Consider the following 72089-nt stretch of genomic DNA (forward strand, 5'->3'; position numbering starts at 1 on the left):
ATGCCTTTTCTCTAAAACAAATATGCACAATATGTAAAATTGATGAATTTTATTTCTTACTTTTCTTCATAACAATGTTGACTGAATATTGTAAGGATTGAAAACCTTAAATTGTAAATTATATACTAAATAAGTTGTCTTACATCTCAGCTCAAGTGAAAGATCATTGAAAATTCAGTGTAAAAATTGAAAAGGAACAAATTTTAACATGATGAAGTATCTAATAGAATGTGAATATTGTGATATTGTATGTCTCCATTCTCACATGAAATTCTCTGCAGCACCAAGACCATAATGATTGCTGTCATTTCAAAAAAGACCTCTCTAAATGGTGATGCTTTGTAGCACAACGTCGTTAAAAAGGGGGTTGAGTTAGGGCAAGTTCTTTTCCAGCTTCTAGCAGCTTATTGTCAAAATAAGCCCGAAGCTCAAAGGAACTTGATTTAGGGAAGTTGGCTTAACTTATTTCCACCGCTCCATCCTTCACAATGAAAAAAAGCTGGGGAAGAGTGGATTCCCGAAGCTTATGACTTAAGGTCAAAGGGGTATAACAAAAGGGTACTGTCGTTCGCTCATATTACAATGGAAATGCCCCTCCCAGTCAGTGTCACACCTGACACCCAACGCTCGAAAAAAATGCTGAGGTTCTCGCGAGTCGCGACCCCTCTCGCTCCCGCACCAGAGGAAAAAGCTATGGTTCCTCGTTCCTAGCCACCGTCGCCGGTCCCCGCCTCCTCTGCTCCCCTACGCGACCATCAACGACCATAGGCCCGGCTGGTAGGCCCTCTCTCGCCACTGTTGTTGCCTTCCTTGTGACCTTTCCACCCTTGTCGCGAGCAGGGTTCCACTCCGACAGACGACGCGCAAGTATGACCGGTGCTCCATTCCGGCAGACGCCGCACAAGTCCGACCGACGCTCCACTCCGGCGGACGACACGCAAGTCCGGCCGGCGCTCCGTTCTGACAAACCACGCGCAAGTCCGATCGGTGCTCCACTCTGGCGGACGGCGTGCAAGTCCGGCAGGCGCTCCATCCGGCGGACGACATGCAAGTCCGGCCATCGCTCCACTCCGGTGCTCAACTACGACGGCCCACCATTCCCCCTCCCCTCCCCTCCACCCAGTGTGTGTGGTTGTGAGGCCATGCAGAAGAAGCTCATCCAAGGGCATTACGGACTTTCACAGACTACACCATAGATAAGCTGAAAAAAGAGGCATTGAAAAGAACTGGCTAACTTATTATGTGAAGCTTATTTTTACAGGAGCTTATTTACAATTTATTTTCATAGGAGATTATTTTCATAACATAGCTCAAAAGAACTGGCCCTTAGGAGGGGAACTTTTAATATATTTATCAATGCGGCTTGGTTGGGGCCTTCGGTTTTAAATGTTAGTGTTCAGAGTAAGGTCTAGGTATGCGGATCCGACAATTTGCACCCCTTCGTTAAGTTTGATAGAAATACCGAAATGTGTTGTTAAGGTGGTGGCTTCAGACTTATTGATATGTTACTTTGTAAGGTATTGGTGAATAATTAATAATGTGACTGCATGCATCGACTTGATGCAGAGGCCGGATGTCATCCTCCTATTTGAAAAAAGCAAAAGACTGAAAAGCGACGAACTAAAGAGCACAAACATCATAATCATGAATTTTGAACATGTAATCATTATGTGGTAATATGAATATGATACCACTCCGTAGATATAAATACCATCGAGGCCGATTTAAACTTTTCATAACAAGTGTAAACATGTACCATCGAAGCCGGAACATTTAAAGGGACATAACATGCTAACATACCATATTATGATTTATTTTAAATGCCCATTGATATTTTAGATAACACATTTTAACTTTCTAATTAATACAAACTTAGCATGGGAAAACATAACTCGCCAAACTTTTATTATGTGGGAGACTGGCTGCCGCAAGGAAATAGAGGCACTATTGTGAGGCTTGGTGGCGATGCGGCTCTAAGCCCACATGGTATACTAATTGTGTTGTCGGGCAAGTTGGCGTGTCGTGATGTATTATTTTTCAATGATTGCAGACAAGGAAGATGTTGGTTGGCTTCATTCCAATGGCTAAATGGCGAGCCAACTGACTTCTTTCCTAAAATCAGTCAAACCATTAGCACTCGTCTTAACTTTATATTAGTATCCAACCAAGTACAAGAAACACATTCGGTTGAAAGGGTGGAGGTACAAACTCAAGCAAATTAAATAAAAAATAGAACAATCCAGTTACTTGTCTCCATCCACTTTATCAATGAGTTCTTATGACATTTATTTATTTTTCAACCTCCCATCAAGTGTTCATGCATATATATAGTCCCATCAATTATGGTTCATAGTGATCACATAGCCATAAACAGATATAGAAAGATGCTCATCTAGTGTGCCAACATATTTCATCTTTGAGTGAGCTAGTCCTGGTGGATAGAACCCAAGACAATTCCCTCATTTTACTTTGTTAAAGTCATGTTTTTAGGCAATAAAAACACCCATTACGCCACGTGCACACACTACCACAAACATGTTAATTAGATTTGGGAGACATTAGGAAATGATTAGCTTAAAGCTCATGTTGGCCCAACGGTGCATGTACTATGCATTATTGCTCCATGTTGCTATGATGTACTATGCATCATTAGTTCACGTTGTGATGCTGCACACTGCCAATCCGATCAACACCAAAATGTGTCGCTAAGTATTCGCTTACCCCAACTGAAGGCTGCTTTGGATGCCACTATGCTTAAAGGAATTGCGAGAAATTTACGGGACATAGATGCCAATATAGGAAACTTTCTGGCATGCCTCTTCCACCAACCCAAGACATCAAAGCCAGAACCATCGTCCTCACATGTTTCTTCCAAGTATGCATCAAACTCAGACTTGTGTACACGTGAGTGACCTGCGACGAGACTTGTGCTGGGCAAACTCTTCTTCCAACTTCATTTTTCCTGCAATAGGTGATCCAATAATGGCATTGCCTTGACTAGAAGGTGTCGAGTGTGCACTGCTTATCGCTGCAAGTAGCTCATATTCGTTGACATACTTTCCCACCCACTCTAAAGCAATCTTCACTTGTTTTGGTCAAAGGCAACTTTTTCTACGATGGTTAGGCTCTACATTCTCCTTCTCCTCGGGATCCCAATATTTATCGAGCTTTGTTTGTATCGCTATCGCCAATTCCTTCAACACATAAAAGGTCTGCCAACCTGAATCTTTCAATGCATGGTAAATACAAAGCACAACTGACAGAGACTTATGTATAGTTGGCTTCCTATGAGCTGAAGCAATTAAGGTAAGCTCTTCAAAAGCTTTAAGAAAGTCACAGATAGGTTTTGCCTTCTTCCATTCTTGCTCACTCGGAGACACAAGGTTCCGTTTAAAAAAAAACACACAAGGTCGGCGGAGCCAGTCGGAGTCCAGATCCGAGACCTGCAGGACCAGGAAACACATACGTACGCCGATCAAATGATCAAATGCCTCCCAGTGGATCGGTTGCACAGCCACGGCCCCCAATTCAAAATCTTGGAATCATCAACCTACAGGTTCAAAGCTACCAACACAAACTGGCCACCAGCTACAAAGTGGCCACCATCAACACATTTACCTTGCAAGCATCTGCCTTTCACCAAAAACTACAAAGCAATCTCAAAATGAAGATAATTTCACTGTTCAGCGTGGCAAACTGTCTTTCCTATATCAACAACGCATTGCCAGATGCATTTATCTAACTTTAGGGAAAGTTTATAGAAATGCAAAAAAAAAGATCATTCCGTCGCCAGGACTTGAACCAGGGTCTCTCGGGTGAGAGCCGAGTATCCTAACCACCTAGACTACGACGGAATTGTGATACTACATATATTAGAAATAATCCGTTCCTGCGCACCACATAAAATAAGCAAGGTCAAACCATACTGTTGACATCAGAAAACTGATTCAAACGTATTATCGGAAAAAATGAGAACGAAGAATCAGATATTTATCGAATTGCATCTAGGTTGCACCTCATTCGAAGAATCCTGAAATCAGCAAAAAGTTTTCATCTGGGCTGAAGAATACATTTGAACTGAGACTGTCACTCTGTAACTTCGACAGTACTACTTCAGAGTGCACGCACACCTCTGAAGCTTAGCAAACTCCTAAGTAGTAATCTAAAAAGTCTTATATTTCTTTACAGAGGGTACTAAACAGGGAAGAACGCACACCTTCTGGGTCGGCCGTGATGCACTCAGCGTGTTGCTTCCTACAGTTTTTTTAGTTATATTGATCAAACTGAAAAAATAGGTAGAGAAATGAAACATACTTCCTCTGTAAACTAATATCAGAGCGTTTAGATCCTAAGGCAGCGATAGTTTATGAGATTAAACATCGTTGTAATATATATATATATATATATATATATATATATATATATATATATATATATATATATATATATATATAGTTCTTTTACTCTTGAATCTAGGACTTCTAATGTGGAGGCCAATAATCTTGTCAAGTTTGCTTGTAACATAAGTGTGGGTAGGCATATGTGGTTGGGTACTCCTCATGACACAAACATTGTACCTATAACACTTGTTTTGAATGAATAGAGTTGACGATATTTCTAAAAAAAAAAAACCAGTCTCCATCTTCGGTGGCGCAGCGGGAAGTAAAAATGAGGGGCAGAGGAGGGGGAGTATCTGGTGCTCCAGCCTTGGGGTACTCCCAATACTCCAATATAAAAAAACATTTTTAAATGCTTCAAAAAATTCCCTAAAAATGTGAATGCCCATAATGAATGTGACTACAAGCCCTAAAAAATTCAGGTCCAAACTCGAAACACACATTGAGAAACAAAAATGTAAAATCTAACATGAATAGTGTAAAAAAAGATAAAATAACATTGACACTATTCAGATCTAGATTTATCTTTTTGTTTCTTAATGTACATTTCTATTTTGGACCTGAAATTTTTAGGGGATGTAGTGACATTCCTTTTAAATATTCACATTTTTTTCCAAATTATATTGAAACATTTAGAAACGTTTTTTTTTTCATTGGAACACCGGGAGTACCATAAGCCAAGGAGCACTGGATACTTTTCGGGGGTGGGGTGGGGGTGGGGGGCAACTTGTTCAGATTTATGAAAAAATTAATCGCTCTGTAACTTCTATATCACTATTTTAGAGGGAATAGCAAGTAACAGAAAAAACGTGCAAGTTTGTGTTTGTATCAGTTTTATTTTTAAAAAACGGAGGCAAAGATTGCCTCATCTATTAAATGAGCAGGAAAGAATTGCCCGGTTAATTACGGAAAATCAAACAAAAACCGAAACAACAAGGGCCAAGCCCACTCCCCTAGACTGAAACACTCAGGGCAAAGCCCATCCTAATGGACGACATGTCGACCTACAGCCAGACAACGCAGCTCCGACTCTAACAGAGAACTCTTTAGGACAAAACCAGGCACGGCTGGCGCTATGGGAGATCGCCGAATGAGCTACCTACAGCCAATCATCGTATACCGCAGGGGCCCGTCGCCGCAGCTTCGACTCCATAGCAACAAACAAACTGAGGCAAAACCTTGGACACGCCGAAGAAGAACTGACTACCGCAACCATTGCCGCGTCGGCGACGTCGCTCCCACCATCATTGCCATGGAAGTCAGGACGCCACACCCGCCGCCAATCGCCATCCACCGGTCCCACTTACCGACGCTAAGCTCCCAGGACGAAGCCCCCTATAGGGAATACGACACCAAGGCACCATCGTCGTCCGATCACAGATCAAGGTTTTCTCCGGAGAGGCTGAAATGACCAGATCTGCGCAGGATGGGTGGTAGAACAAGCAATGATGCCTCCAAGAAGGTCAACGACGGCCACAGCGCCACCATCGCTAGTCACAGCACGGGGCCAAGACATGGTTTTCACCATGCCCCCACACCACCTTAGCCGCACATCATCCCGCATTGGCGTCGACAAGTCCACCAAACATCACCATCATTGAAGCTGCCCATCGACGAAGAAGCACTAATATCTTTAGCGGCCAGCCGCACCTCGCGAAGACCACCGACGACCGGAAACCTGATCCGCATCGCACGCCGCCAGTGGCCATTTCCTCGTTACCATGTGCCTCCAATCTGCGCACCCCAAGGGCATTCACGCGATGCCAGGCCGCACAGACACCCAACGGCCGTGCCCCTCGCTGCCGAAGTTGCCGCTCGAGCGTCGTGTAGGCCATTCAAGCCCCTCCACCATGGGCTCAGCCAGGGCAGCAACGTCGCCTGAGCACGAGCACCACGGCAGTCCTCCACCATGCTGCAGCAGGCAGCCACCAGGGCGTAGATCCTCGCTAACAAGTGTAAAAACATGCCAAGGTAGTCAGCCGGAACATTCAAAGGGAGATACCCATTGATATTCCACATTATGCTTCATTCTGAATGCCCATTGATATCTAAGATGACACATTATAACTCTCTAATTAATAAAGACTTAGCATAGCAATCCATTAATCACTAAACTTTTATTATGTTGGAGATGGGCTACTGCGAGGAGAGAGATGCATTGTTGCGAGGCGTGGTGGTGATGCGGCTGTGAACCCACCCTCCCTCCCTCCCTTCCTGACTCTCACGCACGTCTCCCTTCCTCCCTCACTCCCTCCCAACCCTAGCCGCCTCCCCCTCCCCCTTCCTTCCTCGCCGCCGCCTGAGGCAGCCGCCGGGCAAGCCTGGGGCGCCAAGGATGGTGGCGGCCGGGCCTAGGCTGCCCTGCCTCTGCATGCAGAGTCCCAGATTTGGAGCGGCGGCTCCATTGGCGAGGCATGGCAGGCTAGCAGCCGTGTGGGAGGTGGATCCGGCGTCTCGACCGCGCGGGCGGCGGGATCCGGTGGTCGCTGGCGTCCAGCGACGGCTTTTGCAGTGGCCGGTGCGCGCGATCTAGCGCCTCCCCTCCTTCCCTGTTTGGCGTGCGGGCCAGCCTGGTCGGGCTGCGCTTCCTTGGATTGCCGGTTTTGTACAGGAGGTGCTGCTAGCGGTGGGGATCTAGTTCGGGCGAAATCCCTGGTCGGCCATGGTCGGCCGCGTCGACGGCGACGCCTGAGGGCGCCGTTCCCCTCCTTGGAGGCGTCTGTATGGACTGATCCCCTCACTTCCCCTTCCCCTAGGTCTTCCGGGCAAAAGTCTTAACTTTGTTGGGTGGTGGCGGCGCTCACGGCGCCGTTCCCTTCTTGAAGGCACCGCTTTGGAACCTTGGGGCTGGGTGGCGCTTGTGGGTGGTGGGCGACGGCGGTGGTGCGACCCTATCCTAGCATGGATCTCCGTCCTGCTTGGAGATGGACTCGCGTAGGTGGAGGTCGTCGTTTGACGTCATGATGGCGCCGATGGCGGAGGCACCTGCCAAGGCTGGTACCTCAATCTGATCTGAAGATGGACCAGTGGAAGATGGCGGCGATGACACATGTGAGTGCGTCGGACCGGTTTGTACCCCGGAGCCGGTATGTGGCTCGGTCAGGGTCTCCGGCTTTAGATGTTAGGCTTAGGTGAGAGGTCTGGGTATTTGGTACAGCTTGCACCCCTTCATCATATGGATAGGAGTAGCGGCAGATTTTGCCAAGATGGTGGATTCAGACATATTGTTGTACTGCTTTGTAAGGTCCTCGAGAATAATCAATAAAATGACCGCATGCATCTCCCAGATGCAGAGGCGGGGTCATCCTCCTTTTCTAAAAAAAAACAGTTTTCCTTCCCTAAAATCAGTCAACTCGCGCCTAGCGTCCGGCCTAACTTTATCTTAGTATCCAACCAAGTACAAAGAAGCTCATTTGGTTAAAAGGTGGAGGTACAAACTCAAGCAAACCTCTATAGCTGTTAAGGAAAAAGTCGAACAAACCAATTGCTTGTTGTCAACCACCTCATCAATGAGTTTTTACGACATTTTTTATTTTCCAACCTCCCATCAAGTGTTCATGCATATATATGGTTCCCATCAGTCGTGGTTCATGGTGATCACATAGCCATAAGCAAATAAAAAAAGATACCCATCTGGCGTGCCAACATATTTCATCTCCGATTGAGCTAGTCATGGTGGATAGCACACAAGACAATTCCCCTCATTTTACTTTGTTAAAGTCATGTTTGTAGTCAATACAAAACAGACAGTAGGCCATGTGCACACACTACCACAAACATGTTAATTAGGTTTGGGAGACGTTAGGAAATGATTAGCTTGAATCAGACGCTCTAGTGCGAGAAAGCAAAGATGTATCTGTATGCATGAAGAACACCGTGAGCTCGTCGTAGCTAAGGCCAAATCTGTGAATCGCTTCTCTGGTGAAAATTGAACTGATCTAAAGTTTGGAGAAAACCATGTGTGAGAATAACTTGGAACCAAATCAGGTGAACTACCAAACAAGCTTCTGTGGATCCTAATGATGTTCCTTTAGCCTCTTTAATTGAACAAAGTAATAACCAGGTTGATGTTAATTTTGTTACTAGAAATAATTTTAACAACAATATTTATAGGGTTAACTTTGGGAATAGTCCTATCCTAATATTTTTTCAAACTTATATGGTAATTTCTATAAAAACAATAATAAAAAACCGACTAAATATTTCATTGCTTCTCAAAATACTTTCAACACTATAATTAGCGATAGGGTTAGAGAACTACTCCCTCTGTTCCATCATATTTGTCACTGGGGATGCTGAACTGGGTTTGCCCAGCGACAAATATTACGGTATAGATGGTGTAGATTATATTGCTAGAACCGTTGATAGTCTTTTGCATGAGATTGATTTGCTCAAAATTAAATTTTGCCACCTAATAACTGCGGCTGCATGATACCGGACGCTAACGTGGAGTTCTTGGCCACCACAAACATGTTTTAGGCATGAACTTATCTTTGTCTTCAGAGCCGGCCACGGAATAATCCTACACTTCCGCACCACATCTTCACTCTACTAGGGCCACTGGCAGAATATTTTTTGTTTCAGTATGGAGTACTAGCATTTACTCTGTTTTTTTACTCTGTTCTGCATACACCAATATCTAAAACAGTTCTTTCCATTGTCTGAAAATCATAGAGAAAAAAAGACATATCATATCTGAAACATTTCAGGTACGATCATGGAAGCCATGAAATCTCGCTTGAAGGGTCAGAAAAATCAACAGTTTGGTAAGCGAGCTTTTAGCACTGCAAAACTAGGCTTGCAATTCCTATGGTGGTAGAATATGTCCACGGGTGTTCTTGGAATGTATTCTCGTCGCAGCCTCATGAACGTTCGATTCTTTCTGCAAGAAATTCAGAATAAGAGGCTTGTTTGGAAATAGTATCAGGTAGTATGTTGCTGAATGTTGATCAGAGTCTCTGGTCCGAAAGCTTACTTCTCGTTGAAGTTTCTTCTCACTCAATGTTCTAGCGCCACGGTATTTGACGGCGTAGGTTGCAGATCCCTTTGCCGCAGCACTTTGATCGATTCAAGCTCGGGTAGAACTGCGTCCATCGATCGACGGGGGCCAGAAAATCATGAGAACAACAGAGCAGAGTAGACCAACTCTCAGAAGCAGCGAGTGGAAGAATGAATGATAAAGCGTACGCACGTGGAAGCAGATTGTGCCGTCTGTGATTGTGCCGTCCAAGTTCGGTGCAGCGCCGGAGTCATTTGGCCTCGATGGATTCTAGCGAGGAACGCTCGTCCGAGCGGTTCGTTTGCATGCACGGTGTGCTCGCGCGAGGGAACAGTGTAGATGTCGCGTAAGGAGTGAAAGTCCTATACTTTGCAATAAAAGAATCTCTACTCTCTATCTCTATCTCTACTCTCTACTCTCTATCTCTCTATCTCTACTTTTTACTAATAAAGCAATTAGTGCTTCTGTCATCCGTCATTAACATTGTTTTTAAAGTTGATAAAAATTATCCACCAATGCCATTAATAAGTGGAAAACGATTCGTTTTTTTTTAAATCGCCGCCGCTAGCTTCTGGTTCATCAACCTTTATTCCATTAGACTACACAAGCACACTAGCCATCCTGTTGGCTACGCCGTATCTATCTCGTCCACGAGACCTGGGTTTGACCCTAGGTACTCCCCATTTTTTCTAGACTTTTTCTCAAACCTTAAATATTTTACTGATTAAAGTATTTTTAAAAATATTCATATCTTTCAAACCTCAATTTTAAATTTAACATGTTATGTGATAAAAAATATTCATGATTTTAAATATGTAGACAATTTTTGAAAAATGTTATGATTTCTAAATTGTTCATAATTTCACGAAATAAAGAGTGATAGTGTATCTCAATGATGCAGTAAAATATGGTCATCTTCATTGAAAATTACGAAACAAATTCCGTTGCAACGTACGGGCCTTTTGCTAGTTGTATTTTAAAATGAAATGATTAATTTATTTTTAATCTAACGACGCAACAAAGCGCACCCAGTCCTTCTAGTAAAAATCAATCTCCATCTTCAGTGGCGGAGCGGGAAGCAAAAATGAGGGGTGGGGAAGGCGGGAGTATCTGATGCTCCCAGCCTTGCAGTACTTCTAATACTTCAATATAAAAAAGCATTTTTTAAATGCTTCAAATTTTTTTCGAAAAAATGTGAATGTCCATAATGAATGTGACTACAAGCCCTAAAAATTTCAGGTCCAAACTCGAAACACATATTGAGAAAAAAAAATGTAAAATCTAGCATGTATAGTGTAAAAAGGACAAAACCAACATTGATATTATTCACATCTAGATTTCTCTTTTCGTTTCTTAATGTATATTTCAATTTTGGACCTGATATTTTTAGGGGATGTAGTGACATTTTTTTTGAACATTCACATTTTTTCCAAATTATTTTTAACATTTTTAAATGTTTTTTTCATTGGAGCACCGGGAGTACCACACGCCTAAGAGCACGGGGGGGGGGGGGGGGGGGGGGGGTTGCTTCAGATTTATGAAAAAATTACGCACTTTGTAAACTTTTATATCACTATTTTAGAGGGAATAACACGTAACAGCAAAAAACGTCCAAGTTCGTGTAAGTATCAGTTTAGAATCATTGGAGAATATGCGCGCGCACACACACATGTGAAATACAGAAAGCGATCAACTAAAGAGCACAAACATCATAAATGCATTTTGAACATGTAATCATTAAGTGGTAATATGAACATGGTATTACTCCAATGTTAATCATTAAGTGGTAATATGAACTTTTCATAACAAGTGTAAAAATGTGCCAAGTCAGCCAGCCGGAACATTCAAAGGGCGATACCCATTGATATTCCACATTATGATTCATTTTGAATGCCCATTGATATCTAAGATGACACATTATAACTCTCTAATTAATAAAGACATAGCATAATAAACCATAAATCACTAAACTTTTATTATGTTGTAGATGGGCTAGTGCGAGGAGAGAGAGGCATTGTTGCGAGGCATGATGGTGATGCGGCTGTGAACCCACATGGTCCAACGACTGTGTTGCCGCGCAAGTTGGCGTGCCACGAGGGATTTTTGTTGCATTGATTGGAGACAAGGAAGATGTGTTGTATGGCTTCATTCTAGTGGCTAAGTCCTTGGGTCAGACGAGTGGCAAGCCAACAGTTTCCCTTCCCTAAAATCAGTCAACTCGTGCCTAGCGCTCGGCCTAACTTCATCTTAGTATCCAACCAAGTACATGAAGCTCATATACTAATATATTAAACCGGCTAAGCAAGGAGCTCCCTCGTTATTTTCCATTTTTTTCAAGGGCTTTGTGAATTTGATATGTGGAAGCTGGGGAATAGTGCCCTGAACAATAATTACACTGATTAATTAATGGTGTGCTGTAATCCTACTTAGTTACGAGGGGTGAACTGTAATTACAAATGAATAGTATTTGATGCACCCAGTACTTCGCATTGCAAGAACAATGTTTCTAAAAAAATACAAACCAACTTTTTTTTTCTGTATGTAATAATACCTATTAACATAGTTTCATATGAATAATATTTTCAAATAAATGCAAACATTTGTTAGAAAATAAACCTGAGATTTTTACATATCGAAGACAAAAGACCTTTGTAGGTTTATGCAATTTTTCACTTTGAAAAAACATCCAAGAAACTTGGTTAACAAAAATGGGCCCAAATTAGCTTGCTCCTATTTTCCTTTTTTTCTTCCATCAATGATTTACGTGTTTAGCACATGTTTATTCAAGCGGGCACCACTCAAAATAAGCCATGTGTTCCTCTAAATTTTGGAACTTATACATGATTTCTAAAGGATTGATGTGCGTTCTATTTTACCTTCGGTTCATTCATGATTTTACATGGTGGTTTGCTATTGGTTTTTGTTGTTAAACAGTCTTATTGGTTCACAATTTATGTTTATGTGTAGTGCTCTTGATTTTTTTTATGCGAACTTTTTATCTTTTCTTGACTTATTTACTGCTTGGATGTGTCTAGGACACATCTAGATGGAATATAGTTATCGCACACCTAAAGGACTAAATCAAATATAAAAAGTAAAAAAAAACCACATAAATCTTCATGTAAAATCAATCATATAGGATTTAGATGTGCAATACTTATCTCACATCTAAATGTGTTTTAGCAAAACCGTTACTGCTTTGTGAACATTTATGTGGCAAGGTTAAGTGGATGATGCACCCAGTACTTCGCATTGCAAGAACAATGTTTCTAAAAAAATACAAACCAACTTAAACTTTTTTTCTGTATGTAATAATACCTATTAACATAGTTTCATATGAATAATATTTTCAAATAAATGCAAACATTTGTTAGAAAATAAACCTGAGATTTTTACATATCGAAGACAAAAGACCTTTGTAGGTTTATGCAATTTTTTACTTTGAAAAAACATCCAAGAAACTTGGTTAACAAAAATAGTCCCAAATTAGCTTGCTCTATTTTCCTTTTTTTCTTCCATCAATGATTTATGTGTTTAGCACATGTTTGTTCAAGCGGGCACCACTCAATATAAGCCATGTGTTCCTCTAAATTTTGGAACTTATACATGATTTCTAAAGGATTGATGTGCGTTCTATTTTACCTTCGGTTCATTCATGATTTTAGATGGTGGTTTGCTATTGGTTTTTGTTGTTGAACGATTGGTTCACAGTTTATGTTTATGTGTAGTGCTCTTGATTTTTTTACGCGAGCTTTTTATCTTTTCTTGACTTATTTACTGCTTGGATGTGCCTAGGACACATCTAGATGGAATATAGTTATTGCACACCTAAATGACTAAATCAACTATAAAAAGTAAAAAAACACATGAATCTTCATGTAAGATCAATCATATTGGATTTAGATGTGCAATACTTATCTCACATCTAAATATGTTTTAGCAAAACCGTTATTGCTTTGTGATCATTTATGTGGCAAGGTTACGTGGACCTAGGCGATGTTGCTTTGTTTTTATCTATATTGAGGCTTTTTCTAAGCACCCACCGCTTCCCAACTCCTCTCTATAAAAAAATCCTCTAGGATTCTGCAACTTTGGATACATTACTCCACAAAAAAGAACACTTCGAGTTGAACAAAAAAAATCAATGACCACAAATTTAGTTCAGTATGTTTTTTTATGAGAGAAAACACATATAAAAAAATTACTAGAAAAGTTTGATACATGAAAACCATCAATCAATTGGTTCAATATATGCTTGTACAAAAGGCAAAGAATCCATGGATAAAATTCAACAACGTCTAACTGATTTGGGGTTTGAAAATTAGAAGGAACCATGCCTAATTAGGAACAATACAGCCTAGATCTAGAAGAAGACCACCTCAGGGAGAGATGACAGCGGCAAATTCTAGGTATAGTGATACATCGTTGCAACAGGCGGCGATCCCTTCACTTCTTCATCGCCTCCTCATGCGGTATATGCAGAAGATGCCATGGGCGCCCTTGGATCTGCCCTGGTGCACCACCCATCATCTCCAAGTTGCCATATATGGACACATCTACACCTTGCTGTTGCACGTCAACACTAGACCGCGTCGGAGAAGAGAAGGCGTGATTTTATTAAGGCACTTGTGTACGAGTCGGTCAAGATTGATATCCAACGTACATAGACACTATTCAAAATTGTTAAGGTGAATGGGGCAGCCTGTAGCGAGGTCACTGTGCGGAGCTCGAGAGGGTCATGAACCGGTGGAACCTACTCCCACATAGCAGATCGTGGAGGACAGGTAGCAACTTGGTCAAGCACATCTAAATGACTCCTTCAGAGCATGTTGCCACGACCATCACATGATAATTGCAAAGCAGCATGGCGCTGCTCCTACGAAGCATCACACCGTGCAATGCTTTCTGTTTCCCATTCACTAAATGACTCCTTCCCAATATCTCCTATTCTCAAGGTAACATGCGTTTTTTTTACACTTACACGGGAAGACCCCTTATAGGTGTTTGTCACCTATTTGTCATGAGATAATGACGTCGTTGAAGCATATGTAATTGGACGAAGAGTGGGGAGTGGGCAGAGATTGAGATGGCATGGATGCTGATATTATAGTATGTTATGACAACTTATTTTTTTTTTTGCAAAATAAAACCTTAACTTCAATTTAATGCCCATATAGCTAGACGGTAGTTACTCCATCCATCATCACGTGAGGACTTTCCATGTGTGAAATCAAGCCACGTGACTCTGTCTTTAGCCACACTATTACCAAATACACTGTCCTCTATATATATCCATGATATGTCACACACGAGACGCATCTCCACTGGTACATTTCGAAACTTTTATCTAAACACCAAAATTTTGGAGGACTTCTTCTAAATGTGTATTGCAAAGAAATAATACGAGACTGGTATTGTTGTCAATAATAAATGAGAAAGATACTGTGTCGGAGAGGGGGAGGGGGAGGGGGGATTAACATGTACTCCCTCTGTTTTAGAGATCCCAACATGAACTACATAGAGAGCAAAATGAGTAAATCTACACTTCAAAACATGTCTATATACACCGGTATGTAGTTCTTATTGAGGGGGCGAACCCTAGCCGCCGGGGCTAGTCCGCCGCCGGTGTGTGCTGCCGATCCGGTCGGCGTAGGCGGCGGCGGGGATTTCCCTTCTCCTTGTTCGATGTTGTGTGGCGCGGGACGACAGCTTCGACGACGGCGTCATGCAGATTCAAGGCACGGCGGCGCAGCAGCTCCCGGCGGCGGCGCGTGGCGGCGTGGGTGGAGATTGGCTGGGTGTGGCGTGCCGGTTGGCTGGACGTTGCTAGAATATGAAGGTGGGGCTCGGTGTGGCCGGTGGCGGTGGCAGCGGTGGCGTTCAACCCGGATCCAGTCCTGGCGGTGGCGACGGCGACGGCTAACCCGGATCCGACCATTGTGGCGGCAGCGTCCCCTCCGTCGGGGATGACGGTCCAGGTGGTGGGTCTTTGTGACGCACCGGTGATGGCGGATCTTGGGATCCCGTGACCGGGCTCGTCGCAGGATCCGGTACTGGCTACGAGTCGAGGAGACATAGTTGCCGGTGAAAACCGAGCCGACGGCGGACGATGGCGGCGTTCTGCGCCGTGACCTTGATGAAGGTTTCGTCCTGTAACTATTGTCGATCCACTCGTGTTGCTCCAGGGGAAATCCTAGGATCTGGTTTTCCAGATCGAACGATGACGGCATTACGGTGTCGTTCCTCTCTAGGAAGCATTGTTTGTGGAGCAGCGCTGGAAGACACATGCAGGAGGTGGAGCGTCTTCGTCCTGCACGGAGCTTCGGTGGTGATGTCAGGTCATGTCTGTCCAACAGATGCTATGCTTTGTCATGCCTGTTCGGCAAGTGCTACACACGACAGATCTTAGAGAGTCTTCGCGTCTGGATGGACGAGCGCAGGGAGGTGGCGCCGTTGGACGCCGTGGTGGCGTCGACGGATGGCCGGACTGGCAAGGATGATGCAGATTTCTCTCCTGAAGATGGGTCAGCGGTTCGATCATGATGGTGGCTTCTAAAACATGTGCATGTGGTGTACGCTTTAGGTCTGCTGCACCGGCTGTTAGTTCCGATACGTTATGTGAATGGATTGACAATGACACCGATTTTAGATATGGGGAGTAAGAGCACTCCATGTTATCGCGTTTTGTAGGTGCGAGTGGGGCTTCGGGTGGCTTGATGTATGTTCTTGACAGGCCTTTGTTGAATAAGTAATAAAGATTTTCAAAAAAATATATAATTATTATTGAAATCCCTAAAAAGTTAACAGTAATATTTGACTGACACTGTTGGAGTTTTACTACTAATCTACCTATGTGAAAGAAATAAGACAATTTTAAAAGTGAGCATTTCCATCGTCTCGTTTGTCGTTGTCAGTTTCTATAGCCATCGTTGCAAGACTGCTAGGGTTTTGAGGATGCAGTGAAAGTGACGTGGCCACAACGCATGGGCACATGGGCAACGACATACCTACGATGGCGTGAAGCGCATCTAGTTTGGTTAAAAGCTGGAGATACAAACTCAAGCAAACCTCTGTAGCCTGTTAAAGAAAAAGTCGAACTAACCAATTGCTTGTTGTCAACTACCTCATCAATGAGTTTTTATGATATTTATTTATTTTCCAACCTCCCATCAAGTGTTCATGCATATATATAGTCCCCATCAGTCGTGGTTCATGGTGATCACATAACCATAAGGAAATAAAAAAAAAGATACCCATCTGGCGTGCCAACATATTTCGTCTCCGAGTGAGCTAGTCATGGTGGATAGTACACAAGACAATTCCCCTCATTTTACTTTGTTAAAGTCATGTTTTTAGGCAATACAAAACACACAGTAGGCCATGTGCACACACTTCTAGAAACATGTTAATTAGATTTGAGAAACGTTAGGAAATGATTAGCTTGAATCAGGCGCTCTAGTGTGAGAAAGCAAAGATGGATCCGTATGCATGAAGAACACTGTGAGCTCGTCGTAGCTAAGGCCAAATCTGTGAATCGCTTCTCTGGTCAGCTGGTTAAAATCGAACAGATCTAAAGTTTGGAGAAAACCATGTGTGAGAATAACTTGGAACCAAATCAGGTGAACTACCAAACAAAGCTTCTGTGGATCCTAATGATGTTCCTTAGCCTCTTTAATTGAACAAAGTAATGACCAGGTTGATGTTAATTTTGTTACTAGGAATAATTTTAACAACAATATTTATAGGGTTAACTTTGGGAATAATCCTATCCTAATATATTTTTCAAACTCATATGGTAATTCCTACAAAAACAATAATAAAATACCAACTAAATATTTCATTGCTTCTCAAAAAACTTCCAACACTATAATTAGCGATGGGGGTTAGAGAACTACTCCCTCTGTTCCATATTATTTGTCACTGGGGATGCTGAACTGGGTTTGCCCAGCGACAAATATTACGGTACAAAGGGTGTAGATTATATTGCTAGAGTTGTTGATGATAGGATCGAGTGATCCGGTGAGGTTAGGGTTTACCGGTAGTAGTTGTGCTTTACCTTGTCCTGAGCTTGATGAGCTCCCGCGGGCGTCCATCGTGAGGTGGTGACGGCGGTGGGGAAGGAGAGAGATGTGACGTAGGTGGAGCTTTTCGTGAGCACCGCGCTAACCCTAAATCAGACGGGTTTGTAGGTAAGGAGTGTGACGGCGGCAAACCTCGTGTTCTGTGCCCCGGCACCCCACCTCTGTTTATATAGCGCGGGTCACAGGAGTCCACCAATCATAACGGGTTGGGCGCCCTCGATCAGGGTGCATAGATCAGGGTCCGGTGGGCCATTGGGGCCACTCGGGAAGAGATCAACCTAACAGTTGATAGTCTTGTGCATGAGATTGATTTGCTCAAAATTAAATTTTGCAACCTAATAATTGCGGCTTCATGATACTGGACGCTAACGTGGAGTTCTTGGCCACCACAAACATATTTTAGGCATGAACTTATCTTTGTCTACAGAGCGGGCCACGGAATAATTCTACACTTCTGAACCAAATCTTCACTCTACTAGGGCCACTGGCAGAATATTTTTTGTTTCAGTATGGAATACTAGCATTTACTCTGCTTTTTTACTCTGTTCTGCATACACCAATATCTTTTTTTCGAAACGGAGGCATCGCCCCGGCCTCCATACACCAATATCTGAAACAGTTCTTTCCATTGTCTAAAAATAATACAGAAAAAAGGACATATCATATCTGAAACATTTCAGGTACGATCATGGAAGCCATGAAATCTTGCTTGGAGGGTCAGAAAAATCAACAGTTTCGTAAGCGAGCTTTCAGCACTGCAAAACTAGGCTTGCAACTTCTATGGTGCTAGAATATATCCACAGGTGTTCTTGGAATGTATTCTGGTCGCAACCTCATGAGCGTTCGATTTTTTCTGCAAGAAATTCAGAATAAGAGGTTTGTTGGGAAATGGTATCAGGTAGTATGTTCCTGTATGTTGATCAGAATCTCTGGACCGAAAGCTTACTTCTCGTTGAAGTTTCTTCTCACTCAATGTTCTAGCGCCACGGTATTCGACGGCGTAGGCTGCAGTTTTGCAGAATGGGCAGCTACGTTGCTAGTTAAGGGCCCAAGGCGATTCAGATGCAAAATTCAGCAAGAAAACAGTCAGATTTTAGGCACAATACATGAATGAACCAACGTAAAGATTCTTCAGTATAAACTGTCAGACGTATGGATCGCAGAACAAGTATCAAATTAAGTCTAGTGATTAAAGATGTTCATGAGATACATAATGGTTGCACACCAGCTAGGGAGCAGAGTAGGATACTGGACAGCTCTGGAAGACTTGGACGGCATCAGCTGCAGGAAGCACTCTGCAGGACAATGAAACAGGGCAGGATAGTTGAGGACGTAACGAAGCGAAATACTGGCACTTCTGAATTTCAGTGCTAACCTGATAAAAACTTTGGACAGAAATAACGGGGTCACCTGTGCAGATCCCTTTGTCGCAGCAGTTTTGATCGATTCAAGCTCGGGTAGAACTGCATCGATCGATCGACGGGGGGCAGAAAATCATGAGAACAACAGAGCGGAGTAGACCAACTCTCAGAAGCAGCGAGTGGAAGAATGAATGATAAAAGCGTACGTACGTGGAAGCAGATGGGGCATTCCACGGCGCGGGCGTCCTCGTCGGAGGCATCGAAGCACGGAGCGAGGTCACCGGAGCGGATGAGCCGCCGGAGCCGGTCAGAGTCCAGGTCGGAGAGTTGTCGGACCAGGCGGCGCGGCTGCGTCAGACGCTCCTCCACCGCCGGACCGCGCAGCGCAGCGTTACCCATTGTGGTTGCGATCCTGGCGAGTGGGAGTCTGGGAGGAGTAGCAGGCTTGCTCATACGGCCGGAACCAGGTTTATAGTCCCGCCGCAGCCGCATCGCCGCGACCTGCCTGCGGGTGTGGAAGGAGGAGAGAGCAGGAGAGCTGGCGGTGGCCGCCGGTGGGTGGGTGGCTGCTTTTTGATCGGCGGAGGGAAAGAAGAAGTGGAGGGAAGGAAGAAAGGAATCAAATTTTTGGACGGCTGTGATGCGCTCATCGTGGCGTCGCTTTCCGCAGAAGCAGATTGATTTGCTGAAGACGAACACCATACCGAGAATTTTTCTATATGAAAAACTGAAAAAAAAAAGATGGAGAAATGAAAAGAAAAGAAAAATCTAAACAAGGACGAGAACACAAGGAACACAAACACAACAACACGAACTGAATATACAGCAACCATGTTTGCTCGCATGATCAATAACACATCTCTGAATTTCCCATGGCAACGGCAACACATGGTCAAATGCCTCCCAACTGCTCGGTGTCTCTAAAGGTTAAGACCGCCATCACAAACCGGCCATCAGCTCATCAAGCATCTAGCTTGCTCAGATTTACCTTGAAAGTATTTGCTTTCACCAAAAAACTACACAGCAATCTCAGAAATGAAGATAAGTAGACCGAGCTGTTCAGGGTGAAAAACTGTCTTTCCTATATCAACAGTGGGCATGCATATGAATAGCACATTATCAGATGCATTAATCCTTCACTGAGACCAACAAAAATGATCAGAAGAAATAGAAAAAGGAAAACACCAACGAAGAAATGATCGAGAATGTAAGAGCACGTATGAACAACGAAAATAGAACAGAAAAAGATGTCCTTCCGTCGCCGGGACTTGAACCCGGGTCTCTCGGGTGAGAGCCGAGTATCCTAACCACCTAGACTACGACGGAATGGTGAAATTTCATATATTAGACCTGATTTGTTAGCGCATACCCCACAAATTAGCAAGGTCAAACTATATTCTTAACATCACAAAACAGCACAAACTATAGTACAACGCACACAACATTCGCAAGTACATGAAACTATATTCTTGGCGTAAGCTGACAAATGGCTAGAAACCAACCACAAATCGGGAGAAAACGACATTTACTCTATTTGACCCATTACAAATTTAAATTCAGCCGTGACAATTCAAACAAAACAGATGGTAAGACTACAAGCCAACTTGTATGTTGTGCTTTTTCTTGGAAAAAGATGGAGAAATCTGCCTGCCTTCCTACCTTCAACAGACAAACCATACACGTGATACACAACTGATCAAAAATTCAAATACCACCACAAACTAGCCAACAGCTCATTACAGATCATGTTTATCTTGCAAAGGCTTTTGCTTTCAAGCAGCACTGCAGAAAAAGATATCTCAAACTGTTTGTGACTAACACTACATCCTGCGGTCTTACACTACTGAAGAAATGAATGTTATTACGGTTCATAACGACACATACTGTATCTTGAGAAAAGTTCAAATTACAACCCTGAACTTGTCACTCGGTTTAAGTTATAACCGTGAACTACACAATTAAACATCCGGTTTAAGCTTGAACCCTCCTTCCGGTTTTGACCCAATTGATTTTGACCGTGTTGACTGCCGACTGGACCGCGCAACATCAGCTTTTAACTCCCGCAACAAGAAAATAACGATAAGACAATTATAGAACATGCACATTGCTTCTCGTGAAAGGGAAAAACCCCCTCTTCCATCATCGGTTCTCTTCACCAGAGTTGGCGGTCCATCCACCCCTCGGCAGCCAACAAGGCTCACCATGCCGCAAGCTCCCCTTCCACCTAAACCCACTGCTCACTTTCCCCACCGATCACCCGCTCTGCGACCACCTCCTGCTCACGACTGCTTCAACGTTGCTCGCCTTCTTGGGGAAGTGGCACCGCTACTTGCGCGGCTGGTCGGTGCGCCTTGCCCCCTCTCCAGGTCCATGTTCTCCTACCTACAACACCCTCTCCACTTTGCAACCATGACCAGGTGTCGGCACCTTGATCCTTCATGCTCCTTCGCCGACATCCGCCGTGCTGGGAGCCGTGGCGTATGATGTGAGGTGGCCACGACGTTCATGCTTACTCTCCCGCTAGTGGAGCTTGGTTTGGTGGTGAGGATATTCGAGGCGGCTCCGATGGTTGATCTCAGAGACACAAGGACTTGCGGGAGTCGAGAGGAGTAGAGATAATCGATGGCAGAGACATGGCTTCTCCCAGCACGAGCTACTATGCTATGGGACGGATGGGCCCGACCTCCGCGCATATTTGGCCAATCACACGGACAAGCTCCGGGAACCCACCAACCCAGCCACTCAATGACGTTAGTACAGTGGGATAATTTGTGGGCCTCCCTCCCGACGGTGCTTGGATACGGTTTCCCGGTGTATTGCTTTTTCAGGGGTTTTCTCTGTTGGCTCAGCATACATGGTATGTGTCATAGGCCGATATTGCTTGGGCATTACCGCTATGGAAAGTGCCCTTGCCCTTGAAGAACATTTTTTTGGCAATTGTTGAGGGATCAACTCCCATGCGGGATGGAGGTGATCAAGAGACACGACATGAGGAATGGCATGTGCCCTGTGTGTCGGGTCCGAGACACGGGGACCCATATCCCCTTCTCTTGCATGGTAGCTAGGTTTCTTTGGAGATTTGTGAGTGATGGTCTAGGGCCTGATTTGGAGGCCCTGGACCTGGTTGGGTTCATTCAAACCAGAGCCAACCAAACCGTTAGGCCAAGACGCCTCTTATGATTTGTGTTTGTTGCGTTAGTTTGGACTTTATGGACGACCCATAATAAGATGGTGAGTCGGAGGTTTTTTCTTCGACATGTCTTTCACTCTATCTTCAACTTCCTAGCAATTTTGTAGCATTGGCACCTACTGTCTAGGCAGCGCGACAGAGAGAGGTTGTGACTGATGATGGACGCACTACATGATGCGGCTCATTGCCTTGCCTGGGAGCAAGCCTCCTGAGTCTGCGATCGACCAACTGATGTTCTTTCTTCTCTATTTCTTTTATGCTTTTCTTGGGCGTGTTTGCGTAGATGCCCAACCATGATTCTCTTTTGCGTTAAACTTGTAACTTTTGTATGAACGTGGTGTTGGCTTTATTTATAAAACGTGATGAAAGACTATTTCAAGAGACGTCCTATTGGTCGTTTTAGTGTTAGTAGGGTGACATTTTAGGCTCTGTTTGAAAGCAATGTTTTTTCTAAACCTCAGTATTCCGATATTACTATTTTTTATACCGATGACAATGAATACTATAGCTTATGAAAACAACAATATTTTTAAGTATTGTGGAAACAATGTCATTATTGGCAATCAAAACATACAACGTTGTAATAGGCCACCACTAAGACAAAGCCTTTGTTGCGTCTCTCGGTTGGGAAACATTTTCCGCAAGCGCGCCGGCCGAACGTTCGGCCGGATGCATGCGATCCGTGCGATCTCCTCTCATCCTGGCAGCTCGCGCGTGGTGGGGCACATGGCCGAGGGGGCCACCATCTGCGCGCCCCTGCGCTGATGCCGCCGACATCGTCGGTCCCTGCCCCCGTCGGACGCCCGCATCGCCAGTTCTTGCCCCCGTCGGACACCCGCATCGCCGGATCCAGCCTCCGACCTCGTCCTCGTCGCCTGCCCCCATGGCCGGGGCGCGCGTATGCAAGTGTTGCAAACATCACCCAAAATTGCTTCAACGGCTTTCTGAAAAAGCTTCAAACTCAGATGAAAAAGCTGCAACCAGACATATAAAAAGCTGCAAGCAGTAATTGCCATGACGGAATGCTACAACCATTGACATAAAATGCTACAACCGTAGATGAAAAAAGCTGCAACTAGACTTATAAAAAGCTGCAAGCAGTCATTGCCATGGCGAAATGCTACAACCGTTGACATAAAATACTACAACCGTTGATGAAAAATGCTACAACCATGGACGAGGATGGCCGACAAGGTGCTCGTGTTTCTTGGCTCTGCAAGGGCGGCGACCGGCGGTGAGGACGTCCGACGATAGGGACGATGGAAGAAGGACCCCTCGACCACCGGGGGGCAGAGGGAGAGGGGAGGGGTGGGGAGCGTCGCTGTGTGTTGGACGAGGATGGCCGGCGAGGCGCTCGCGTTCATGGCTCGAGGTTGAGGACGAGATAGGAGATCTGACGGTCAAGGGACCCCAATCTGACGGCTACAATGCGACCGGCGCGCCGGCGCCCAATACTGCCCTTCTCAGTTTTTAAAAAAGAGGCCCCATCTTCTTTTTTTAATACTGCAAAATACTACATTTTTGTGATATTGAAGTTTATAACACTACAATTTTAATTAAAGTCAAACCCCTCAAAGTATTTTAAGAAACTGTAAAAATACTTTGCAACCAAACACAACCTTAGTGTTTTTTTTTCTTCCATATGTGACATTTTAGATTTAATACAACCAAATACATGGTTCTTTTCAGGCTTAGTAGTTAGCATACACGTGCAACGCACAACTAACCGAATAATTTATAAATTACTTTTAATATTAAAATTTTAGTATATATGTATAGCTGCAGAAATATTGAAACACACACAATATACTAAATCGAGCTGCAAAAAAAAATTGTGTCGCGAAACTTATCCGCTGATTTCTTAAGCAGCACAAGAACCTCCTTCCAGTTGTTCACACATGAATGAATCTTCCTTTCAATTCTTACTTGTATACTAAATCGATCATGAGGGAGACAGTGGAATAGAAAAGACAAGAAAAGGAGAAGATCGACCGACGCCCAACCAAAAACAGGAATCTCACAAAGAATGACGCACAGGCCGTAATGATTGAAGAGGCATCAATCGCCAGCGGCGCAATTTGCTGTGCCTTACGGCTCACGCTCGCAGCTAGCCAAATGCTCTTCCCACTAATAGCGTCTCTTAACAAAAGCTCTTCTAATCTAAACAAAAAATACCCTGCAAAGAAAAAAAACCTAAACAAAAAATGTTCTTTTCAAAAAAGAGCAGCCTGTCATCTCATTCTCATCTGCAAGAGATATAAAACTGGCGAACAAGCTAAAAAAATAAGCAAATTACACGCATTTCTTACAGTCAAGGTCTGCGCCGCAGTTCCGGTGGCGGCGTGGAGTTCATGATGGCTGCGCCACCGCCGGCGAAGAGGCCCCCTTTTTCAAAATGCAGATTTTGATGTTCCACACACCATCTATTGTATAAATTTCATGCAAATCGGTATCAAGCTTGTCGTATGATCCTGTTATTTTCATACAAATATGTTTAGATTTTGTCATGGCCCTACTAACTAAATGGAGCCGCAATTTAGCCTTTTGACCAAGCAGTGTCGTAGGTTATTGTTCCAGTCTCACAATAGGGCATCAAATACAGAATATGCACTGATAAGCGAATTGTTTGAAGCATGTACCTGGACGAATGATTATCTCAAGCAAGATGGAAATCTTGGCCTGGAACATGTACATCAATTCGCTACAACAATGTATCCTCACAATTAACCTGAAAAAAACATGTAGAGTTGCCCTTATTAACAAGCATGGATTTAAAAAGACATCAGAAAAATCAAAGCACCATTTCTCTAAAGAACAAATTTGAACTTCTCCTTTTACATCGTATCTGGATCGCTCAAAAGTACATAAAGAAAATCAAAGCATGAATTTGGACAAGAAAATCAAAGAAACAAAAATGAGCTAGTGTACTTGTGGATTCGTTGGGAACAGAAAATCGCTGGCGAAGACGCACAACTCTGGCTGAATCCCGGCACCGTGAGAAATGCATGTACTCTCAGGCACAAAGTAAACTTAAGTTGTTCTTAATCACTGCACAGTTATTTTGAAACCATATCACTGCCTCATCAAATTAGTAGGCGCACCTGAACATCAAAACTGAATATGGTTCGTTGTAGTTTCTCTAGGCTGTTACACTACCCATGTGTTCAACAACCCGATGCATGCTCGAGCTATTTCAGGCTCTAGATCATCACGAACCAAGAAAAAACATGCCGTGTACATCCATTAATTGGTTCAAACAGAAAAGAACCAACACCACATGAAAATCAGCAGAAGCTCACTGTGGCAATCCCCACAGAAATAATTCAACCCACAAGATATTAAATTGTAGCAATTTACCCACAAAGACCAACCTAGCAGGTTCATTCGAAACTAACAAGTTAATTACATGGGGACTGAACAAATGACGGCCTATGCATATCCAGGTCAGGTTACATTTGATATATCCATTTGCAATGCTGGATAACCATGGCATGATTACGAGAGCGTCGATGGACACGGAGAGCTGAGAGCAGTTGGAGGCAAAGAGAATACCTTTCGTTACAGGGCTGGCTGGGTCGTTCTTGGTGTTGTTGAAGAGAAGAAGAGTGGTCCATGTTCTCCTCCTCGGCGGAGTTCTGCGACCAAGCCAAATACCTAACCCATCCATGAGAGAAGAGATGCGTGCACCTGCCAAGGAAAGGAAATTCCATGCATCATGTCAGGGAGGGGAGGGAAGGGAAGGGGAGTGAAGAGGAGGAAATCGAGAGAGGGGGGATTGACCTTGACGAGCGAGGAGCACTTGAGCGGCGTCTCGGGCAGAGGACGGGAAGCTCCAGGCCATGGAGTCGGGGGGCCTCGACGACATCGCGAATCCGCTGGATCTGGTCGTCGTCTCATCATGCATTGATTGGGGATGGAGCAGGCGACACTGCACTCCATGGCGCGCCGTCGAGGCCCATGGCGACCTTCGAGGTCCCGGGACCAGAGTCGCACGCGTGGGCACGGAAGCGACCATCACGTCCAACGAAGAGTAAGCAGGGAAGTGCGGCAGGCTCGCCAGAGTGGGGGATCGGACAGCGTCGACGATGGCGGGGACAGCGGGGCGCGCTGGCGCGTGGCGGCGCTGACGGGTGCGAGCGGCGGAACTGGCGGGGATGGGCCGATCCGACGGTGCGGGGGAGAGCGCCGAGCGGCGGCTGCGCGAGGCAGGGGTAGGGCCGAGCGGGCGAGCGAGCGATGCGGGCGGAGGCGAGCGGCGACGGGCCGGGCGGGAGGTGCGGACGGGTGCGAGCGGCGGGGGCAACGGCGGTTGCGCGAGGCGGGGGCGGACTGAGCAGCCGAATTCGCAACATTTGTTTGCTGTAGGAGGAGGTGGAGCACGGTCAGCCTTTGTTAATTTGGTATCTGCACACCGTCGGGCTGAATGGATGATGGAAGGCCGTTAGATTGTAATTTGTTGACTAATTGTGTGATGATAATTGGTGTTTGTTTTTGTGGGGATAATAGTTCTGTGTATTTAAAGAAGTTCTCGTTTGATCTTTTATTAGTATTATAGATGCAAGGTTTATGGTGAAAAATAACTCGTTTGAGAGAAGCCAGCGAAGGGCAGCTTCCCGAGGGTAGCCCTTTAAAAAATGAAGCGGTATTTTTGCTTGCCCTTTTTGTCACATGTATTTACAACAATATTGCCATCGCTCATGCTAGAGAACAAGCCATCCATGGGCCATGCAAACAATGCACGTACATAACAATCAACGAACCTGACAACGTTGGCTCCGTGCTGCACGTAGGGTTTCCACCGCAACCGTTCCGCCTTCCGCCGCCATCGTCCTTGCCTTCCTCCGTCAATCACCGCCAGCCGCCGCCGCCGCCGCCGATCACCGCAAATGAAGAATCCTTCTTGGCATCAGATGTTACAAAGTTGGTACGCAAACAATGATAATTATTGCATGCATGTGTCTTCATAACTATATCCGCGAGAGCAAATTGGGTGATGAGCATTTGGACAAGGTTGAGAATGGATCCTGTGTTCACGAGGAAAGCGTTTCTCATCACATTCACCCTAGGATGAGGGTAATATGGGTACCATACCTGATGCTATAGCCACGAGTGTCTTCCCTTGATGAATAGCTTTGTGGTGTATGTTTTTCTTGAAAGAACCCTGAGATAACATCAACATATTTATTTTGTTCGACTTGATAGGAATTTGTATTACTCGTATGTGAGACCATGATGGTTGAACGATGTTCGTATGTGTGACAATAATCGATTTTATGTTTGTATGTGCGACATAACAACAACTATTATTTAACTCGATATTATTTAGTGAGAACAAAATTACAGTTTAGGGGCATCACAGACTTTTCATTGGTATATCTAAAAATAAGCTAAACAAACAGAAACAGAAAATAACTAGGTAACTTATTCACAGGAGGCTTATTTTCACTGCGGCTTCTCGTGGGCTTAATTTCACTGCAGCTTATGCATAAGTCATAAAAAATGCTAGACCTACAAAACATGTTACGAAACTGCTACGGAACCTTCCTTTAAAACCTCTCGCCCCCTATTTCAACAGGGTCGGTCCCCGTTGCTCTCTTATCTCCAATAAAAAAATCCAACTGGCTAATTCTTCGTAAACTTATGTAGTTTCCCGTGGGTGTAGCATTGCTCCACAAGCCACAGCTCAAAAGAACTGGTCCTAATTTTTTGCTTCGTCAAAACTTTGCATATAAATATGTCAACATTATTTCAAATTGATTTCTTATTACGGGGATTTGGTGGCTTGTGCATAAGCTGGAAAACGAGGCTAGTAAAAAGGAAGGGATAATTAAATATATGCTCCTAGTTGTGTCTCATTCGGCTGTTTTATCCCTAATTTTCAAAAGTCATCAGTTTTATCCAAGTCACTTCGCTCCTCTTATGCTTTTGCCCTTTGACCGTTTGACCATCAGTTTGAAAACTTCATAATTAATTCATACTAAATCATAAAAATGTAAAGAAGATACCAAAATGTTCGGAAAAACATCACCTATATGTCAATGTCATTTGCATTCATGGCGAAGCTGTTGTAAAGTGCCAATCCGAATTTTAGCTCTTATGATATCATCATGAATTAGTGGCAAAGAATGAAAAATGTGTTAGCTGCTTGCCAAGTTTCATTAGCACTAGTAGAAATAAGGGCTTTCGTCCCAACTCGAAAAACACATTAGTCCCGGTTCCATTATGAACCGGAACTACTGTTAGCATTAGTTCTGGTTCGAGCGGCAAAGGCGTCGTTCGGGCATTAGTCTCGGTTCAAATGAGACCTTTAGTCTCGGTTCGTGTCTCGAACCGGGACTAAAGGGTTTGGAGGCTTTAGTCCCGGTTCGTGTCTTGAACCGGGACTAAAGGGAGACCTTTAGTCCCAGTTCGTGACACGAACCAGGACTAAAGGGGTTCAGATTTTTTTTTCTGTTTTTAAATTTCTGTTTTAAATTGCTTATATCTTTTAGGATATTTGATGTTTTTGATTGATTATTTTTGCATTAGATTCAAAATTTTGTCTAGTTTCTGTTTGTGCCATTAGTTTTCAAATTTGAATGGTTTAAATTTAAATTTCTTCAAATTTGCTTCAAACCCAGTTTTTGAATAACTTGCGTTTACAAATAGTTTTTAATTTAATTCTTTTTGCTCCCACTCATGTGTTAGATTGTTGTCACACTAAGATTTATTTGGTTATTTTTAGAATAATTTAAATTAGAATTTTAATTAAAACAATATTGTTTTGCTTATATAGTTGTTTTAGTCATTTAATTGTTGTTTTTTATTATTTTTAGTTAGTTCTTTCTGTAGATTTTAACATGTTGTAGTATAGTGCATATTGAATGCATAAAAAGTCTAGAGTTGAAATAATTTTAAAAAAATACCTTTGTAGCAGATGGGTTTTCGTCTGAAACATTGATACTTCGAAGGAGATGATCCAATTTGTACAGAAGGCATCTAGTTTTTGTCGTAACCCACTCAACTTTGCAGCACATGGCATGTGGGTGAAATGATTATACCATAACAAGTTTCAACCTTTTCAGAGTTCATTTGTAGCGTTTTTCAATTTCAGGGTCATGTAGCTCAAAAAAATCATTAAATGCATGGAAAATAGAAAATGAGGTGAGAAAGGGTTCAAAATTTATGAGGTGGCTTTGAATGATGCATATTGAACACACAAAAAGTATGGAGTTCAAATAAGTTCAAAAAACGAAATCCCTTTGTAAGAGATGAGTTCTCGTTCGAAACCCTGATACTTCAAAAGAGATTGTCCATTTTGTCCACGAAGTGCATCTAGTTTTTGTTGTAACTTTCTCAACTTTTTAGCTCATGCCATGTTGGTGAAATGATGCTACCATGCCAACTTTGAATCTTTTTAGAGTTCATTTGTAGTGCTTTTCAATTCAGGGTCAATTAGCTCAAAAAAATAAGTAAATGCATGAAAAATACCAAATGAAGTCTGAAAATGTTGAAAATTTATGATGTGCCTTTGAATGGGCATTTTGAACACACAAAAAGTATGGAGTTCAAATAAGTTCAAAAAAATGAAATTCCTTTGCAAGAGATGAGTTTTCGTTCGAAACCCTAATATTTCGAAGGAGATGGTCCAGTTTATCCACGAACTGTATCCAGTTTTAGCCGTAACCCTCTCAACTTTTTAGCACAAACTATGTGGGGAAATGTAAATTGGGACTCAATTTCACCAGGGCTTGCCCGGTGAAGTTTTCTCAGGTGCTCAAAATTCCAAATGGAAAAAAAGTTATTTCAAAAGTATTTTTTCAAAAAAGTAAGAAAAAAATAATTTTATTTAAAAATATTAGGTTGTTTTCATTGAAATTCACTATTATTGTTACTTATTAGGTTTATTTTAATAATTTTTTGTAATTCAAAAAATTAAATCATGTGACATGACATCAAGACCGAGGTTGTTTAGGGTTGATAGCTTACTATTGTCAGGAAAACAACAAGTGTAGACTTGGCAACTAGGGGCGATAGAACCAGAAAGTTAAGCGTGCTCGGGCTGAAACAGTGAGATGATGGGTGACTGGCCGGAAAGTTAGATGATTTGGAATGAGTGATCCACGCTAAAGCAGTGAGGATGAGTTATTAGAGATTAAATTTTTAAATAATTCAAAGATTTGAAAATTGGAATAAAACATAAAAACAAATCAAAAAATATTAAAAATAAAATTTGATTTTTTTTAAAAAAATCTACCTTTTCGGGTCAAAACAAACAAAATAAACATATGGATCCTTTAGTCCCGGTTCGTAACTAGACCGGGACTAAAGGTCCTCCCTCCCCCTCGCTCCCAGCCCCGCCACGTGGAGGGCCATTAGCCCCGGTCCGGGGCCGAACCGGGGCTAGCATTAGTCCCAGTTCCTGAACCGGGACTAATAGCCCAAACAAACCGGGGCTAAAGGCCTTTTTTTACTAGTGTAGGGAACGATATTCGTGGAAGTTATGGCAAAAAAAGCAAGCACTTAAAACATTTGTCATTCTTTGTCACCAAATATTTTTAAGATTTTTTTAGATTTTTTATATATTTATTATTCATGGTGGTATCATAAGAGCTAAAATTTGGATGACACTTTCCAACATTTTTGTCATGAATGCAAATGACACTGACATATAGGTGATGTTTTTCCGAACATTTTGATATCTTATTTGAATTTTTCTAATTTAGTATGAACTAGTTATAAAGTTTTCAAACTGACGATCAAACGGTCAAAGGCACAAGCATAAAAAGAGTAAAGTGACTTGGACAGAATCGATGACTTTTAAAAATTTAGAATAAAACAGCCGAGTGAAACACAACTAGGGGCATAAAACTAATTATCACACACAAGAATCTTGGCGTTGAAAACGGGCCGTGACTAAATCTTTGGCCAAACCCTGGATCTCCGCTGCTAATGGCGGTCACCGCCGGCTGCTCTGACGTTTCGTTTCCCCTCTCCGAAGCGCGATGCCACGCCCCGGCGCCAGCACGGGTGCCCAATCTCCGTTTCCCCGTCACGCCCCCGCCCAGTCGTGCAGCCTCGAAGTTGTCGCCGACGAGCCATGACGACACGGCGGCCCGTGAGATCCTGGTTGACGTCGCCCTGCTACTCGCAGCCGCGGGCACGAACATGGCCATCGCGCCCACCGCGAGCGCAGCGTCCGGCGCCTCCATGGGCGGGCGCTCCTCCTCAATATCCAGCAGCTCGTCCTCGATCGCGCTCCTCCTCCTCTTCCTCCTCTTCGAGATCCACCAGCTCGTCATCCTCAAGACCGTCTTGGTACGACTCTTCGGCGACCCACGAATCGGTCGGGACGGCGTCGACGCCACCCGTTGATGCTGTGGACGTGGACGCCGTCGTACTCCTGCTAACGTGTGCGATGCTCACCGGCTCATTCTTCTGGCCCTCGCGCGCCGTGTGGCACTACAACCGGCCGACGAGAACCATCGTTAAGCTCCAGGTAGGTGGCCAAATAGCTCCCATGCGATGTTTTTGATGTGTGTTATCTCTCATGCGACGTCGTTGGTTGTAATGGCTCTCATGCGACATCTCCCAGCGCAGAAATAACTGCCGTGCGACACTGCTGCCTAATTGAAAGACACATGTTTAAAACTCGAATCAGGTGAGCCCCTATGTAGCAAAGTGGGACCCACAACATGGGACCCAGTAACTTATCCAGCTCAGCATTAGTACAAGAGCAATACCGCGACCTTCCCATCCTCGCCCCGCTCCCCGACCGTTGTTGTTCTTCTTCTCCGGCGACGACGGGCTGCAACGCCGTTCGGGGCCGCGACCTAGCAATGTTGAGCTCCGCTTCAGCCTCCCGCCGCTCATGGCCGTGCTATGGCGAAGTGCCGATGACAAGGTGCCCTGCATGTTCACGTACCGCACCCCTGAAGCGGCTAGTCACAACGACCGACAAGAATGGCAACCTTGGGCGGGAATTCGTGAAATGCGAGAGCAAACAAGAGCAGGGAAATGTGAGATTTTACTTCTCAATATGCCAATTTTGGTTTTTGTCCCCCAATTTCATATTTTTCATCGGATTTGGGATTTAGGGTTCATCTTTCTGATTTCAGAAATTGAAGCAATGCGCCCATTTTGAGTGGCTAGATGAGTACATAGAGCGGATTCAACTGGAGGGTGCATCACGGGAGCTCGATTTACCGTTGGAGGCGGAGAAGTTTGGATCTTGGCCCCCTGGATCTGGCAATTCCATTGGTGCTACTGTGGGGGATGCAGCAGGGACGACAGAGCTGAAGAAGCTCAACAAGAAGATGAAGAAACTAATCGAATTGAAGAAGCAGGGCAATTTGATGGCCGCATTTTTTTATGTTTGTGTAATTGCTCTCGCATTTGTTTATGTGATGATAATTATTCGTTAGTGAATAGATTGGGTATCATCTGTAATCGTAATGATATGGATGTTTGAATAAAACTGTTGCGCTGTACGAATTCGGCATGCTTTCTTCTCCACTCTGTTTCGGCCCCATTTTTATAGTTTTGTAGTTCGTCGTCAGTTTCAGTTTCGGTGGTAGAGGGAAAAAAGGAAAAAAAAGGTTCGTCGACAATTGCCCGAAAAGGCCAGGCCCATATAGAAGGTAGGCAGGGCCGAATAGAACATATTCAGGCCCATTGATAAAAAAGGTGTAGCTAGTGCAAAAAAAAGTGCACGCGGTCATTGATATCGATATATATAGGCCCATTGATAAAAAAGTTGTATCTAGTGCAAAAAAAGTGCACAAGGTCGAATAGGAAACCAGCGCTGATTATAGTACTGCCTCCGTCACAGTTTACAGGGCGTGCTTCAACAATCTCTCGGACCAAGGTGATTAGCGATTGGACTGAAAAAATTAAAGTGCGGTAACCTCCCGGTCAGTAAAGGAACCATCATCCCGCATGCACTGGTGGAGACCCGGCGAACAGAACTGCATGCAGTTATTCCACCCCCGCATACACATTTGCATGGAGAGAAAATTGTGGGCTTTATTCCACCCCCCGCATGCAGTTATTCCATCCCCCGCATGCAGTTATTCCACCCCCCGCATACACATCTGCATACAGTTATTCCACCCCCGCATACACATCTGCATGGAGTTAAACCAAACACGCCTAAAATCCTTTCGGTGATGAAAATGCATGAGAATGAAAGTGCGTTCTGTAAACTGTGACGGAGGAAGTAGCACATTGTAGTAGTACCGCCGCTTGTTTCATCCGGAGTAGTTGCATGCATATTAATTAGATCCCATCAATGCATGCAGTTTAAGCGTCATGTTTTTTGGGTTTGAAGAGATCTTCTAATTAATAGCATTGACAAGGAGTGCACCCAATCTCTACGTTCCTAGGTTGCAGTGCACCTTCTAATATGACTAATGCACCGAAACGGAGGGAGTATCATTTGACCGCATACAAGAATAATATGACTGATGCATATAATATGACTTGCATGTCATATACTCCCTTCGTTTCTTTTTAGTCCGCATATAATATGACTAATGCATATAATATGACTTGCATGTCAAAGTCAAAGTTAGCCTCGAAAAACGCATTTGGGGAGTAGGTTGTTATGGTGTTTTCAAAGTTTGTGCACCGGTGTTTCTAAAGTTTGTACACCGGTGTTTCCGAGCAGTTCTTTGTCATTTCTATCGGGAGACATTAATATATTGCATAATGCATAAAACATTAATATGTTCCGAGTAGGTTGTTAGGGTTTAGAGTTTAGGTTTATGTTAAAAATGTTCTTCCCTCCTCACTCATGGTTCTCCGGCAAAGATAGTGACAATCCAAACATCCCCTAATATAGTGCATAATGCATAAAACATAAAACATATAATGCATTAAACATAAAACTAGATAGAAATGTTACAATAAAACATAAAACATAAAATATAAGGGGCATCGGGTACCCTAGTAGCATACAACATATAAAAATATTAGATAAAATATAAAAAGACGGGAACACACGCCCCAACTACTAGATAAAATTATAAAAAAACTCCTCGGCCAACAGAAGACTCCTCGGCCAGCAGTAGTCTCCTTGGCCCCTCCTTCGCCGACGCCCCCCACTCGCGGTTCTTCGGGGGCGGCATCTGGTAGGGGAGGGCGTGCATGATTTCGACTCTATTTCTTTTGCTTCTTTCTACCACTCGATTTCTTCTCCTTTTTTCCACTGTTTGGTTCCACGGCACACAGTTTGTTGATGCTGATGCTCTTGGTATTCTTGCCAACAACTCCACTAGGCCCCCTCAACTTTTGCACCTGACCATGTCTCACTTCTTCAGTTTGCACTTCTGCAGATTGAGTAGATGGCACACATTGTTCAACTTCTTCAGTTTGCAACTCAACACTTGGCAGCACAACCTCCAAACATGGCAACACAGCTGTCAAAGCAGATTCAGTAACAGTTTCAGTTTGCAACTCAACACTTGGCAGCACAACCTCCAGTCATGGCAGCACAACAGTTGCTTCATCTGCAATAGTTTCAGATTGTCCTAGCGCATGCAAAAAAGATTCAGTAACAGTTTCAGTTAGCTCATGTTCAGCAGTAACAGTTTCAGTTTGCTCATGTTCAGCAGTAACATTTTCAGTTTGCTCATGTTCAGCAGTAACAGTTTCAGTTAACTCATGTTCAGTAGTAACAGTTTCACCAGTAATAGTTCTCTTCCTTCTAAAGCCATTGAGTCTTGCTTTTTTCACTGGCCAGCATTGTTCAGCAACAAGAGGTGGGCCTTTTTCTGCACGCTTCCTCCTAAAACATAAAGCATTTCACTTGGTTAGATACTAGAACAAGTAGCAAAATCAAAAACTTGCAAAAACAGTAACATAAACATACTTTGGCCTCTGAGGAGTGTAGATGCATTTGGATGAACCAATTCTGTGCCCAAATACCTCACACAACTTGCACCTATTTTTGTTACCTTGTTGAGCCCTTTTGGGCTTTTCATTCTTTTCCTTTTCCTTTTCCCCTTCCTACTACAACCACCTTTCTGAAACCAAGCTTTGAATCTGCTCTGTTTTGGCCTCCCAGCCTTTCTTCTAGTGACAGGGGGACACAAGGTAAATTCTATTTCCACCTCAGGCCACTGAGATTGGTCAGTCAGTGCAGGAATTGGACTTGCATATGCAGCTTTGAATTTTTGTACTGAATAATACTCATGCAAATATGGGTGCATATTTAACCCGGGTTTAGATGCCAAAAAAAGTATTACATGCTCACATGGTTTTCCAGTGTGTTGCCACTCTTGGCAAGTGCACTCATGCAACTCAGTATTTACCACATGCCTCTTGCCACTCTTTGTATCTCTAACTTCAGCACCCCACAAGGAAGATTTCTCAACAGATAGATGTGAAATATTTCTACTCCTGTTGACCACCTGTTGTGCCACTGCTGGAAGCTTGTCCCCTTCCAAAATATTAGCAATTTTTTACTCTCAACTCCCACAAACGCATGATCATGATCCTTATTTGGTCCACCATGTCATGCACAGGCAAGTCTTTCAAATCCTTCACTTTGTTGTTAAAACTTTCAGCCAAGTGGTTATTGATATGATCACATTTTATGGCAATATTAAAACCTGATCTGTACCACAACATATAATGGTGGTTGTTCAACCATGAAGCAAATTCATTATCACTACATGATGTCAATATCTTACCAAGGTGATAGGAATGTGTCTGTCTGGTGTACGATCTTGCTGCCGACCACATTCGCCCAAATTCATCTCCTCTGAATTTTTTTATCAGATTCATCCACATATGTCCAAAGCACTCCCTCTGCTCAGCATGGGGGAAAACTTTTTTTACTGCATTTTCCAACCCTTTACATGCATATGTGTGGATGGCCAAAGGAGAAACTAGCCCTATGCATCTTTTCAGTTGCATCATGAACCATATCCCTGCGACGTACCGCTGCGTCGCAAAATAGCTTAGATGCGACGTACCGCTGCGTCCCTGCCGCCAGTTTTAATGCGTCGCTGCATGGCGGCTAGGCTGTGTTCATTTGGCAGAATAGCTAGACTGCGACGCCGTTGCATGGCATGCAGGGTGGCCCATCTTGTTGCGACGCACGCCAGGCTCTGTCAGGCCGATCCTCGGGCCAACGGTCACTGAGATGCTCCCCGCTCAACGTTATCCGCTCGACCCAACGGTCACTGAGATACTCCCCCACACCCGTGGCCTATCCGACGGCCGCAGTTTGACGATAGGGTTAGATCGACGGTGGACGTTTGGCGTTAGGGTTAGATGGGGTTTGGAGGCAGTCAACGGGGTTTTGAAAGGTTTGACCGAACATTCAAATGTGTGTAACTAATTCAAAAAAAATCTAAAAAATGAAAAACCAGCGCATATAGTCTTGTTATGTTACATAGTGATGATATAAAATGATAAACTTGATGTAATGATCTTTGCATGAAAAAACCTTGACAAATTGGACTATCTCCACTCAGGTTGCACAGAGTTCAAAAGAGTGAGAAGAGGGTTTCAGGTTTTGAAAATTCAAAAAATCAGAAACCCTCACCTTTTAGCTTCATTTTGGAGTGACTAAGCAGGATTTGAAGTTATTTTGAAATTTTGAAATTTTTAAACTTGTTTTGTTGCTCAATTTGTATTATAGGGTGTCTTTTCAAAAATAAATTAATAATATGAATACTTATTCAAAAAAAGGTGAGACTTCGTATTGATCCTATATAGGTATAATATAAGCTAAGAAAATCTTTTTGGGTGATTTTGAGAAGGTGTTAGGATTAGATGGGGTTTGGAGGAAGTCAACGGGGTTTTGAAAGGTTTGACCGAGCATTCAAATGTGTGTAACTAATTCAAAAAAAATCTAAAAAGTGAAAAACCAGCGCATATAGTCTTGTTATGTTACATAGTTATGATATAAAATGATAAACTTGATGTAATGATCTTTGCATGAAAGAACCTTCACAAATTGGACTATCTCGACTAAGGTTGCATAGAGTTCAAAAGACTGAGAAGAGGGTTTCAGGTTTTGAAAATTCAAAAAATCAGAAAACCTCACCTTAGCTTCATTTTGGAGTGACTAAGCAGGATCTGAAGTTATTTTTTCATTTTAAAATTTTAAACTTTTTTTGTTGCTGACTTTGTATTAAAGGGTGTTTTTTCAAATATAAATTAATAATATGAATACTTATTTAAAAAAAGGTGAGACTTCGTATTGATCCTATATAGGTATAATATAAGCTAAGAAAATCTTTTTGGGTGATTTTGAGAAGGTTGAAAAAACTTGCTTAGAAATGGGGTCGTTTTCCCTAACTTTGAAGCCTGTTTGGACAACATTTTTAGTGACTATGAGTTGGACTTTGCAAAAAGGGTTGGATTTATGAACTAAGGTGCATGGTAGTATATAAAACAGTGCAACATCACAGAACAAACAAATGAACTCCAAAAATATTGGAGATAGGTTCAAATATGAATGCCGGTTCAAATTTGAATTTTATTTTCAAGTCAAATCCACATCATAGCACATAAGTTTTACATCGAAGAACATAAGTTTTCACATCAAATGACAACAAATTTAAGTTTTCAAATCAAATCACATCACATTTGAATGATTTCGACTCTATTTCTTTTGCTTCTTTCTACCACTCGATTTCTTCTCCTTTTTTCCACTGTTTGGTTCCACGGCACACAGTTTGTTGATGCTGATGCTCTTGGTATTCTTGCCAACAACTCCACTAGGCCCCCTCAACTTTTGCACCTGACCATGTCTCACTTCTTCAGTTTGCACTTCTGCAGATTGAGTAGATGGCACACATTGTTCAACTTCTTCAGTTTGCAACTCAACACTTGGCAGCACAACCTCCAAACATGGCAACACAACTGTCAAAGCAGATTCAGTAACAGTTTCAGTTTGCAACTCAACACTTGGCAGCACAACCTCCAGTCATGGCAGCACAACAGTTGCTTCATCTGCAATAGTTTCAGATTGTCCTAGCGCATGCAAAAAAGATTCAGTAACAGTTTCAGTTAGCTCATGTTCAGCAGTAACAGTTTCAGTTTGCTCATGTTCAGCAGTAACATTTTCAGTTTGCTCATGTTCAGCAGTAACAGTTTCAGTTAACTCATGTTCAGTAGTAACAGTTTCACCAGTAATAGTTCTCTTCCTTCTAAAGCCATTGAGTCTTGCTTTTTTCACTGGCCAGCATTGTTCAACAACAAGAGGTGGGCCTTTTTCTGCACGCTTCCTCCTAAAACATAAAGCATTTCACTTGGTTAGATACTAGAACAAGTAGCAAAATCAAAAACTTGCAAAAACAGTAACATAAACATACTTTGGCCTCTGAGGAGTGTAGATGCATTTGGATGAACCAATTCTGTGCCCAAATACCTCACACAACTTGCACCTATTTTTGTTACCTTGTTGAGCCCTTTTGGGCTTTTCATTCTTTTCCTTTTCCTTTTCCCCTTCCTACTACAACCACCTTTCTGAAACCAAGCTTTGAATCTGCTCTGTTTTGGCCTCCCAACTTTTCTTCTAGTGACAGGGGGACACAAGGTAAATTCTATTTCCACCTCAGGCCACTGAGATTGGTCAGTCAGTGCAGGAATTGGACTTGCATATGCAGCTTTGAATTTTTGTACTGAATAATACTCATGCAAATATGGGTGCATATTTAACCCGGGTTTAGATGCCAAAAAAAGTATTACATGCTCACATGGTTTTCCAGTGTGTTGCCACTCTTGGCAAGTGCACTCATGCAACTCAGTATTTACCACATGCCTCTTGCCACTCTTTGTATCTCTAACTTCAGCACCCCACAAGGAAGATTTCTCAACAGATAGATGTGAAATATTTCTACTCCTGTTGACCACCTGTTGTGCCACTGCTGGAAGCTTGTCCCCTTCCAAAATATTAGCAATTTTTTACTCTCAACTCCCACAAACGCATGATCATGATCCTTATTTGGTCCACCATGTCATGCACAGGCAAGTCTTTCAAATCCTTCACTTTGTTGTTAAAACTTTCAGCCAAGTGGTTATTGATATGATCACATTTTATGGCAATATTAAAACCTGATCTGTACCACAACATATAATTGTGGTTGTTCAACCATGAAGCAAATTCATTATCACTACATGATGTCAATATCTTACCAAGGTGATAGGAATGTGTCTGTCTGGTGTACGATCTTGCTGCCGACCACATTCGCCCAAATTCATCTCCTCTGAATTTTTTTATCAGATTCATCCACATATGTCCAAAGCACTCCCTCTGCTCAGCATGGGGGAAAACTTTTTTTACTGCATTTTCCAACCCTTTACATGCATCTGTGTGGATGGCCAAAGGAGAAACTAGCCCTATGCATCTTTTCAGTTGCATCATGAACCATATCCCTGCGACGTACCGCTGCGTCGCAAAATAGCTTAGATGCGACGTACCGCTGCGTCCCTGCCGCCAGTTTTAATGCGTCGCTGCATGGCGGCTAGGCTGTGTTCATTTGGCAGAATAGCTAGACTGCGACGCCGTTGCATGGCATGCAGGGTGGCCCATCTTGTTGCGACGCACGCCAGGCTCTGTCAGGCCGATCCTCGGGCCAACGGTCACTGAGATGCTCCCCGCTCAACGTTATCCGCTCGACCCAACGGTCACTGAGATACTCCCCCACACCCGTGGCCTATCCGACGGCCGCAGTTTGACGATAGGGTTAGATCGACGGTGGACGTTTGGCGTTAGGGTTAGATGGGGTTTGGAGGCAGTCAACGGGGTTTTGAAAGGTTTGACCGAACATTCAAATGTGTGTAACTAATTCAAAAAAAATCTAAAAAATGAAAAACCAGCGCATATAGTCTTGTTATGTTACATAGTGATGATATAAAATGATAAACTTGATGTAATGATCTTTGCATGAAAAAACCTTGACAAATTGGACTATCTCCACTCAGGTTGCACAGAGTTCAAAAGAGTGAGAAGAGGGTTTCAGGTTTTGAAAATTCAAAAAATCAGAAACCCTCACCTTTTAGCTTCATTTTGGAGTGACTAAGCAGGATTTGAAGTTATTTTGAAATTTTGAAATTTTTAAACTTGTTTTGTTGCTCAATTTGTATTATAGGGTGTCTTTTCAAAAATAAATTAATAATATGAATACTTATTCAAAAAAAGGTGAGACTTCGTATTGATCCTATATAGGTATAATATAAGCTAAGAAAATCTTTTTGGGTGATTTTGAGAAGGTGTTAGGATTAGATGGGGTTTGGAGGAAGTCAACGGGGTTTTGAAAGGTTTGACCGAGCATTCAAATGTGTGTAACTAATTCAAAAAAAATCTAAAAAGTGAAAAACCAGCGCATATAGTCTTGTTATGTTACATAGTTATGATATAAAATGATAAACTTGATGTAATGATCTTTGCATGAAAGAACCTTCACAAATTGGACTATCTCGACTAAGGTTGCATAGAGTTCAAAAGACTGAGAAGAGGGTTTCAGGTTTTGAAAATTCAAAAAATCAGAAAACCTCACCTTAGCTTCATTTTGGAGTGACTAAGCAGGATCTGAAGTTATTTTTTCATTTTAAAATTTTAAACTTTTTTTGTTGCTGACTTTGTATTAAAGGGTGTTTTTTCAAATATAAATTAATAATATGAATACTTATTTAAAAAAAGGTGAGACTTCGTATTGATCCTATATAGGTATAATATAAGCTAAGAAAATCTTTTTGGGTGATTTTGAGAAGGTTGAAAAAACTTGCTTAGAAATGGGGTCGTTTTCCCTAACTTTGAAGCCTGTTTGGACAACATTTTTAGTGACTATGAGTTGGACTTTGCAAAAAGGGTTGGATTTATGAACTAAGGTGCATGGTAGTATATAAAACAGTGCAACATCACAGAACAAACAAATGAACTCCAAAAATATTGGAGATAGGTTCAAATATGAATGCCGGTTCAAATTTGAATTTTATTTTCAAGTCAAATCCACATCATAGCACATAAGTTTTACATCGAAGAACATAAGTTTTCACATCAAATGACAACAAATTTAAGTTTTCAAATCAAATCACATCACATTTGAATGATTTCGACTCTATTTCTTTTGCTTCTTTCTACCACTCGATTTCTTCTCCTTTTTTCCACTGTTTGGTTCCACGGCACACAGTTTGTTGATGCTGATGCTCTTGGTATTCTTGCCAACAACTCCACTAGGCCCCCTCAACTTTTGCACCTGACCATGTCTCACTTCTTCAGTTTGCACTTCTGCAGATTGAGTAGATGGCACACATTGTTCAACTTCTTCAGTTTGCAACTCAACACTTGGCAGCACAACCTCCAAACATGGCAACACAACTGTCAAAGCAGATTCAGTAACAGTTTCAGTTTGCAACTCAACACTTGGCAGCACAACCTCCAGTCATGGCAGCACAACAGTTGCTTCATCTGCAATAGTTTCAGATTGTCCTAGCGCATGCAAAAAAGATTCAGTAACAGTTTCAGTTAGCTCATGTTCAGCAGTAACAGTTTCAGTTTGCTCATGTTCAGCAGTAACATTTTCAGTTTGCTCATGTTCAGCAGTAACAGTTTCAGTTAACTCATGTTCAGTAGTAACAGTTTCACCAGTAATAGTTCTCTTCCTTCTAAAGCCATTGAGTCTTGCTTTTTTCACTGGCCAGCATTGTTCAACAACAAGAGGTGGGCCTTTTTCTGCACGCTTCCTCCTAAAACATAAAGCATTTCACTTGGTTAGATACTAGAACAAGTAGCAAAATCAAAAACTTGCAAAAACAGTAACATAAACATACTTTGGCCTCTGAGGAGTGTAGATGCATTTGGATGAACCAATTCTGTGCCCAAATACCTCACACAACTTGCACCTATTTTTGTTACCTTGTTGAGCCCTTTTGGGCTTTTCATTCTTTTCCTTTTCCTTTTCCCCTTCCTACTACAACCACCTTTCTGAAACCAAGCTTTGAATCTGCTCTGTTTTGGCCTCCCAGCCTTTCTTCTAGTGACAGGGGGACACAAGGTAAATTCTATTTCCACCTCAGGCCACTGAGATTGGTCAGTCAGTGCAGGAATTGGACTTGCATATGCAGCTTTGAATTTTTGTACTGAATAATACTCATGCAAATATGGGTGCATATTTAACCCGGGTTTAGATGCCAAAAAAAGTATTACATGCTCACATGGTTTTCCAGTGTGTTGCCACTCTTGGCAAGTGCACTCATGCAACTCAGTATTTACCACATGCCTCTTGCCACTCTTTGTATCTCTAACTTCAGCACCCCACAAGGAAGATTTCTCAACAGATAGATGTGAAATATTTCTACTCCTGTTGACCACCTGTTGTGCCACTGCTGGAAGCTTGTCCCCTTCCAAAATATTAGCAATTTTTTACTCTCAACTCCCACAAACGCATGATCATGATCCTTATTTGGTCCACCATGTCATGCACAGGCAAGTCTTTCAAATCCTTCACTTTGTTGTTAAAACTTTCAGCCAAGTGGTTATTGATATGATCACATTTTATGGCAATATTAAAACCTGATCTGTACCACAACATATAATGGTGGTTGTTCAACCATGAAGCAAATTCATTATCACTACATGATGTCAATATCTTACCAAGGTGATAGGAATGTGTCTGTCTGGTGTACGATCTTGCTGCCGACCACATTCGCCCAAATTCATCTCCTCTGAATTTTTTTATCAGATTCATCCACATATGTCCAAAGCACTCCCTCTGCTCAGCATGGGGGAAAACTTTTTTTACTGCATTTTCCAACCCTTTACATGCATCTGTGTGGATGGCCAAAGGAGAAACTAGCCCTATGCATCTTTTCAGTTGCATCATGAACCATATCCCTGCGACGTACCGCTGCGTCGCAAAATAGCTTAGATGCGACGTACCGCTGCGTCCCTGCCGCCAGTTTTAATGCGTCGCTGCATGGCGGCTAGGCTGTGTTCATTTGGCAGAATAGCTAGACTGCGACGCCGTTGCATGGCATGCAGGGTGGCCCATCTTGTTGCGACGCACGCCAGGCTCTGTCAGGCCGATCCTCGGGCCAACGGTCACTGAGATGCTCCCCGCTCAACGTTATCCGCTCGACCCAACGGTCACTGAGATACTCCCCCACACCCGTGGCCTATCCGACGGCCGCAGTTTGACGATAGGGTTAGATCGACGGTGGACGTTTGGCGTTAGGGTTAGATGGGGTTTGGAGGCAGTCAACGGGGTTTTGAAAGGTTTGACCGAACATTCAAATGTGTGTAACTAATTCAAAAAAAATCTAAAAAATGAAAAACCAGCGCATATAGTCTTGTTATGTTACATAGTGATGATATAAAATGATAAACTTGATGTAATGATCTTTGCATGAAAAAACCTTGACAAATTGGACTATCTCCACTCAGGTTGCACAGAGTTCAAAAGAGTGAGAAGAGGGTTTCAGGTTTTGAAAATTCAAAAAATCAGAAACCCTCACCTTTTAGCTTCATTTTGGAGTGACTAAGCAGGATTTGAAGTTATTTTGAAATTTTGAAATTTTTAAACTTGTTTTGTTGCTCAATTTGTATTATAGGGTGTCTTTTCAAAAATAAATTAATAATATGAATACTTATTCAAAAAAAGGTGAGACTTCGTATTGATCCTATATAGGTATAATATAAGCTAAGAAAATCTTTTTGGGTGATTTTGAGAAGGTGTTAGGATTAGATGGGGTTTGGAGGAAGTCAACGGGGTTTTGAAAGGTTTGACCGAGCATTCAAATGTGTGTAACTAATTCAAAAAAAATCTAAAAAGTGAAAAACCAGCGCATATAGTCTTGTTATGTTACATAGTTATGATATAAAATGATAAACTTGATGTAATGATCTTTGCATGAAAGAACCTTCACAAATTGGACTATCTCGACTAAGGTTGCATAGAGTTCAAAAGACTGAGAAGAGGGTTTCAGGTTTTGAAAATTCAAAAAATCAGAAAACCTCACCTTAGCTTCATTTTGGAGTGACTAAGCAGGATCTGAAGTTATTTTTTCATTTTAAAATTTTAAACTTTTTTTGTTGCTGACTTTGTATTAAAGGGTGTTTTTTCAAATATAAATTAATAATATGAATACTTATTTAAAAAAAGGTGAGACTTCGTATTGATCCTATATAGGTATAATATAAGCTAAGAAAATCTTTTTGGGTGATTTTGAGAAGGTTGAAAAAACTTGCTTAGAAATGGGGTCGTTTTCCCTAACTTTGAAGCCTGTTTGGACAACATTTTTAGTGACTATGAGTTGGACTTTGCAAAAAGGGTTGGATTTATGAACTAAGGTGCATGGTAGTATATAAAACAGTGCAACATCACAGAACAAACAAATGAACTCCAAAAATATTGGAGATAGGTTCAAATATGAATGCCGGTTCAAATTTGAATTTTATTTTCAAGTCAAATCCACATCATAGCACATAAGTTTTACATCGAAGAACATAAGTTTTCACATCAAATGACAACAAATTTAAGTTTTCAAATCAAATCACATCACATTTGAATGATTTCGACTCTATTTCTTTTGCTTCTTTCTACCACTCGATTTCTTCTCCTTTTTTCCACTGTTTGGTTCCACGGCACACAGTTTGTTGATGCTGATGCTCTTGGTATTCTTGCCAACAACTCCACTAGGCCCCCTCAACTTTTGCACCTGACCATGTCTCACTTCTTCAGTTTGCACTTCTGCAGATTGAGTAGATGGCACACATTGTTCAACTTCTTCAGTTTGCAACTCAACACTTGGCAGCACAACCTCCAAACATGGCAACACAACTGTCAAAGCAGATTCAGTAACAGTTTCAGTTTGCAACTCAACACTTGGCAGCACAACCTCCAGTCATGGCAGCACAACAGTTGCTTCATCTGCAATAGTTTCAGATTGTCCTAGCGCATGCAAAAAAGATTCAGTAACAGTTTCAGTTAGCTCATGTTCAGCAGTAACAGTTTCAGTTTGCTCATGTTCAGCAGTAACATTTTCAGTTTGCTCATGTTCAGCAGTAACAGTTTCAGTTAACTCATGTTCAGTAGTAACAGTTTCACCAGTAATAGTTCTCTTCCTTCTAAAGCCATTGAGTCTTGCTTTTTTCACTGGCCAGCATTGTTCAACAACAAGAGGTGGGCCTTTTTCTGCACGCTTCCTCCTAAAACATAAAGCATTTCACTTGGTTAGATACTAGAACAAGTAGCAAAATCAAAAACTTGCAAAAACAGTAACATAAACATACTTTGGCCTCTGAGGAGTGTAGATGCATTTGGATGAACCAATTCTGTGCCCAAATACCTCACACAACTTGCACCTATTTTTGTTACCTTGTTGAGCCCTTTTGGGCTTTTCATTCTTTTCCTTTTCCTTTTCCCCTTCCTACTACAACCACCTTTCTGAAACCAAGCTTTGAATCTGCTCTGTTTTGGCCTCCCAACTTTTCTTCTAGTGACAGGGGGACACAAGGTAAATTCTATTTCCACCTCAGGCCACTGAGATTGGTCAGTCAGTGCAGGAATTGGACTTGCATATGCAGCTTTGAATTTTTGTACTGAATAATACTCATGCAAATATGGGTGCATATTTAACCCGGGTTTAGATGCCAAAAAAAGTATTACATGCTCACATGGTTTTCCAGTGTGTTGCCACTCTTGGCAAGTGCACTCATGCAACTCAGTATTTACCACATGCCTCTTGCCACTCTTTGTATCTCTAACTTCAGCACCCCACAAGGAAGATTTCTCAACAGATAGATGTGAAATATTTCTACTCCTGTTGACCACCTGTTGTGCCACTGCTGGAAGCTTGTCCCCTTCCAAAATATTAGCAATTTTTACTCTCAACTCCCACAAACGCATGATCATGATCCTTATTTGGTCCACCATGTCATGCACAGGCAAGTCTTTCAAATCCTTCACTTTGTTGTTAAAACTTTCAGCCAAGTGGTTATTGATATGATCACATTTTATGGCAATATTAAAACCTGATCTGTACCACAACATATAATGGTGGTTGTTCAACCATGAAGCAAATTCATTATCACTACATGATGTCAATATCTTACCAAGGTGATAGGAATGTGTCTGTCTTGTGTAATATCTTGCTGCCGACCACATTCGCCCAAATTCATCTCCTCTGAATTTTTTTATCAGATTCATCCACATATGTCCAAAGCACTCCCTCTGCTCAGCATGGGGGAAAACTTTTTTTACTGCATTTTCCAACCCTTTACATGCATCTGTGTGGATGGCCAAAGGAGAAACTAGCCCTATGCATCTTTTCAGTTGCATCATGAACCATATCCATGATGCCTCTGTCTCTGATTGAAACACTCCTATTGCAACTGGGAACATCCAGTTGTGTCCATCTAGAGCATTGCATGCAACCAACTGACCATTCCACTTTCCAGTCAAAAAAGATGAGTCTATGCTCAAATATGGACGACAACCTGCTTTGAATCCATCTACGCAAGGCTTCAAACACATAAAAAACTTGCTGAAAAAAACCTTGCCATCCTCTATTACCTCTGTATCTATCTCCACCACACTTCCAGGTGACCTCTTCTCCACCTCTGCTTTAAAACAATACAACATCCTAAATGTATTTGCCCAGTCACCATACAATGATTTCATGGCCCTTTGTTTTGCTTTCCACACTGTGATATATTGCAGTTGGATGGGGTACAGCTTCTCCAAGTCAACTTTAAGCCTCTTTGTAGTACTGTTTGGAGTCTTGGCTAAAATAGGAGTAATCTTCTCTGTAATCCAAAGCTGTGATGTCATCTTTGAAACTCTCCGTGAAGTGGTCATACATGTATGCTGGTGTGGTATTTGATTTACCCTTAGTGTACTTCTATCAGGTTGTAGTCTGGCAGATATGTACCATTTGCAAGCATTGCCACCACCATCATAACCTTTGCACCGAGCATAAAATTTCTTTCGATTAGTCCACATAGTCTTGGCCTCGAACTCTTTTTTTCACTGCATAGGTCCTGAAAGACATCCTAAACTCAACCATGCTTGGCCACAACTTTCCCACCTCAATAACTGGGTTCTCTTTGTCATACAAACAAACCAGCTCATTATCATTTGTATCATCCACATCATCTGCAACCATTCTCATCATCTCTTCTTCATCCTCATTTGCATTTCTAGGGCCTGTGTTACCATCAGCAGGCAAAGAACTGTCATCCTTCTCCTTATCTTTGTGATCAACTTGAATGCCAAACATTTCAGCCATATCAATGTCAGATATTGGTGCAATGACCAAATCTGTTTTTTCATTCAACTCTACTACATTCCAGTCAACAACAATCTTCCTAGCAGCATGGGTTCCCTCCTCTCCATCAGCATCAATCCCTGTATCATCATCTAGTACAGTCGGTTCAGTCAACAATGCCAACATACTATTCTTTTGTGAAACCCACACATCATCTTCCAGCTATGCAGCCATCTTTGATGGCACATAACCAACTCTGGAATTAGTTTGCAGATCAATTAGCTCTACATAAAATGTTACTTGTTTGCATGCCCACCCTTCTTGCTGATCAATTTCAGCAACCATGGATTCTCCATCTTCAATTCTAACATATTCACCATAATAGTTGTCGAAACGTTGCAGAGATACGTCTTGTTCTGGACCCCAAACAATACTCTCCCCAATTCTCTCCACCAAATAGCCCACGGCCTTCTCCTTCATGCTCTCTAATTCCTGGGGATCAACATCTGCAAGTTCGACATCCAACCTCACGGAGGTATCTCTATAAATGTCTTGGACACTGCCATCACTGAGCTTGGCTTTACAGGAAAAAATGCACTATAATTGCGAATGTGGTGGCAGAACCAGAACCTCCCCTGTTTTTCAATGGTGGGCAGCGGCAGTGTAAGCTACGGTCACTACCAAATCGAGTTTGATAACACCTAAAAGAGAAAAGAGGGAGGGGCGGCATTACCGATTTCAAGCACTGTCTCCTCGCTCCATCTAATTCAGCCCCCGCGCTCCTATCCAATCGAGATTCTAAATCTCCAAGAAACATAGCATGAGGCCGCAGATCTATCCAAAATTCTGGCGCATGGGACTAGGGTTTCAAAAATACTCACTCGCAATAGCTCTGACGCTGCTGCTACTGCAAGAAAAGACCTTCCAACGGCGCTAGAAATAGGCACGTCGACGGGAGAATACTTGGCTTGATCTTTCTGCTGCGGCTACGCCTTAAGGGACTTCCTAGGCAAGTATGCAAAGGATTTCCCCCGTGGCCTTGGAGCCTTGCGTTGGTGTTCCCTCGAAGCGGAAAGGGTGACGTAGCGTAGCGGTGGTAAGTATTTTCCTCAGTTTGAGAACCAAGGTATCAATCCAGTGGAGGAGTATCACAAGATCCTGCAAAAACACAAAAACTTGCTCCCAACGCTATGAAGGGGTTGCCAATCCCTTATAGATTGTTTGCCAAGTGAGAACTGAAAGCAACAAAGTAACAAAGCAAAGTAAAAGCGGAGATGTAAACGATGGATGTGAATAGACCCCGGGGCCGTAGTGTTTACTAGTGGCTTCTCTCATGAAAGCAAGTAGACAGTGGGTGAACAAATTACTGTCGAGCAATTGATAGAACCGCGCAAAGTCGTGACGATATCTATGCCATGATTATTTCTATAGGCATCACGTCCAAAACAAGTGGACCGATACTGTCTGCATCTACTACTATTACTCCACACGTCGACCGCTATCCAGCATGCATCTAGTGTATTAAGTCCATAAAAACAGAGTAACGCCTTAAGCAAGATGACATGATGTAGAGGGATAATCTCAAACCAATGATAAAACCCCCATCTTTTTACCCTTAATGGCAACTACTTGATGTGTGCCTTGCTGCCCCTACTGCCACTGGGAAAGGTCACCACATGGCAGAACCCAAAACCAAGCACTTCTCCCATTGCAAGAATCATAGATCTAGTTGGCCAAACAAAACCCAAGACTCGGAGAGACTAATAAGGATATCAAATCATGCATATAAGAAATCAGCAAAGACTCAAATATATATCATAGATAATCTGATCACAAAACCACAATTCATCGGATCTCGACAAACACACCGTCAAAGAAGATTACATCGGATAGATCTCCATGAAGATCATGGAGAACTTTGTATTGAAGATCCAAGAGAGAGAAGAAGCCATCTAGCTACTAACTACGGACCCGTAGGTCTGAAGTGAACTACTCACGAGTCATTGGAGGGGCGATGATGATGATGAAGAAGCCCTCCAACTCCAAAGTCCCCTCCGACAGGGCGCCGGGAAGAGTCTCCAGATTCGATCTCACGGAAACGGAAGCTTGCGGCGGCGGAAAAGTATTTTCGAGGCTCCCTCTTTTTTGCGGAATATTTAGGAATTTATAGGCCAAAGATCTAGGTCAGGGGCGGCCAGGGAGGCCACAAGCCTTCCCACCGCCGCCTCCCCTGGTGGCGGAGTGGGGGCTTGTGGGCTCCTTGGAGCCCACCTGTCCTGGCCCAAAGGCCCCCTGATCTTCTTTCGTTCGGGAAGAAATCATTTCGGGGTTTTTCTTCCGTTTGGACTCCGTTCCAAAATCAGATCTAAAAAGAGTCAAAAACACGAAAAAAACGGGAACTCGCACTTGGCACTGAATTAATAAGTTAGTCCCAAAAAAGATATAAAAGGTACATAAAACAACCAAAGAAGACAAGATAACAGCGTGAAACCATCAAAACTTATAGATACATTTGAGACGTATCAGCTGCCGAGAAAGACGCTCCACCACCGCGGAGAAGAAACTGCTGCCTCTGCCGGAGAAGATGCACACGGCGGCGCTGCTCACCCAGTCATGCAAGGTCGAGTCGAGTATGGTCACGCAATCACCGGTCGAGTAGTGGACGGTTGACTCTTGATGACGTGGCCCTAGGTGGACCCCACCAGTCAGAGCACATTCCTAACCAAATCTCAGCCTGACTAACAGCCAACCAGCCCCGTAAACGGGTTGTGTTGCTTGAGCTATTTCTGCGCGGGGAGATATCGCACGAGAGCCATTACAACCAACGACGTCGCATGGGAGCTAATGGCCCCAAGTAGGTTCACCTGATATTTTCCCATTCAGAAGCAATATTGAGGAGTACTTTTTTTTTGCCTCTGCTTGCAAAATCATGATGCTGGTCGATGGATGGAGTTCATGATGATTAATTGCAGGTTGCATTGTTGGGCTTGGAAAGCCGTTTCAAAAGGAACTGAACGAGATTGCTGAGAAGGTGGAGGCTTCCAACCAGCGTTGGTACAAGTTCATGTTGACCGGTAATGAATGTGCTTTCTAACTTTTCAGGCTCTGGCTGTACTTGAGTGTGTATGAAACTTTGAATATATGACTCCTCTGCATTGACTTCAATGCCTCCTTGTGCAATAGCTTCAGTTTGTTGTTTTAGCTCTAAAGTTCTGCATGTTACAACCTGAATATAAGATTTGTTTTCCAAGAAAATGAATACTAATCATATATATACGTTGCTGATTATCTGCAACATTGGCCATTTATGTTTGTAGTGATCACTATCAGATGTTTTTACTGCTAATACATCTCCCGCTGATATTGTTCATCAGTACTACCTTGTTTATCCCGTTCATGTGACTTGTTATGCAGAGACCATACGTTCATTGAACCGTCACAATGATTGCTGCGTCTCTACAAGCTCATCAGTAAGAAACATATACAGTACACCTCTTGCTGATGGATAATGTCTGTGGGGCTCTGGTGCTTCTTCTCCATTGAGATGACAATTAGGACCTTTGGAACAAGTGCAGTCCCCTTACTGGATCTTGTATTCTTTTTATGTTTGGGTTACTTTAGGTAGACATCAAAGTCGGATCGGACTCTTGGGAGGGGCATTTGTTTTGACAAAATTTCTCTGGAAGGGAGGAGCAAATTTGATGAAGAAACACTTTACAACTTGAACGGAATCAAGAGGAAGAAAGAGTACTCCAAAAAACCAGATGGCTTCAACAACGAATATATAGTGGTATATTAACTTTGTCCACAGTAAAATGCTTCCAGAAAAATGACCTTCTATGCTTCCTTTTCGATGCAAAGTATTCCCTCCGTCCCATAATATAAGATGTTGTTACATTAAATATATTCACATATTGAATGTAATACCATCTTATATTATGGGGACAGAGGGAGTACTTATTATTTGGGACATGTTGGTGAAGATAATTCTATTGATAGACTGATATTCTGTTGCTGCAAATGTGAAGTTGCATTTTTTGCAGATAATGACTTTTTTGATGATTAACAATTTTTCACCATCCTAATGGCCGCTGATGGAGCACCGAAGTTCTCACAAATCAAAAGACCTGCTGATCTGGAAACAGTGTTGAAAACACTAAGCTCTATACCTGCAACAGAAATTCAGGTATGGAGCATTTTTCCTACTATTCCATAATTCAAAATATCTTTGAGATAAGCAATGTTTTCCACGCCATTTACATCTGACATAACTGAAAACCAATTTACTGGTGCTACATATCTCAGGGCGTTAAGTCAAAACCAAGGGTTTAGGGTTTTGCGTGGGTGGTGTATCCACCTCATGTCTCCATATATATAGATGATCAGGGTGTTACAATTACATACGAGTCCCTTCATGTATACAATTATAATATGTAAACTAGACCCTATTTTACATGCCCCCTCAATCTGAACTACATACAAGATTCAGATTGGTCCTAAATCGGTCTAGCATCTGCCGTGTAGCGTGTTTAGTAAATACATCCGCTAGCCGATCATCTGTTGAAATGAACCTGACATCCAATGTGTTTAATCCGACCATGGAATAGTGGATTTGCCGTCAGGTACGTAGCCCCTAAGTTATCACATCACAAAATGGGGGTGCGCTGCCGTGAAACTCCAAGTTCCCCGAGAACTGTGTCTATCCAAATAGCTTCGACAACTCCATTGGCCAACGCCTTATACTCTGCCTCAGTACTAGATCTCGAGACCGTAGGCTGTTTCTTGAAACTCCAAGATATAAGATTAGGTCCAACGAATATAGCAAAACCACCTGTGGAGCGTCTGTCATCAACACAGCCTGCCCAGTCTGCATCTATGAATATACTAACTCCAGTAAACTGTGATTTGCGAATTTGAAGCCCTGTGTTTAGTGTACCTTTCACATACCTCAGAATGCGCTTAACATCTTCCCAATGGACCTTTGTAGGCTGAGACAGAAACTGGCACACTTTGTTCATAGCGAAGGAGATATCGGGACGAGTGAGTGTTAAGTACTGAAGAGCACCAACCACACTCCGATACCTGAAAGAGTCACCAGAACCCAGAGGTGCACCAGTATGGCGTGATAGACACTCGGACGTAGCAAGTGGAGTGGAGGTGGACTTGCAGTTCTCCATGTTGACACGGTGAAGGATATCCATTTGCGCAAATATGACTTATCCTACTTATCACCTAACCAGTCCCCTGCAGGTGCCCCTTTGTTCCCTTCACAGGTGGCTGCTCCTACACCCCAGGCGATCGACATGCATGCAACCAACGTGCATGCCACGCCACCTGAGGCAGATGCACCGACCTCATCCCCGCGGGCACCCACTGGCCACCCGGACCCGCTTTCCAGCGCGTCTGTGGCGCCGGCTGCGCCAGCTGTCTCCCCTGCCCGACCGTCGTCGCCTGGTTCTCCCGACGCGCCTGCTCAGGTCTCACCAGCGCCGGCCATCGTCCTGTTCCCGCCAGTGTCGCCTTCTGTTGAGTCATCCTCAGCCGCGACACCTACGGCAGGGACATCCGTCGCGCCTTCTACCCCTACTGCCGCGGCCGCACATGGTCATGCCATGGTCACTTGGCAACGCGATCACACGCAGAGGCCGAAGACTTACACCGATGGCACCGTTCGGTATGATACCGGCCGCCGTGCGTTCTTTGCTGCACCTGTCTCTCATCATCAGGCTCTTGGTGCTCCCGCATGGCGTGCTACCATGTCTGAAGAGTTTGCCGCCCTACGTCATACCAATACCTGGGTGTTGGTGCCTCGCCCACCCGGCGTTAACGTCGTAGGCTGCAAATGGATCTTCAAGACTAAACACCGTCCGGATGGATCTGTTGACAAGCACAAGGCTCGTCTTGTTGCTCATGGTTTCACTCAATACTCGAACGCTAGAAGCGGCATGGTGAGATGAAGAGGAGGACGCCCGAGAAAATGGGATGGGGTAGATGCCCTCATAACTTCTACCGTGAAGAAGAACGCGCCTGTTTGCCTTGTCCTTAACAAAGAAAAAATGACGGTGAAATTCAATAAACACGTCATTATCATAGAGAAGGCGATAAACAGACAGGAGTTGTTGTGTTATGTGTGGGACACTCAAGACGTTGCGGAGTTGGAGTGATGAACCGGGTATATGGGAGTGACCAATATGCGAAATAGACAAACCTGCACCATTAGCCACCTGGACTTGATCCTTGCCGTCATAGCGCTCGTGGACCTGGAGGCGCTCCAGATCACTGGTTAGGTGATCGGTGGCTCCGGTGTCGAGCACCCAGGGGAAGTCGACGGTGCCCGTGGTAGCCGCGTTGGCGGAGCGAGGGTGTTGGTCGTGGTCGTAGTGTTTGCGAAAGTCGCCGGCCTCATGCCCCTAGTTCCGGCAAAGTTGACATCGGGGACGCCAGCGATTGTTATGACGGCCACCCCCGCCGTTGCCGCCCCCGTTGCCCCCGCCACCCTGGCGGCCCTGGCCTGATGCACCAGGTGGGCGAGCGCGGCCATCAGAAGAACCACCGGGACCGTCGTGGCGACCCTTTCCAGGCGGACCGTTCCCGTCAGTGGGTCGGCCACCGCCTTGGGATGGGTAGGGCTCGGAGTAGGGCAGGCGGCCACCAGTGCCATATGACCCCGAGCGAGTCACGGCGTTGGACGACGGGTTCCATCCCTCGACGACACTTTGCTGTGCTTGTAGAGCTTCGAACAAGAGGACGAGTGAGTAGAAGCTGGAATAGGGCATGGGTGCAGCGCTGACGCCTAGAGACGCAGCGATGGAGTTGTAGGCGGAACCAAGGCCGGTGAGGATGTGGTCGATGAGCTCATCATCCCGGATGAGCGAGCCGGCGGCGGCCAAAGCCTTCATCTTGTGCATATACTTAGCCGCACAAAGCTCCTCCTTGCGCAGCGTCTGGAGTTGACGCCGGATGTGGCGGACGTTGGCGCGGCTCTGGGAGCCGAACATGGCACCGGCGGCCGTCCAGACCGCCTGTGCCGACTCGCAGCCGACGAGCCGGCATGCGATATCCTCCTCCATGGAGGTGAGGAGGAAGCCCTTCACCTTCTGGTCATTGGTCCACCAGAGAAGGTTGGCGGGGTTGGCGGTGGTTGCCGCGTTGTCGCCGGTCCCGACGGTGACAAGCTTCGCCGGAGCCGCCTCGGTGCCATCGAGGTAGCCATGGAGATTGGCTCCCGCGAGGACGGTGCTGGAGATGCCCTTCCAGAGCAGGAAGTTGGTACGGCCGAGGCGGACTGAGAGTGCTGGGACGGAGACTATAGCAGGAGCCGTGGCGGTAGCCGGCGAGACAAGGGCGCCGACGGAGGTGGAGAGCGAAAGAGCGGCGGACGACATCGCGGCTACGAGGGTGGGAGGCGTAGCGGCGAACGAAAGCTCGTGGCGGCGGCGGCGCGAAGGTGGGAGCGCGCGGCGGCGGCGGCGGTGTAGATCGGATAGGGCGACGGCGCGGGTGAGGCGCGCGACGCCGAATGGCTTATGTGATACCAAGTCAAAACCAAGGGTTTAGGATTTTGCGTGGGTGGTGTATCCACCTCACATCTCCATATATATAGATGATCTGGGTGTTACAATTACATACGAGTCCCTGTATGTATACAATTACAATATGTAAAATAGACCCTATTTTACACATTAATCTTTTATAGACTCCTCTAAAAGAGAACGACGTTCTTTCCGAAGAGAGGCTTCTTGCGGATTATCCTAATCTAAAGCCCCTAAGTGATTACTAGGACGACGTCCCTTTCATGTTCTTGGACGCCCGGATAATTTTTGAAGTGTCATGTCTACAAGTTAAATCATTTAGCATACATATTAAAGTTTCAATTGCGGCAATTACGATGAGGCCCAAATTCTAGTTTTGGTTGGGCACGGAGTATCTCATTATTATTTAGCTTAGGATATAAGGCTTGTATTAGAACGCTAGTCATCGGTGAAGTTGCAAATAAGACTAATTCAAATTACTTGTAAAATTACTTAAGGAGATGATGTGGATGAGTGTTAGTCATCGGTGAACATTGTACGTTCCTAATTCAAAATATTTGTAAAAGTTTTTCAACTAATAGCCTTAGGTACACATCAATGTCGGTGCCTGGTTGCTTAGGGTCTTGGATGAGCACTGACATAATAATAAACTTCTGCTTCATGCACAACCAAGGAGGAAGGTTATAGATACATAGAGTCACGGGTCAGGTGCTATGGTTGCTCCTCTGCTATACAAAAGGATTAATGTTATCTGCACATATACCAAACAGTAAGTTTGTTGCGTCGACTGCAAACTCCGGCCACTTTCTCTCGATTTTCTCCACTGCGACCCATCAGCGGGTACTCTCAACACCCCGTCTTTCTTACAGTCTTCTTTGTGCCACCGCAACAACTTGACATGCTAAACAGACTTTTCAACCGTGGTATTATTGAAGCATACTGATACGTCTCAAACGTATCTATAATTTTTGATGGTTTCACGATGTTTTCTTGTCTTCTTTGGATGTTTTATGTAACTTTTATATCTTTTTGGGACTAACTTATTAATTCAGTGCCAAGTGTCAGTTCCTGTTTTTTCTGTGTTTTTTACTCTTTTCAGATCTGATTTTGGAACGGAGTCCAAACGGAATAAAAACCCCGAAATGATTTTTTCCCGAACGGAAGAAGATCAGGGGGCCTCTGGGCCAAGCCAGGTGGGCTCCAGGGAGCCCACAAGCCCCCACTCCGCCACCATGGGGGGAGGCGGCGGTGCCAGGGCTTGTGGCCTCCCTGGCCACCCCCTGACCTAGATCCTTGGCTTCCGTTTCCGCCGCCGCAAGCTTCCGTTTCCGCGAGATCTCATCTGGAGACCCTTCCCGGCGCCCTGCCGGAGGGGACTTTGGAGTTGGAGGGCTTCTTCATCATCATCATCGCCCCTCCAATGACTCGTGAGTAGTTTACTTCAGACCTACGAGTCCGTAGTTAGTAGCTAGATGGCTTCTTCTCTCTCTTGGATCTTCAATACAAAGTTCTCCATGATCTTCATGGAGATCTATCCGATGTAATCTTCTTTGGCGGTGTGTTTGTCGAGATCCGAAGAATTGTGGATTTGTGATCAGATTATCTATGGTATATATTTGAGTCTTTGCTGATTTCTTATATGCATGATTTGATATCCTTGTAAGTCTCTCCGAGTCTTGGGTTTTGTTTGGACAACTAGATCTATGATTCTTACAATGCGAGAAGTGCTTGGTTTTGGGTTGTACCATGTGGTGACCTTTCCCAGTGACAGTAGGGGCAGCAAGGCACACATCAAGTAGTTGCCATCAGGGGTAAAAAGATGGGGTTTTTATCATTGGTTTGAGATTATCCCTCTACATCATGTCATCTTGCTTAAGGCGTTACTTTGTTTTTATGGACTTAATACACTAGATGCATGCTGGATAGCGGTCGACGTGTGGAGTAATAGTAGTAGATGCAGAAAATATCGGTCTAATTGTTTTGGACGTGATGCCTATAGATATAATCATTGCATAGATATCGTCACGACATTGCGCGGTTCTACCAATTGCTCGACAGTAATTTGTTCACCCACCGTCTACTTGCTTTCATGAGAGAAGCCACTAGTAAACACTACAGCCCCCGGGTCTATTCACATCCATCGTTTACACCTCCGCTTTTACTTATCTTTGTTACTTTGTTGCTTCCAGTTCTCACTTGGCAAACAATCTATAAGGGATTGACAACTCCTTCATAGCGTCGGGAGCAAGCTTTTGTGTTTGTGCAGGATCTTGAGATACTCCTCCACCGGATTGATACCTTGGTTCTCAAACTAAGGGAAATAGTTACCACCGCTGTGCTACATCACCCTTTCCGCTTCGAGGGAACACCAACGCAAGGCTCCAAGGCCACGGGGGAAGTCCTTGGCATACTTGCCTAGGAAGTCCCTTAAGGCGTAGCCACAGCTGAAGGATTCGTGGTGCCGTCGACTATTCTTTGTGCCGTTGCAAGGGAAGCAGAGCTGACATCAGAAGCATTTCTGGCGCCGTTGTCGGGGAAGCACAGCTGACATGAGAAGCATTTCTGGCGCCATTGCCGGGGAGGAGAAATCAAGATCTATCCAAGTAGGTCTTACAAACTCTTCTCTTGCATTTACTTTTGTTGCGAGTTGCCTCTCGTTTTCCTCTCCCCCACTTCACATTTGCCGTTTTCATTTGCCTTTCTCCTTCGCCGTTTTCTTTTGCCTTTGCCGTTTCCCTTTGCCGGTTTTCTCGCTTGCTTGTGTGCTTGTTTGTTTGTTGAAGTCATCATGGCTGAAAACACCAAACTTTGCGACTTCTCAAGCACTAATAATAATGATTTTATTAGTACTCCAATTGCTCCCGCCACTAGTGCGGAATCGTATGAAATCAACGCAACTTTGCTGAATCTTGTTATGAAAGAGCAATTCTCTGGCCTTCCTAGTGAAGATGCCGCATCCCATCTCAATACCTTCATTGAGCTTTGTGATATGCAAAAGAAAAGAGATGTGGATAATGACATGATTAAGTTGAAACTTTTTCCTTTCTCGCTGCGAGATCACGCAAAAACTTGGTTTTCTTCTTTGCCTAAAAATAGTATCGATTCTTGGGATAAGTGCAAAGATGCTTACATATCCAAGTATTTTCCGCCGGCTAAGATCATCTCCTTACGTAACGATATCATGAATTTCAAGCAACTTGATCATGAACACGTTGCACAATCTTGGGAGAGGATGAAGCTTATGATTAGAAATTGTCCAACTCATGGCTTGAGTTTGTTGATGATTATACAAATCTTTTACGCTGCCTTGAATTTCGCTTCTCGCAATATCTTGGACTCCGCCTCAGGTGGAACGATCATGGAAATCACGTTAGGAGACGCTACAAAACTCCTAGACAATATCATGACCAACTACTCTCAGTGGCACACTGAAAGGTCGCCTGCTAGCAAAAAGGTGCACGCTATAGAAGAAATTAACTCGCTTAGTGCTAAGATGGACGAGTTGATGAATTTGGTTGCTAGTTGAAACGCTACCGTAGATCCTAATGACATGCCACTATCTTCTTTGATTGAGAGTAGCAACGCTAGTTTGGACGTGAATTTTGTTGGTAGGAACAATTTTGGCAACAACAATGCTTTTAGAGGAAACTATGTTCCTAGGCCTTTTCCTAGTAACTCCTCTAACAATTATGGCAATTCCTACAACAACACTTATGGAAATCACAACAAATTACCCTCTGATTTAGAGAGGAATATCAAAGAGTTCATCAACTCTCAAAAGATTTTCAATGCATCCATAGAGGAAAAACTACTCAAAATAGACGATTTGGCTAAGAGCGTTGATAGGATGTCTTGTGATATTGATGCTTTGAAAGTTAGATGCGCTCCTCCCAAGGTCAACTTGGATGAAACTTTGAAAGCTATGCGTATCTTCATGAATGAGAGCAAAGAAAGAACCGCCCAAATTCGCGCTAGACATGAATGGTTTAAAAGGGTGCGTTCTAGTGATGCAAATCACAAAGATCTTAAAGTGCTTGGTGTGTCTCCTCTTGAATCTTTGTTTTCGCGTGTCAAACCTATTTATGGAGGGGCTGGATATGAATCGACTTTGGTTGAAAAACGGCCCAATGAAACGGAGTCCACCTATCTTGATGATAAAGGTGTGGACAGTGGAGTAGAAGAAGTCAAAATTTTGGGTAGTAATGAAACTCCCACTTTGGATTTCAAGGAATTCAATTATGATAATTGCTCCTTGTTTGAATGCATTTCTTTGATGCAATCCATTGAAAACTCTCCACATGCTTATAGCCAAAGCAAAGCCTTTACCGCGCATATCGTAGATGCTATGATGAAATCTCTTGAAGAGAAGCTCGAACTAGAAGTCTCTACACCTAGAAAACTTCATGATGAGTGGGAACCTACTATCAAGATCAAGATAAAAAACTATGAGTGCAATGCTTTGTGTGATTTGGGTGCTAGTGTTTCCGCGATTCCAAAGTCTTTATGTGATATTCTTGGTTTTCATGAGATTGAAGAGTGTTCTCTTAATTTGCATCTTGCGGATTCTACTGTCAAGAAACCCATGGGAAGGATCGATGATGTTCTTATTGTTGCAAATAAGAACTATGTACCCGTGGATTCCATTGTACTTGACATAGATTGCAATCCTTCATGTCCCATTATTCTTGGTAGACCTTTCCTAAGGACTATTGGTGCTATCATCGATATGAAGGAAGGGAATATAAGATTTCAATTTCCTTTAAAGAAGGGCATGGAGCACTTTCCTAGAAAGAAAATAAGATTGCCTTACGAATCTATGATGAGGGCTACTTATGGTTTGAGCACCAAAGATGACTATACGTGATTCCATCACTTTTTGCCTAGCTAAGGGCGTTAAACAAAAGCGCTTGTTGGGAGGCAACCCAACGAATCTATCCTTTTACTTTATGTTTTTTGTTTTCCACACTTTCATAATTATTTTATGATTGTGTTTTTTTTGTTTCTTTTTGCGTTTGTGCCAAGCAAAACTGTTATGATTAGTCTTGGGGATGATCGTTTGGTCATGCTGGAAAAGACAAAAACTTTCTGCTCACGAAAAGAATTTTCATTGTTTTTCTGTAAGAGCTTTCGAGTTGATTCTTTTTTCTGCTGATTTCTACGCAAATTCTTCAGATTGTCGTAATGTTTCAGAATTTTTGAAGTACCAGAGGTATACGAAATATACTGATTGCTACAGCCTGGTCTGCTGTTAACAGATTCTGTTTTTGTTGTGTTGGTTGCTTATTTTGATAAACTATGGATAGTATCGGGGGTATTTGTCACGCCCAAGATGCGACCCTATACTCAATTTCGCACGAAGGCCTCATCAGGGATAGAAGCACATCTCGTCGTGTCGCAAGAATGGATATCGTTACAAGTACATGTACTGAAAAGAAGAGATATACATAAAGAGATGGCTTACACTCACCACAAGCTACATCAGAGTCGCAACAGTACATTACATAAACATCAAGTGTAAGAGCAGGGTCCGACTACGGACGAAAACAAACTAGAAAATGAAACGACGTCCATCCTTGCTATCCCAGGCTGCCGGTCTGGAACCCATCCTAGATCGATGAAGAAGAAGAAGAAGAAACAACTCCAAATGATCTGCAACAATTTAGAGAAGAATGAATTCAGCTGAAGAGAAGCACACCGGTTGGAAAAGAATTAACATGACGACTCCGGTTGACAAGAATTAATAAGACAAATGATTAAGCAAAAGGATTATCACTCTCATAGAAATATGAGAACCGCTCTTGGAAAGATAAGAAATCACCATGTGACATCGAAGCAACTCGAATTACCACATTCAACAAAACAAAGGATGAGGATTATGAAACAAGCCAGAACAAACTCATGAGAAAGATTTCGTCCGATATTTTTGTGGACAGGAATCCACTAGATGTCGAACCCCAACCTAACATCATGCATTTGTTGGAAGATTATCCTATAAGTAACTACTTGAATTCCCACCTATGAATTCCCGAAATATCTGGTCATGCAATCTGGTACACGCATAGAAGGAGTAATATCACACAACTCCTATTTTAACCCGTCACCTGTATCACATCCGTCAACACACAACCAGAATCTCGGACCTTCATCTACAACAGACCCTCGTGATCACAACGATACAGAGTATGACAGTACTCCCGAACAATCTGCACCAGTACTAGGGACATCGGGGTTATCTCGCCACTACTAGTATTGAAGCAATTACGAACATCCTTCGTTCTGAGATACTAAGAAATCTGAATGATAACGATGTGCTCAAGAATCCCCTGGAGCTCAACTCCCCTGAAACTTAAAGCAGATAGGAGGCACCAAGACAGAACTCCGTCACATCGGCATCATATAGATTCCAATAATATCCGCGTGATCCTAAATTTTTTTTGAGTGGGAAGAGGAGTAGAATTAAATTATTACGTCAAGATTCCTCACCAGAGCATAGAAGAGTAGAAAAAAGAATCCTACTCTCCGATATATAACTAGACTCAAAGCAGTTTTTCACTAGACTCGACTCGGCCAAGTTCGATCAATCAAGGGGGCTCCTAGGTCGGTACTGCTCTGATAGCAACTTGTCACGCCCAAGATGCGACCCTATCCTCAATTTGGCACGAAGGCCTCATTAGGGATAGAAGCGCATCTCGTCGTGTCGTAAGAATGGATATCGTTACAAGTACATGTACTGAAAAGAAGAGATATACATAAAGAGTTGGCTTACACTCGCCACAAGCTACATCAGAGTCGCAACAGTACATTACATAAACATCAAGAGTAAGAGCAGGGTCCGACTACAGACGAAAACAAACAAGAAAATGAAACGACGTCCATCCTTGCTATCCCAGGCTGCCGGCCTGGAACCCATCCTAGATCGATGAAGAAGAAGAAGAAGAAGAAGCAACTCCAAATGAACAATCAACGCGCTCGCGTCAAGTAACCTTTACCTATATTTATGGTGTAGCAGCGGCTAAGCATATATTTATGTTGGCTAAGTTACGAGTACGAGAAATAAGAGGGTCAAGATCTACGCAAAACGGGCGTGAACTACTGATGACCAAATGAATGATCCCGAACACCTACCTACGTGAGACATAACCCCACCGTGTCCTCGATCGGAGAAAGAACTCACGAAAGAGACAGTCACGGTTACGCACACAGTTGGCATATTTTAATTAATTAACTTCGAGTTATCTAGAATCAGTGTTAAACAAAGTTTCCACTTTGCCACATAACCGCGGGCACGACTTTCCGAAAGATTTAACCCTGCAGGGGTGCTCCAACTAGTCCATCACAAATTACCACAAGCCACACATAAATCCTCAATCACGAAGCTCGCGATCTCGTCGGATTCCCTAGTGGAAAACCTCAACTCTGAGATTACCCAAAGCATCACCGGAATCCCGATGCACAAGATATTTCTTCAAAGGTAAAACTAATCCAGCAAGGCCGTCCGACGTGTCGACGATCCCGATAGGAGTCGCGTACCTCATTCTCAGGACATGGCGGATGGAAAAGCCTACAGGTACCAAACCTCGAGTTGCCCCGTGGTGGCCCCGCAGTCTGTCCTTTTTGGACCAACACTCATGAGGAGCACTGGCCCGGGGGTTGATTAAATTATCCTCGAGGTCCGGAAAGTCCCTATGGAATTGATTAGGTGATTAGGCAAATGTAGTACCAAAGTTGGGCCTTGCCAGACCAGCTTTAATCTAAAACGAATTATCAAGGGGGGTCCCCATAACAACCCCGATCCTGTTAGGAGCGCTCAATTATGGAACATAACACCGGTAGCCGAAACTAAGGGGGCAAAGGTGGAACAAAACACCAGGCTAGAAAAGGACCGAGCCTTCCACCTTTTACCAAGTATATAGGTGCATTAAATTAAATAGCATTTAAATAATGTGATATAACAAGGAACCCATGTTTTCACATGGAAGCATCTGCACCTGCAACTAGCAACGCTAACAACAGGGTTAAGCAAGCAGTAACATAGCCAATCAGTGGTTTGCTAGGTTGAACAGGTTGAAGGTTAACATGGCATTGTTGAGAGGCTGATATTTAACTGGTGGTAGGCAACAAGACATAATCGATAGAAGCGATAAAACTAGCATGTCAACGATAGTAATGGTATCTGGGGAAATGATCATCTTGCCTGAGATCCCGCTTGGAAGAAGAATGCCTCCGTGAAGCAGACGAACCGACGTAGTCGAACGTGTCCTCACATCCGACACGCTTGCGGAACTCTATCGAGACGAAGCAAACCGGAACACAAATCATCACCCGGAATTCACCACACGATGCACAACACAAATGATGCATGAGCAGCTGAATACATGCAAGTCACGGCATGACAATTCATGCAATCAAACACTACACATTAAGTGAAGTTCAATATGCAACGAGATGCATATTGACGAAACTCCACATTAATTATTTAGTTCTATCCCAGTTATTTACACGGCAATATTAATGTTGTCAAACATGCAAGAGGTGAAGTGGAAATTAAACTACCTATCTAGACATTTTAAATGAGGTCGGAAATGACATATAGCATCTCCGAGACGACCTCACATGTTAATTTATAATTCTGTCCAGAACTGAGCTAATGCATTTAATTAGTTGTTAAACAGCAAAACAAATAGATTCACGAGATTCTACGCATCAAGACAAGAAATTTACACATAGAAAACATCTCCAACGGAGCTACGGTTCAAAAGTTACAAGCACCGCAAGATATGATGGCATGAATGCAATATGTGTTCAACGACGGCTACGAGCACTTCAAAACATACAAACAGCAAGAGAAGATGAAACTACATGAGATTCTAAGCAAGTTTCATGTAGGACACGATCAAATCGGAGCTACGGTTCAACAACTACGAGCAAAACAAGAACTGACTACAATCTGCCAAAATCAGCCACATAGCATTTTCTACACCCCACAACTACGGCTACACAACTCCGACATGCTCAAGCAAGGCATGGCACGGAAGAGGGAAAGAAGCACTACTACAAACAACTAACAACAACTAGCATGACATCATGGATCACTAGGGAAAGAAGACACAAAAAACGCATCTCACACACTATTTCAGACTTAGTGAAAATTCGACCTCATGAAACTGCAGTTTTCGATCTGAAGCAATATTGACAGCAGCAAAATCATAAGCTACATGACTCCAAAGGGCATGAAAATTTACAGCATGCAAGAGAGACACAAGGGGTACAACTAACTCCATTGGACCAACCTCAAAAGAGCTACAGATTACAAGATACAAGCAAGACAAGACAACATCAAAATATAACAGAATTCCAAACTTCGAAATATTTCAGCTCCTCCAAATCAGCACTATTTCTAGCAACTTGAGAGCAAGCAAACCACACCTAAACATGCATTTCTATTGCAACCAAAAATACCAGCGGCTAGTCTAAACACCCAAGATCAACTCTCTAGTTGACAACTCCGTCAAACGAAGCACGGAATAAATCCTACGAATTAAACAAAAGGGCATCACGGCAAAATATCGCGCGAACTAACTTACTCGAAAGCTAAAACTAATTGCATGGGATTTTTCTACCCCGGAAACATATAAAATATGTGGGGTTGCAACACAAAAATAAAGCCACACATAAATGCGGAAAAATAACCTATATACGGGAAAATAAACTTGCGGCAAATCCCTAGACGTAAATATAAAAATGACCGCTCAAAAATACATGCAAAAATGATTCCTAAAACATGGGCATTTCTACTACGGCATACGAGTAATCGGGACCGCAAGGAAAATAAATCCGGGACGTTCCCCTATTGGGACAACACGCTAAACTAGGCGTTTGGCACGTCAAACAACGTCAAATAAATATGCAAGTTGTGAAATCGTGTTCTACTCGCAAAACTACCCCAAAACCATATACAATATGTCGCGATCTGACTTACGGTTAAGAATCTACGAGCGTTTTAATATCTAACCTATTTCCTGAAACTAATTAAAACCGAAATCCTAAAAAGAAGAAGCTAACGGGCGTAATCTGAACAGGGCCCAACATACGCAAACTAACAAAAAAAAAGAAAAAAAGAAAAACACAGGTGGGGGAGGACCTCACCTCGCGGGCCTGGCCCGATCGGAGGGGAGGCAAGCCGAGGCGAGGTAGGTCCTGGGCCGGCTCGGCTTCGTGGCCACCTAGGCCTGGGAGCGCGGCCCAGCGCGGGGGGAGCGCTTCTCGCGTCGTGCACCTCCGCGGGACGAGGGAACAGGCACGGCGGCGGGAGTTGGCTGCAGCGGCGGGGAAGGCGAAGTGGAGGGGCACAACACCAGGGAGGATGGCGGGATCGCCGGATCTAGCCGTGAGGATCCCATTCCTTGTGGCGGCGACTCGAGGCAGCACCGGGGCGAGGAGATCGGGAGCTCGGGACCTCGAGGTCCGGCCATGGCGCTGAGTACCTGCGGGGGGAGAGAGAGAACCGGGTGAGGGAGAGAAGAAGAGAGGAGAAGAGAGGAGAGAGGAGGGAGCTCCGACCTGGGTCCGGCGGGGCTCTCCGGCGAGGCGCGGGCGGCGGGTCTGGTGGCACAGATGGCTTGGCGGCGGCGCAAGCGGGAGGAGCTCGGGCAGGGACGAGAAGGGGGCGGTGGCCGGATGGGCTCGGTGGGCCCGATCTGGGCTTGGCGGGCCGCGACGGCTGGGGGGAGGAGGTGCTGCGGGGAGAGAGAGAGAGGGTGCGGGAGAGACTAGGGTCTGCACGCTTTTCGAGGCAAAGGAGGGTGCTGTGTGAAAATAATACGTGGGGTCTATTTATAACAAGTGGGGGGGCAGGTTTAGCAGAATTTTGCCCCGGTTTCAACCGCACGGTCGGATTCGGCTAATTCCGGACGTGGGAACGGTTACGAGGCCGTGTAGAGGGGATATCCGGGGACGAGAGGGAGAACGGGCGGTGCGGCAACGAATTTTAAAACACCGACAAACGTCCGACGGTAGACCGAATACGGTGCCGCTACGGTCGACCGTTCGGGTACCAGACGGTCTCTGATCGCGACGAAATTCGACACGCGGCCTAGCTATATTAAAGTAAGTCCGCACGTCAAATCTCAACCCGATCAGAGAAAGTTTTAAACACACTTTTAAAACAGGGTTTCGATGATGCCACGGGCGCGTGCGTGTGCGGTCGGACTGAGAACGGACAACGACGAGAACCGGCAACTACTAACGGATGCAAGTTTTGAAAACGGGCGGCAACGGGATGCCGATGCAATGCTGAAGATGCGCATGATGCGATGATGATGCGACAAAAGAAAATTGACACACGACGAAAACGGAATAGAAGGGGAATCTTCTGGAACGTCGGCACCGGGCTGTCACAACTCTCCTACACTACAAGAGGATCTCGCCCCGAGGTCCAAGAATGAAAGGGGGGAGGATGAGAAAGAACAAGAGGTAAAAAACTTAGTTGCTTCTTTGACAAACGAGTGAAACCAACGATGTTTGAAGGTTGCAAAGAGATGAGGAATGATATGAGAAGCAAGCAAGAATTCACGGAAAATTTCGGCAGCACTTCAGTAGGAAAATGGGACAAAAAAATTCGAAAAGGTAGGAGAATTAGACAATATTCACAACAAACAAGTAAATAGAGAAAGGGAACACCATTATCTTGATAGAACAACAAGATTGACCCAAAAGAGCAATATCACAATGCCTCCGGAACAATAGAATATGAACTAGCTCAAGCGGAAGAAGAGAGTGAAGAAAAGAATGCCAACTATCATCACAATAGAATTGAAGAGCCTCCGGACAGAGAATTGACGTGGTGGTTGGAAAACCAACAACGAAAAGAACCAGATAGTAGTGGGCTTATGAAAATCATCTCAACAAATATGAGGTGACAAGCAACCACTAAAAGAAACAAGGATAGCTTGGGAGCAACAAGAAATGGACACTTCTTACACCAAGAGGGTACATTGAGAACTGGGATTAATGACAAGCACCATGATAGCATAATCCATAGGAAAAGCTTTAGGTGAAATCCAAACCAAGATAGCTCAATGAAGAAATCATGGGTTGAAATATCTCATGATCATAGAATTGGTGGTTTTTATTATCTCATTCTGGAAAGGAAATCTCTTCGAGGCTCCTACACTAATAAGAATGCTATAATACCACCGCAAAGGATAAAGGAAGAACAATTGCACACAGAAATGCAAGAGAAAGGATACTTGAGGTTCTCCAACAAAAATCTTGAAGAACACTTAAGAAAGAATCAAATCTTGATGAACCACCATGAAGGACCACCATATACAAATGAATGATGCAAAAATATGAAGGTAGAAAATAATAAGATTATGACCTTGCCAAGATTTAGATGAAGCCTCACGGAGAGAAACTTGATAGAACTTAGAACTCCGGAAAAGAAAAGATAAGAACACTTGAGAAAAGAATTGATATCATTAGCCACTCCGGAAGAAGAATTGAGATCATTTGATGTAACAAGAATAAGAATTATGTTAAGCTAATCCTTCATCAAGTTAAATTGACGACAATCAACGGATTTAGCATACAACTTATTTCTCTTGAAAGAGTCTTGAAGAGACAGAGAGATAAATAAAGCACAAAATAGAAGAAATGTTGCAAGAAACACGTGTAAGAATTCACAATTGAATGGGAACACCATGAATTAATGGAGAAAGATGAGAATGAAGAGCTCATGAGCCACCTGCTAGAAAACTTGAACAAGGCACCGGATAATCGAGAGACGAACGAAGAGACAATAATTGAGAAGAATTGAGGATGAAAGCTGAAAGCTGAGAACAAAGAATCTTCTAAAATGATGGCCTTCTGAGGAACAAGAAATAAAACAACTCAGAAATGCACCGGATCGCAAGAAAGGAATTACTCATGATTGGAACAAATTCAAGATGATAACATGAAGCTGAAATGACGAATATCCAAGAGAATAGACCAAGATTGAGAGAAACACTCCTTCGAATTTGCAAGCTGAGAATGATGACGAGGAACAACACCAAGAATAGCTGAGACACTCCGGAATAAAGAAGAATGAAAGGTTGAGCCAAATAAGACAATTAATTAAAATAAGCCTTGGAGAAGGGATATGACTGATGAAATTCATACTTACATCATAGTTGAAAAGAATTAAAGATCTCCGAAGGATTACAAGAGCTATAATAGATCCTGGAAAAAACCTGTGGGTTATGGGCCCACTCAAAGAAATCACCGTTGAAAAGATTACTAGAATGGAAGATATTGCACCGGTATGAAGAAAACTAGATGAGGTTGAGAACCTCGAATTAATGAAAGATCTGCAACAAGAAACTCTGAGATATCTTCAACACTCCGGATAGCAAGAGAGGAATGAATAAACAAGATAGGCTGACAAGACTTACCAACATGAGAAAGAATTACAAGGAAGAATAGGATATAATGAACACGGATAGCTGAATTAAATTCACCGGAAAAGAAAACAAGACTGAATAAAGATGAACACGAATCTCCTAAGAGTCTTCACAAAGAACCACCGGATACGACACGGAATAAAAGATAGAGGAAGCGCATGAAAAGAAAACTCTTGGATGAAAATCCAATCACTGAAGAAAAGGGGTGGGAGGGCGGGGAAAAACAAAGACAACTTGGGACAGATGAGACAAACTCCGGAAAGCATTCAGAGAATGATCTGCAACAATTTAGAGAGGAATGGATTCAGCTGAAGAGAAGCACACCGGTTGGAAAAGAATTAACATGACAACTCCGGTTGACAAGAATTAATAAGACAAATGATTAAGCAAAAGGATTATCACTCTCATAGAAATATGAGAACCGCTCTTGGAAAGATAAGAAATCACCATCTGACATCGAAGCAACTCGAATTACCACATTCAATAAAACAAAGGATGAGGCTTATGAAACAAGCCAGAACAAACTCATGAGAAAGATTTCGTCTGATATTTTCGTGGACAGGAATCCACTAGATGTCGAACCCCAACCTAACATCATGCATTTGTTGGAAGATTATCCTATAAGTAACTACTTGAATTCCCACCTATGAATTCCTGAAATATCTCCTCATGCAATCTGGTACACGGATACAAGGAGTAATATCACACAACTCCTATACTAACCCGTCACCTTTATCACATCCGTCAACACACAACCAGAATCTCGGACCTTCATCTACAACAGACCCTCGTGATCACAATGATACAGAGTATGGCAGTACTCCCGAACAATCTGCACCAGTACTGGGGACATCGGGGTTATCTCGCCACTACTAGTATTGAAGCAATTACGAACATCCTTCGTTCTGAGATACTAAGAATTCTGAATGATAACGATGTGCTCAAGAATCCCCTGGAGCTCAACTCCCGTGAAACTTAAAGCAGATAGGAGGCACCAAGAGAGAACTCCGTCACATTGGCATCATATAGATTCCAATAATATTCGTGTGATCCTAATTTTTTTTGAGTGGGAAGAGGAGTAGAATTAAATTATTACGTCAAGATTCCTCACCAGAGCATAGAAGAGGAGAAAAAAGAATCCTACTCTCCGATATATAACTAGACTCAAAGCAGTTTTTCACTAGACTCGACTCGGCCAAGTTCGATCAATCAAGGGGGCTCCTAGGTCGGTACTGCTCTGATACCAACTTGTCACGCCCAAGATGCGATCCTATCCTCAATTTGGCACGAAGGCCTCATCAGGGATATAAGCGCATCTCGTCGTGTCGCAAGAATGGATATCGTTACAAGTACATGTACTGAAAAGAAGAGATATACATAAAGAGTTGGCTTACACTCGCCACAAGCTACATCAGAGTCGCAACAGTACATTACATAAACATCAAGAGTAAGAGCAGGGTCCGACTACAGACGAAAACAAACAAGAAAATGAAACGACGTCCATCCTTGCTATCCCAGGCTGCCGGCCTGGAACCCATCCTAGATCGATGAAGAAGAAGAAGAAGAAGAAGAAGAAGAAGCAACTCCAAATGAACAATCAACGCGCTCGCGTCAAGTAACCTTTACCTATACCCGCAACTGGTGTTGTAGTAATCTGTGAGCCAAAGGGGACTCAGCAATCTCATTTCCAAAGGTATCAGGACTAGCAAAGCTTAAGGGGTGAGGTAAGGTTAAGTGGTGAGGTTGCAGCAGCGGCTAAGCATATATTTATGGTGGCTAACTTACGAGTACGAGAAATAAGAGGGGGAAGATCTACGCAAAAGGGACGTGAACTAATGATGACCAAATGAATGATCCTGAACACCTACCTACGTCAGACATAACCCCACCGTGTCCTCGATCGGAGAAAGAACTCACGAAAGAGTCAGTCACGGTTACGCACACAGTTGGCATATTTTAATTAATTAACTTCGAGTTATCTAGAACCAGTGTTAAACAAAGTTTCCACGTTGCCACATAACCGCGGGCACGGCTTTCCGAAAGATTTAACCCTACAGGGGTGCTCCAACTAGTCCATCACAAATTACCACAAGCCGCACAGAAATCCTCAATCACGAAGCTCGCGATCTCGTCGGATTCCCTAGTGGAAAACCTCAACTCTGAGATTACCCAAAGCATCACCGGAATCCCGATGCACAAGATATTTCGTCAAAGGTAAAACTAATCCAGCAAGGCCGCCCGACGTGTCGACGATCCCGATAGGCGTCGCGTACCTCGTTCTCAGGACACGGCGGATGGAAAAGCCGACAGTAGCAAACCTCGAGTTGCCCCATGGTGGCCCCGCAGTCTGTCCTTTTTGGACCAACACTCATGAGGAGCACTGGCCCGGGGGTTGATTAAATTATCCTCGGGGTCCGGAAAGTCCCTATGCAATTTATTAGGTGATTAGGCAAATGTAGTACCAAAGTTGGGCCTTGCCAGACCAGCTTTAATCTAAAACAAATTATCAAGGGGGTCCCCATAACAACCCCGATCGTGTTAGGAGCGCTCAATTATGGAACATAACACGGTAGCCGAAACTAAGGGGGCAAAGGTGGAACAAAACACCAGGCTAGAAAAGGGCCGAGCCTTCCACCTTTTACGAAGTATATAGGTGCATTAAATTAAACTAGTCGTCAACCCGTGCATTCGCACGTGCTAGCATATTTAGTGCATTCGATAGAATTTGCACATGAGGCATGACATGATTATTCATGTATTTATTTGTGTCATTGTCCATAGTAATGGAATTAAATCCATCATAAAAGTATGCCATCTATTTTAGTCATTTTTTCTTTAATTCACCTCTTTTTATGTAACTTCTTGATCTTGCCAATTGGAGCCGGTTCTAGAACTTCTGTTTTTAGCAGAGTTAGATACGAAACAATTAACTTGTCTTTTGTTTTTGTATGCATAGCACCGTTCCCACGCAAAAGAATAGAATACTTGTTACATTAATTTACTTATTAGGAATCACATGGTGTAAATTTTCTATTACTTGTGAAACTGAATATGGATTGTTGGGTTTATCTAAAGAAAGAATAGTTTCCTCTATGCCTCAATAACATTAGGACCTTGGAATAAAGTAATCTTCATTGTCATTTATAGTGTCACAATGGTGATGCATACATAACTCATCTTGTTTTTCTCAAATTATTTGCCCACCATTACTCGGGTACTATTTTTACATGTAAACGCAGAGAGAAGTACCTTGTTCACAATTAAAATCTTGCAAATGTAACAAATTAAAAGTAAAAAGGCTGCATTGTCTTCACCATATTACATTTACATCGATAAGATTGGTTGTACTTGTTCTAATTATAGTGGTATAAACTAATAACAAAGCAAACATCTATATTATATCCTTGTAAACAATGTTTCTTCCAACCTTATCAGATAGCAGTCTTCATCTGATCTGAATATCGCGATGCCATCCCTTCAAACAAACAAAAATAATTTGTCCTGTAAACGAACACGATTTTTTATGATTATTCTTTCCTTAGTTTTTACCAAATTGGTGGCTTAGTTGGAAAGAAATATTAGCTCTTGACCATCAGGTTGCTCGTAAGCAATAGTTAATTAATGTGCACTACAACCATGTGACCGAACCAACAAAAGAAATAAGCGCTATAGAAAACTAAGCAAGAAAGTTGACCACACAGAGTCAACCTTTGGACCTAATTTGAGATGCTTGACCAACCCTTTTGTAGCGTAAGAAAAATAAGGAAAAACATGGAAGTATTTAAATGAAGGTAATATTTGAGATTGAAATGTTGCTAATACCAAAATCTATAGATTTTATTGGTAACTTTTAGTGCAAGGCCAATTATGTTCACAAAAAT

The 72089-nt window shown here is 43.3% G+C and overlaps 2 non-coding genes and 2 pseudogenes across 2 annotated transcripts; 1 reads left to right on the plus strand and 3 right to left on the minus strand.

Moving 5' to 3' along the window:
• Window positions 1-3781: 3781 nt before the first annotated feature.
• Window positions 3782-3854, minus strand: TRNAE-CUC. Its single transcript has one exon. It is a non-coding gene; the product is annotated as a tRNA-Glu (tRNA).
• Window positions 3855-18023: 14169 nt separating this feature from the next.
• Window positions 18024-19387, minus strand: LOC123411887 (annotated as a pseudogene).
• A 704-nt stretch (window positions 19388-20091) lies between these two features.
• Window positions 20092-20164, minus strand: TRNAE-CUC. Its single transcript has one exon. It is a non-coding gene; the product is annotated as a tRNA-Glu (tRNA).
• Window positions 20165-30959: 10795 nt separating this feature from the next.
• Window positions 30960-55014, plus strand: LOC123409487 (annotated as a pseudogene).
• The last annotated feature ends 17075 nt before the right edge of the window (window positions 55015-72089 follow it).

Source organism: Hordeum vulgare, chromosome 7H, assembly GCF_904849725.1.
Source record: "Hordeum vulgare subsp. vulgare chromosome 7H, MorexV3_pseudomolecules_assembly, whole genome shotgun sequence".
Taxonomy (NCBI): domain Eukaryota; kingdom Viridiplantae; phylum Streptophyta; class Magnoliopsida; order Poales; family Poaceae; genus Hordeum; species Hordeum vulgare.